The sequence below is a fragment of the Pteropus medius genome, unplaced genomic scaffold (assembly GCF_902729225.1).
Source record: "Pteropus medius unplaced genomic scaffold, Ma_sr-lr_union100, whole genome shotgun sequence".
NCBI lineage: Eukaryota > Metazoa > Chordata > Mammalia > Chiroptera > Pteropodidae > Pteropus > Pteropus medius.
The window spans coordinates 2724131-2795655 of record NW_024354503.1 but is presented as its reverse complement, the minus strand read 5'-3'; the positions used below and the strand labels follow the sequence as shown (position 1 = coordinate 2795655).

Here is a 71525-nt window from a genome sequence, read left to right as displayed (position 1 = left end):
CTTTGTGCCAGTTGTGTCCAAAAATTCAGAACTCCAGATTTTAAGAAGCTACTCGGGCATAGGCACTTACATTGTATATTATGTTGTTCCCCAGCAGGGTCTGGGGCAGCATCCATAGTCAAACATTAATATTTCTATGGGAAAAACATGTTAAAAACTACAAGTAGCCTCTTGTCAGTTCAGGTTTTGCCTCCAAGTGAATTTTGTATCAATCCTTTTTTTATAACTTGGGCGGGGGTGGTTGGGGATTGCGAATAAGTAGTATGGACCTGTACTAATTAATCAGCATATAATTATTAAGCCCTATCTTGTGTCCAGGTCTGTCTAGTACTGTGGATATTATAAGCCAAGAAAAAGCCTTGGTGCCTATCCTCCCTCTGCTCTGTTGTTTGGACCAGTCTAGAACCCCCTTGTTCAGAGTGGAAAGAAGGGCATGGGATAACTCAATTGATAACCAGGCAAAAGACTTGAAGTCATGAGTCAGCACACCATACAAAGACATCCGGTGATTCCTAAATATGAAAAAGTGCTCAGCTTCATTTGTAATCAGGGAAATGTATATCAAAACCACAATGAAATGCCACTCTGATAAGTAAGGGAGAAAAAATTGAAGGGTGCTGTTGGCAAGTGTTGGTAAGGACATGGAGCAATGGGAACTCGTACACTGCTGGTGGCAGAGTAAATTAGAACAACCACTTTAGAAAGCAGTTTGTCTTACCTAGTAAATTTGAAGAAATATGCATATGCTCTATATACAGTATTGCCACTCCTTAAACTTACACCCTAGAGAAACGCATGTATGCATTGAGATATGTTTATACACAAGAATGTTATAGAAGAGAGAACACTGGTGACTTCATGAGTGTTTATAATTGTTCATTAATTATGTTAAATGCACTTGTCTATTGACACTGTTTCACAATCAAAAAGGTTTTTTAAAAAGTATGGGACCAGATCTGTGTCTAAACTTTGTGATCTTGAGCAAAATGATTAACATCCCTGCAGGACTGAAAAGGTTATTGAGGCAACCTATCATAGCTAATGGTGCTGATGATATAATACAATAACATCTTTTCATGTACCAGGCATTGTGCATGGCACTTTAAATAAGTGATCTAATTTAATCCTTATCCCAATACGATTGTTGTTTCTATTTTTCCTTTTTTTAATTTGTTTTTTTTAAATCTACCCCTGCCTCTTCCACTCCTGACCTACGGATGTTGCCATCTCCCCTTAAGAGCTGAATCTCTGAAGGCAGGGCGTCTCCTCCCACACACGGAGCACACCTCAGGGCCTGGCGCACCCACGGGGCCTGGTGCACACTCAGGGTATGGGCTGTGGCTCCGCTGGGGCTCAAATCCAAGACCTTCTGCATGTAAAGCAGAACGTGCTAACCACTACTCTATGGAACTACCACCCCCTTTTTTAAATAAAAGCCCCAGGTAGATTGTATCAGGAGACGGGCTTATTCATAATGCCCAACTCACCAAATTTACTTCTTTATAAAATTTATAACATTCAATTCAACAGTTTTAATAGCTTTTAAAACTATTTTAGCCAATTTTATTTGACCAGCTTTCATTTTAATCAGCTTTTAAAGGCATGTTCCTTTTGTTTCTGCCCTAACTCCTTGCTGTTAATGGCTGCTGCTGTACCTCTAAGGGAGTTCTGTCTGTCCAAGGAAGAAGGAAGGAGAGTTAAGCCTGGGCTGCTGATCCCAGAGATGGATGTTTATTAGGAGATAAGAAAATATTAGATCCAACAACTACTCTATAAAATAGGATAGGCAGACGACATATAAATAAAGCAGATTCAAAGGGAGTGATTTCCCAAAATCACACAATTAGTAAACTGACAGCATATACCAAAACCCGAGCTTTTTCATTTAAAGTATCATTTCTTTTGTGGGCATTCCTATTTTAATTAGAAAACTGTGAGAACGAAGAATCTTAAGAGACCCTAAAAAAGGAATTGTTTAAAGATAGATTTCCGATGACATGACTAAAATGACTACAATATATTACAAAATGGTTACCACTAAAGCCTTAGCTAACACTCCATCGCATAATTACTATTTCATGGGCCTTTTGATAATGAGCAAGCCCTTGTGAGAACTTATGTTCAAAACAACTAGGAATGCAAGGGATGTAAAGAAATTGGAGTATGGCGACAAGTTCTTCTGGCTCCAAGTCCTGTGCTCTTCCTACCATTCCAAAAGTTTTTTATAATGTTTATTCAGTAAGAATAGTGAAAAGACTCAGACAATCTTCCTCAAAGGAGAGGAAAACATGAGTTGATAGGAAAGATGACATGAGACTATTCCCTGATCTAACCACCAGGTGACAGTCTTTTCACAGGTAATAGGTCTTGGTTGCTTTCTAAACTAGAGCTGCTATGGGTGTGCATGGTATGCTTATGAAATTGTTAGTTTGCAGAAAATTTGTCTTCAAATTTCAAATATATTTTTTGAGGTTTTGTTTTTACTTTGACACTCACTGTTTGAACTCTATGTGTAAAGGAATGTGAGCATCAGCTTTGAGTTTCCAACTAAATATTACATTAGCCCCAGGACTTGAGTAATAGGCCCTAACATTCCAAAACTATCAGCTTTAGCTTAAGTTTTTAGGATATTGGACTTCTTGGATAAAAAGGCACTTGTTTAATTCTACCCTACACTTTATAGGTGTTTATTTTACATATATATACTTGTTAGGATAACAATAGCCAATTCCAAAACATCAAGTGATATTAGTGATTCAGTATTTTTTTAAAAAATTCTTTTGGTTTCCTTTTGACACCAAGATATTGTTCAGTAATTTCAACCTAGTTCAGTCAAAATCGGCTTTATTTAAACAGCTCTCAAGGACAGAGGTGAGAAAGAAAGGGAATTAAGTTAGGGAGGACATTGAAAATACGGTTATTTTCTTCTGTCTCTTTTTTTCCTTTTTTATCTTTCTCCCTCCTTTCCCTACCATCTTTTCCCCTCACATTTATTTTCTTTTTCCTGTTCTCGCATAATGTGATAGGCCTTTAAGTTTATCCCAACATTTTATTATGAAAATTTCAAACTTAGAGAAAATTCAAAAGAATTTATAGTGACTACCACTGATTCTCCAGTTATTTTACTATGCTTGCTTTAATACATGTCTATCCACCCCTCCATTAATTCATCTTATTTCTGTGATTCCTTTCAATGGAAGTTGCAGACATCGGTATATAACCTCACCAATAACTCAACATATGATAGGACTTTTAGTCTATCTACAATATAAAAGGTAAATTTTGGGGGTTTACAGCATCTTTTCTATGGAAAATACTGTATACTTTTAGTAAAGTTTAGTGGAAGCTTCTTTCACTTGATAGAGCTTAGTCTTAATTTCTTGCCTTGGTCCTGCCAAGTATTATAATGCTTCTTGTAATATGAAGACTCTTTCTTGGCCAACTTCTCCCCTTGGGACCCATACAAGATGGTTAAGGATCGTTTAGTCATCCAGTGGTGACCATGGTAGGTTCGTAGTCTTTGGCTGGACAAAGTCCTTAATAAGCATCCCCACCCTTCACACTCCCTGACTTGGCTTCTCCCACCTGCTGTGAATTTTCTGGGAGAAGCTCTTGTTCCTTCCCACATGGATTAGGGAACAATGTCAGTTTCCAGAGCAGAGTGTGTTGCTATGGGAACCTAAAGTTATTTGGAGTTGCCAAATGATATCGAGTAATCAGTGACACAACCTGACACACTCCATAATTGTCCCTGAAGAATAATAGGGTAAAACATTTTATTCTTAGATGAGGGAATTTCTGTGCTTTTGTCTTCTGGGGAACTTCAGGGAGACAGTGACAGCTGCTCAGTGAGAAAGCCTGGAGTTGGGAGAAGGTGGCTTCTGGTGGCTAAGATAGACTCCTAGTTTGTTCCTGATATGTGTCCCATAGGCCAGTCACTTTTTCTTTCTGAGCTTCATTTTTCTCTTCTGGAAAATGGGACGTCAGTCTAGAACTGAAAGAACTTAGAGATAATCTAAAGTGTGATTCTCTGAAACAAACAATGTCTACACATTTTGGGGGTGGAGGGAGCCCTGTAAATGAGAAACCAGGGGTGAGGGGGAAAGTCTATGTACAATACCAGACTTTGCTGTGTTTTTCTTTCACATAATATACATTTATTTACACATTATACTTTGACAGTTGCTAACATTTTAGTCTATATGCAGTATTTAGGATAGCCTGTGACTAGTGCCATTATAGTACAGTATAATTATTAACCTGCAGTAAAAAACAAACCAAAAAAACGATGGTTGCATTTGAGACGATAATAATGCATTTTAAAAGAATATTTTTATTCCAGTAGTTAAAAATGTGTGTGAACTTAAAAGAGGAGACAAAATCAGAATGATAATGAGAATCAGGTCTATAGGACCTTCGAGGCTGCTGCAAGGATTTTTGAGAGAAACGGGAAGCCTGTGGACGCTTTTGAACAGAAACATGACTCTCACTCCACTGCAACCACAGTGGCTTCCTCGCTGCTCCTTGAAACCGTGCAGCTTCTACCTCAGTGCGTTTACACTGGCTATTGCTTCTGCCTGAGTAGCTCTTTACACAGACACCTATGAAGCTCACTCCCTCACCTCTTTCAAGTCTGAGCTTCTCACAATAAGACCTTTCCTGACCCCTATTTAAAGTGGCAAACTGGCCCGACTTCTCCGGCCCTTGCACTTCTGATCCTCCTTGCCAGGCTCTACTCTTTATGGCACTTACCACCTTTTAATCTATAATATATCATTTACTTATCGATTATGTCTGTTGTTTGTTGTTTGTCTCCCTCTGCTAGAATATTAATAAACTCCATAAGGACAGGGATCTATGTCTCTGGTCCACCAAACACCTCAGATGTCTGTCACACAGAAGAGTCCCACACATTTGCTGAGAGAATGACTTAAAGGAATAAGTTTGATTCTATGGGAAATTAACTAAATGTAGTAAGTTAACTTTTCTCCTCAATGATGAGTAAATGGTTGTTGATTTAGAATCTTGAAGAACCTCCAAATTATTTCGGAGAGTTTCAGCTATGTTCTTTAGAGGTGTTTACCAAGCCAAGAAAGTGGACTGAAGAATATTTTTAGTACTGTGCGGTGAAATAAAAGTCATTTATTTGTTTTGTTTTTTAATTTTTCATTTTTCTTTCTTAAAGATTATTTTCTTATAATTTCAAAATTATAGAAAATTTTCAAGGATAGTACAAAGAATTCCCTATAATCTCTATCCAGATTCATCAGTTGTTAACAATTTTCCCCATTTGCTTCATCGTTCTCTGTGTGTGTGAGTACGTACGCGCATGCATTTCCAAAATTCAAGAATAAATAGGAGACATCGTGTCCTCGTAACCATAAATATTTTATGTGCATTTTTAAGAGCAAAGACATTCTCTTGCACAACTACAGTAAGCTATCAAAATCAGGAGACTGAACATTAATCGAATTCTATTATCTAATCCACAGCCCATTTTCAAATTTTGTCAGCTATCTCAATAATGATCTTTGCAGCTATTTTTAGCAATCTTAGATCCTAGCCAGGATCACACTTTACATTTAGTTATTAGTGTCCTTTATTCTGAAATTGCTCTTCAGCCCTTGTGTTATTTTTGAAGAGTATAAGCCAGTTATTTTTAGATTATCCCTTGATTTGGAATGGTCCTGATGTTTCCTTATGATTTAATTCAGGTTATATGTGAATATTTAGCAAAAATACCACAGGAATAATCTCATGTCCTCAGTGCATCATATCAGGAGACACATTTGTTGGCCTGTCCCAGTATTGCTGATGTTAATTTTAATCACATGGTTAAGATGTTGTTTGGCAGCTTTCTTCATTGTGAAGTTACAATTTTTCATTTTGAAATTACTAAGTAATTTGTGGGGATATTCTTTGAGACTATGTTCTTCATCAAACTGTTAGCCACTAGTTTTACACTATTCCTTCTGTACTTATTAGTTTTCAATCTACTGTAAGGAAGAATTATTCTTCTTCCCTATTCATTTATGTTAGTATGGACTCACAGATTCTTATTCTGTGGTTTATAATCTGTTGCTATTATTCATTATTTTATTGCTCAAATTGTCCCAGGTTTCTGGCCAGCCATTTGTCTTGGAAACAATTTTACATGAACATTATAGTCTCCAGGTAGGGTTTTTAAAGAGGAAAAGTGGGTTCAAATTCAAAAACTAGAATTTAGGTTATTGGAAGGTGGAAATAATTAGGTAAGAAAAATTACTTCAGGCAATTTTCAGTAACAAAAACACTATTTAATGAAGTGTGTTAAAATAGCAAGAAAAATAGCACAGCTACTCAGCAGTGAGCAGAACAGTTTCAGTCTAGAGAGTGAGAATGGGTGTATACTTGTTAGGAGAAAGAGAAAAATGCTTGAGCTACTGCCGAATTGTTTCAGCTCTAGAGTTGTAGGTGAAGGCAGTGCATGGAGGTAGTGGGGAAAATGATGGCAAATAATAAAATCAGAATGTTGGTGCTGGAAAGAGTCTTAAAACCCATCCAGGTCAGCTATTCTTAACCTTCATGAGGACAGAGCCACCTTTGAGGATCTGATGAAAGCTACGAACCATTTCTCTTCAAAATGCATGTACAGTATTAGGTACAAATTCAGAGGGTTCAGAAATTTATCCATGGATTCTAAGTCTGCTCAGTTAACTTCATTTTTTCCCCATAACATTGTAATTAAAGAAGAATATGATTTTCACACTCTTAGAACAAATAGAAGTTTGATCTGTTTCACTCTGAGGTCATTTACAGATAGATTTTGTTTTACTCTGAAGCTTCTCTGAAGGCTCGACAATCCACTACCAGCCAAGAGTTTGTGTCTTTGATAAAAAAAAACAAAAAAAACAAAAAAAAAAACCGTCTCAGAGTCTCCCCTTCCCCATCCAGTGGCAAAGACCGCACTGGGTACTTCAAACTGTTGACACTTTAAAGAACAGTCTTTTAGGTACAGGCTTTTCTGGTGCCATCACTTAGACAACTTTTCAGACTATATCTGTGGGCCAAGTTAGGATTTCCAGAACGTTTTTTAGACAAGAAGCAGATGGCTTCATTAAATTGCTAACCCAAGATCTAGATTACATAAGACTGAATTAATTGATGAGAGATGATTATAGTTTGAAATATTATTGATGTTTTTTAGTGTTCTATTTTTCCGGATATATAAGGAAACCTTTTCTTTCTTTGTAAGCTGTATATAACCCATAACAATTTAGCAGACTGTGCAAGCTGAGATGAAACTTTAAAAAGTATCTTATTTTCATTGGCCCATGCCCCTCTCCTCTTCTCCAGAAACTTATTACGTCTTGTTAACTTTTCATGGCAGTACAGGTATTTGCATAGGTTTGTTAAAAATATGTTCTCTTTTTTACTATTCTATAATTGGAAAAATTGATTTTGCAATCAAGACCCTGCTTGTCATATTTGAGAATGATGCTTATTTATTCATCAGGTGCGACTAACACTTATAAGGAAATAGAAGACAATGGTTTTACTTCCCTCCCAGGAAAACTGACCTGGTATCCAGCTTATAGACTTCACAGATTTATAGGTGAAAAAGAAAGATTGCTTCCTGCAAGGTCCCAAAATCTTAGTATTTGGAAGGCTCAAGAAGAGAGGAATTCACCTAAATTTAAAGTCTAATCTGAGATTCCTTATGGAAACTTCCAACAAATGTATAAAGTCTACGTGGTAAATTAATATTCTTGCTGCACCTATGTATTTAATAAGGCCAGCCTTATTTTGCGATCCGGAATAATCTTTCTTTGAAGTTTATATATATATATATATATATATATATATATATATATATATATATATATATATATATATATATATATATATATATATATATATAAAAGGGGATATATTAGTTTCCTATTGCTGCTGTAACAAATTATCACAAACTTGATAGCTTAAAACAATATAAATTTATTATTCTATGCTTATGAAGAGCAGAAGTCCAAAATGGGTCTCACTGGGCAGAAATCAAGATGTCAGCAGGGCTGTGCTCCTTCTGGAGACTCTAGGGGAGAAGGTTTTTTTTTTTTTTAATTTTTATTTTTTGCCTTTTTAGCTTCTAGAGTCCACCTGCATTTCTTGGCTTTTGGGCCCCTTCCATCTTCAAAACCAGCAATGGCTGTTGAATCTTTCTCATGATGCCATTTCTCTGCTCTGACTCTTGCCTACCTTTTCTCCAGTTAAGACCCCTTGGGATTATATTGGACCCACCCACATACTCGAGGGTAATCTGATCATCTTACCCACAATCAAATTCATCTGATTAGCAACTTTAACTCCCTCTCTCCCGACTCTCAGCCTCCCCCCAACCCCTGCCATGTAACATATTTTCTCACAAATTCCAGAAATTAGGACATGGATGTATTGGGGGGAGGGCATTATTCTGTCTACCACAGGGAGAGACTAGAGGAAAAAAAATCCTTCAATGGAAAATTGCATTGTCTAGAGCAGGAGTTTGCAAATTGTTGCATATGGAGCAAATCCAGCAGCCACCTGTTTTTATATTCCTATGAATGGATTTTATGCTTTTAAAGGTTTGAAAAAAATTAGAAGAATGTTTTGTGACATATGAAAATTATATAAAATTCAAATTTTAGTGCCCATAAATAAAGTTTTATTGGAATACAGCCATGCTCCTTCATGTATTATCTATGGCTACTTTCACACTTAAGGGACAGAGTTGAATACATGAAATAAAGACAATAAGGCTCACAAAGTCTAAAATATCTACTACCTGTTCCATTATAGTACAAGTTTGTTGACTCCTGGTCTAGCACATAACCTTACAGATTGTCTGATTGTAGTTTTTCATTGTTTTTGAGCTATTTTGTACGTGTTATATGGCTCTGCCTCCTGGCAACCCTATAAATGTGTGATGTCTACGATGTCCTGTCCTAAACAGCCTTGCTTAGTTCCTGTAGACTGATTCCTGTGCAGTCAATCCATCTCATATTTGATCTTCCGCTTTTCCTGCTGCCTTCTATTTTCCCCAGCATTATTATCTTTTCCAAAGAACCCTGCTTTCTCACGTGCCTGACCTAGGACAGCTTCAATATTGTCATTTTTGCCTTCAGAGATGTTTCAGACTCTAGGACCCACTGGCAGTCCAGGATATCCATAGAGCTCTCCTCCAAACAGCCTTCTTCACTGTCCAGCTTTCATATCTGTACATAGTAATTGGGAATTCGAGGGTGTGGATGATCTTGGCCTTGGTATCTCCTGACATCTCTTTGCTCTTGGTGATCTTTCCCAATTCTTTCATTGCTGCCCTTCCGAGTCACAGCCTTCTTTTGATGTCTTGGATGCAGTCTCCATATGAATTGATGACTGAACTGAGGTAAGCAAAATTCTTTAATTTTTTTAAGCTATGTTACAACTCTGTCAATTGTAGAGAATGGATAGAAAAGTAAAATAATTCTTGTCTATCAACGTGCAGATTGTCTGGCAGAGGTTCTGCTGACTACTCCCTGATTGCAGAAGAAGTCAGTTTTGCTTCCATTTGCATATTTATGCCGATATTTCTGATCTATAAATGTGTCTGTTTTTCGGGTTCTCCTATGAACTGGTTGTAACATCTTACCGGTTTTCTCAATACTAATGCGTTAAATAAAATCTTTAACATATATTTACTTTAAACCTAAATGCAAATCATGATTTTACCCTTTTTAAAAAATGATCTATTTACATGGGCTATTCATGTAATAGGGCTGCAAAGAGGATCGTGATCCTATCTCAGCCCCTCCAGAGCCAGGCTCTGCCCGGCACCTGCTTTGGCAGAGATACCACGGAAACCATTCTGCTATGGGCTGTATTTAGGTAGTGAGATAGCAACACTGGGACCCAAGGGCCCACGCAAGGGAGTCACTCAGAGGAATGTTTACAGGCTGGAACCTGCCCGGAGGTGAATAGCAAGTCTGGGGACCTGAGTGCACTAAAGATGAGGCTATAGAAGGAGGCGTTTTTGCATGATAGCAAAGCAGATGGGCTTTGGAGTCAGACAGCTTAGTTCCTGTCCTAGTTCTGCCATAATGTGATCTTAGACAAGTGACATTATCTTCTCTGATCCCACTCCTTCTGTAAAGGGCATAATTCCAATTACTTTAGAGTTGTTATGAGAACTACATAAACGAAAAACTGCTTGGTCCGCAGCCTCTCACATGGTAAGCCTTTAATAAATATTATCAGTGCGGGTTGCAAGGAGCTAAGGTTGATGGGGCACGTGAATGCTGTTTTCTCATGGTAATAATAATCATTGTTTGCATTTACTGAGTCCTCACTATGAGGCAGGTGCTCATTTAGTCTTCACACTATTCCTAGGAAGTAGGCACTACTACTATAGAACATTTATTGGTGAAGTACTACCATGGAGAAAAGGGAGCTGTCTCCGTCCCCAAAAGTCCAAGCTAACCCCAGTTGGTGGAAACTGCAGAAGAATAAAGGTTTGATTCAGGAAAAGACTTTTTAATATCTGCAGTAGTTGCACAATGGGAAGGATTAATGAGAAGTAATGGATTCCCTGTCACACACAGTGTTCAAACAGAGACTGGGAAGGTTTTGGATAATAGTGAAGATGGGATTTATGTGTTAGGAGTTTGGACTAGATGACCTCTAGATTCCTTTCCAAATTCTGGATCGCTGTTGCTTTCCTACTTTATCACTGATCCCCTCAGTCCCTACCCTGTCCTACAGTCTGAGTCATTCTTTACCACTCAGAAGCCTCCTGATCCATGTGGTCTCTACAAAGTGTCCCGGTTTTATGTGCCTCTCTTTGGTGTTGCTTAGAGTGGGTACAGATTAGCGGAGGGGCATCCCCATTTTGCACGTCCCCTGGTAGCCATGCCTGCAATGCGCCTTGCTTTCCAAAACAGATCTCATTCCTTCTCCCATCACAAGGGCGAACTTGGAACCCAAGCTAAGCCACTCACGACTACACCCCTGGCTCCAGTGGACCAGTCCAGGTCCGTCAATACCCCTCTTCAGATTTTTTTTCAAGCTGAAGCTTAGAACAGAAGTTTTCTTAACTCATGGGTACTAAGTAGAAGGGTAAAGTTGGAGTTGCTTGTAGCCATATTCCCCAACATGTGGAAGAAGTCAGGGTAGGATAGAATAAAGCCAAAATGTTAGCCAACAACAAAAACAGCAGGAATACAAGAGTCCTGATGGTGCTTGAGGCTCACCTACCCCTGTCCTTTCCACAGCTGGGTCAAGTGACCCCAACGTTGCTGTTTTTAGCTTAAGTTAATTGGGCTACTTGCACTGAGGAGTTCTCTTCAGTGGGCTTACACTTGAGCACACCAGCCAATGAATAGCATCAATGAATATATCTGAGATCTAATTCACATTATGATTATCCTCCCCCAAAGCACTGTGGGGGTCTGTAGGCCCCTCCTCCACATCCTTGCTCTGCCGCTGTCTAACTTTATTTGCTTGATCAGAAAAATCTAAAAGAAGCAGCAGAAACCTTTCCTGGAGAGCAGGGCTTGATTCTAAATGCAGTGGCCTCACTCATACTCATACCTGTCCTTGTGACTTGCTCACAGTTGACAGGAACATTTGAAGGAATGAATGAAGGAACCAAAGACAGGACATTGCAGGGTCTTCATTAAAGGCAACGTCTACAGCAGCCAGGATTCACAGGCTGATTAATGTGAAGGGAACCTAAGTTCTGTCTAAATTCTGCCACCTACCCGCTAGATAGATTTAGGCAAGTCAGTGCTTCTCCCAGAGGCAGACTCCCCGAAAAGTTGTGAAGCTTCTGCTTCCAAGACCCTGTACCTAATTCTGTATTTGTAATTTTGCATTCTTAAATAGGGCCCTCCAAATCGTATACGCTTCAAGACTCTTGAATCCCAATCTGCCTGGGACTCTATCGGCCTTTGTTTCCAAAGATGTGAAAGGAAGGGGTTGTTTTAGATGGTCTTAAAGATCCCTTTTGGATCTCACATTCTGAGACTGTGTCTCTGCCTGTTGTAGCCAACCTGGAGTGCTCCTAGACCATTGGCATTTGGGGGAGAGGTCTTTGCCGTTGGGCATATTGCAAATGAACCACATAGTCTGCTTAAAACACAACAGGGGCTTCCCATTGCTGCTTAGGTCAAAGGTAAAAGTTCTTACTATGGCTTATGAAGCTCTGGCTGGCCTGGCCTCTACCTCCCCCTTGCTCTACATTCTTCTCACTTTCTATACTCGTTATTCTGGTCTTCTCTCAAGCCTGTGCTCCCAAACCACAGAGCATTTGCATATGTTATTCTTTCTGTCTGAAATGCTTCCCCTCACACCCATCGCAGTCCCCTCATTCTTTACCTCATTAATTTCTATTTCTCCTTCAGGTTTTAGCTCTTCCCTGCCCTCTCTGAGCCTGATCAATCCCCCTGTGATATGCTCCCTGTGTTACAACATACCTCTCTTAGGCAGCACTTATAAATGTACATTGATCTTTGTGGTTGTTTAATTAATATCTGCTTCCCCAACTAGACTGCAAGCCCCATGAGGGCTGGGACTATCTGCTTCTGCTCATCTTCACAACTTTAATGTCTAGCTCAGTGGCTCTCAACAGGGGGTGAATTTGGGCAATGTTTAGAAACATTTTTGGTCATCAAGACTGGCAGGGGTGCTACTGGCTTGTGAGACCAGGGATGCTGGTAAACATCCTATTGTGCGTAGGACAGTCCCCCACAACAAAAAATTATCCTGACCACAATATTCATGCACAGGTTGAGAAACCCTGGCAGACCACAACACCTGACCCAGAGAAGGGGCCCTGTGAGTGTTTGTTGAGTAAGTGAATGGGAGTAAGCCCTCCATATTTTTTTAATGTGTTCCTTTCAAATGTGTCCCAAAATGATCTCAAAGATATGATTTGAGCCTTGAGTATTGAAAAGAAGGAAAAGCTGGTAGGACTGAAACTAAACTATTGTCTGATATTCCTGGAACATAAGTAGATGTCCTGTTTTGGGACATCTGAAGAAGTCTTCTCCTATGTGAGGATTCTGGTGGGTGAAAACCAGAGAATCCCTATGCCAGTAGCATTAGAAGATAAACCAGTTCTCACTACCAACTGTGATTGTGTAAAAAGTCCAGAGCCCTGAGGGGCAGGTGTGGGCAAATGGGCAGCAGCATGGAAGAGGGCGAGGGACTTCCCCTTGCATCCTAGCCACAAAAGATCCCCCGACCAAGGCCACCTCACCAGCAAGGGCACCTCACTAAACACAGCTTGACAGCCATCTTTCTGTTATATTTCAGCCCTTTAATATCTAATCTGTCTCCAGCTCAGATCCTTTCTCTGAAAAGTCTTAAAGTCCATCTGTTCTTCCCATTCCTACCATCTTTGTCTTACACATGGTCACTTCTCTCCCGTGTCACTGCAAAAGCCTGGTCTCCCAGTCTCCTTGCCTCAGGCCACCTTCTCTTCTTAGCAAACAGAGGTCCACAGCAGCAGAGCATATATCAATGTGTCAATATAAGACACGTCCAAACCCATAGAGAATTTTTATAAGAGTTTATTCGAGCCAAACTGATGATATATGCTGGGGAGCACAATCTCAAATGCTCTGGAGAATAACAGTTGCAGCTTCTTTTATGCATTTGAAATGAAAGCAAGGTGGAGATTAGATTACAAGATAGTTAACAAGGTAATGTGTCTCTTAAGGGTTAATACCCACATCGAGGGGTATTACTTCTGGCGTTTAAAAGATGTGTTAACCTAGATGCACAAGAACAACAGACAGGCTGGCTTAAAACCATTCACTAAAAAGATATCGGCCTGGGGTGTGACTACCCACCATGACCTGCCCAGTTAGGAATCTGTGATCAGATCGCTCTGTGAGGTTACTTCCCATTGAACTCCCTTTTTTTTCCCCACAGAACTATACTCAGTATGATTGCGATAATCGCTTACATCTTTTCGTTTATAAGTCGTACTCTCACCCATGCTCCTTTGGCAAGGAAAGAGATTCAGAAAAGAAGGTTTGGAAAAAGGGGTGTGTCGAGTAAGTAATAAGAATAGTATTTAATTTTGAATCAGAATTTTAGAATTATGATGATGCCTAGCACATGATGAGTGTGTGGGTGGGCGGATAGAATAAAATGGCACACATGAATTAAGATATGATTACTTTTAACCTCACTCGTTCTGCAAACGAGAAAACTGAGGCCTAGGAAGGTTAAAATTGCATTGTCTTGGCGGCAAAACTAGGGCTTGAATTTGGGACTTCTGATTCTTAGCTCAAAGCCTGAAAATCTAGAGCTTTTCACTCCATGCACAGCTTCTTCCTCTTTCAATGGGGCTGGGGCATATAAACTTTTAAAAAAAGATTTCTACTTAAAATGGAAATTCTTTTAAAGAATTTAAATTTAAAGTTTTCTGCATGGAAGCAACCTAAATTGTCCATCAACGAACGACTGGATAGACAAAATGTGGTATATGCATATACACTATTCAGCCTTAAAGAGGTAGGAAATTTTGACCTTTGCTACAACATGGTAGAAACTTGAAGACATTATGCTAAGTGACGTAAGCCAATCACAAAAAGACAAATGCTGTGTGATTCCACTTATATGAGGTAGAATAGTCATTATCAAAGAGCCTGAAAGTGGCATGGTAGTTGTCCGGGGCTTGGGGGATGGAGGAATAGGAGCTATTGTTTAATAGGTACAGAGTTTCAGTTTTACAAGATGATAAGAGTTATGTAGGTGGATGGTGGTGATGGTTGTCCAACATTATGAATGTCTTTCATACTAATATTATGAAGGTACACTGAAAAATGGTTAAGATGGTAAATTTTATATTATGGATATTCCATAATGAGAATTATCTGGATAATTTCCTATCTGGGCAACTCTAAATATGTGGATTAAAGAAGTAGTACCGTTACCATTTAACTATGCCAAGTACATTGTCGGAGCGGATAGCTTTTCCCTTTTTCCCTTCTAGGTTCTTTGGCTGGTCTCATAATTAAACTGACATAAGACAGATTAACAGGAGAAAGACAAATTTTGTAAAATATGAGATCCAAAGAAGTGACCAAAGCAGATAGATTTCATATGTTTTAAACAAAGAAACAATAAATTTGTGAATAACCGACAAGACAAAAAGATTGGGTTTAGAGTAGTAAATTCGTGAAGAAGTGATAAGGTTTGTTTATACAGCCTCGTCCCTAATTTCCCGGTCTCTGGTGATAAGGATAGCTCCTACCCTCCCGGTACAGGGAGGGTACCTTTCAAACAGATTTATCTCCTTTCAAGGGAACAAAGGAGGAGCAGAATGTCCTTGCACTGGCTGTTTCTTAAATGACTTTAATTCAAAAGTTGTTAATAATCAATATGCCAAAATGGCATATTTTGGGGTGGCACATTCTGCTCCCTTTGAACATCATTTCCACCTTGATTTGGCATTGGCCATGGCTTGGGAATTAGGTTAATTTTCACCTGTTGGTAGAAGTCTGAGAATCTTATGCATGTTCCCCTTTCCTAATTTATCTGTAAGCTAACTTATCTGTAAGGGGCGGGAGTATGGCTTTCTATGTCTCTGACAGTGCTCAGCCACCTCCTGCAGAAAGACATGGGTTGGGTTGGGGCAGGGTATATTCTTGGCCCAGCATAAGTTTTCCCCTCATCAGTCTTTTGGGGGTTCATGCTTCATTCATGCTAAGGGCAGGGAAGATTAAACAAAAAGCTTTGTCATACTGTCGTGCTTGGGAGACAAGGCAAGGAATAAGTCAGCCTTAGCAAGGTGAACTGAGACCTCTTTCCTTCCCCCCTCCCAGGGGAGGGGAGAACCTTGGGCAGGACTCCTTTTAATGTTTCCTGATTCAAGGAAGCTTTGTAATGCAATTCAGGATGAGGACGGGGAAAGACACCTTTGGCATAGTAAGAGCAAGAGCAGAGTCATTGTTTCACAGCAAAGGAGATGAAAACCGGAGTGACAGAATTACCAAGTTCTCGTTGTGATTAAAAAGGCATGTCCTCCCGAAGGAAATCAGTTCTTACGGTGGAGGCGTGTTCGCTCTCAGATATTTATCAGACTAGAGCTTCGGCCTGTAGTGGCTCTTTCCCCTTCGTGGATCTGGGGCTCACCCTTTGCACTGGACAGAGACGGCCTAAACAGAGCGGACGATGAGAGAAGAGAGAAGGAAGAACGTTAGGGAGCAAGGCTGTGGCTGGGCAGGACACCCTCTCTGTCACTCAGGTCACGTTTGTGATGCTAAAAGCCGAACCATCTATTCTCTACTTCCTACGCTATCTTCCCAGGACCAGGAGAGATAATGGCTGTGCCAACCTCTTTCTTTAGGTTTCTTCCCTCCAACTCAGGGTTTCTCAACTGAGGCATTACTGATGTTCTGAGCTAGATGATTCCTTCCTGAAAACCACAGGTGGGTTCAGCAGAGGCACAGGTGGGTTTATCGAGTTGCTACTGAAGCTGTGGCCTCAAGCTCCTCATTTGCACGAGCTCCCTTCCCAAGGCCTGGGAGAGACCCTAACCGTGTGTTCACACAGGAAACAGTTTTGTAAAATTTTCAGACACCAGATCATTTAACTGCAATTAGTTAAGGCCACTCACTATCTCCTCTTACTCCAACAACTTTCATACTAAAATTGGCGTTTCTAATTTTTTTTTGTCCTTTTCTTAAAGATGGTCCCTGATAGGGTTCAGGACTTACCATCCCCAAAGATGGCACCTTAGCATATTAACTGTTTTAAGCTGAAGGAATTTGAGAAAATGGCAAAAGCAGAAAGGTCACGCTGACCTTCTCCCCTTGCCCTTCTGCCCTGAAACAGGTCATAAAATGCTGCGAGAGGTGCCCTGAGGAAGAGAGCATCCCTATCTCTGAAGGCAAAGGACGACAAGAAGAATTTCTAACAAACTGGCCCCAGTTTACTACAATTATCTCATACTCCTTAACCTATCATATGTTTCACCCCTGCTCACTCTCCATCAAACTCAGCATAAATATACTCAGATTTCCTTCCTTCAGGTTTATTTGGGTCTTATTTCCTTATGAAGGCTCCAGTGTCACATAAAACATTTTAAGTAATCATGTATGCTTTCCTCCTGTTAATCTGTCTCTTTCAGTTTCATTTTTAGACCCAGCCAGGGACTCTAAGAGAATCGAGGAGAACGTTTTCCTCTCCCATACCTCTCAAATAACCTAAGCTTCAGGCCCCACAAAACCCAGATCCAACCCTGAAGTCAGACAAACCTGGGTTTTGATCTTGATTCTACCGAATTATAACGTATTCTAGAATTTTTCAACTCTTTGAGCTTCGGTTTCTTCATTTGAAAAACGAGTTTACTAATGGCGACCCCTTTTAAGATTCCTGTGCAAACTAAGTGAGAAAATACATGTAGCCCCCTGCCCAGGACAAACGAACACTCAAAAAATGGTAACTATTATGAAGGTGGTGGTGTCTATTCTTTCTACCGATGGAAATCAAATGTGGTGACATTTCGAGTTGGGGAAAGAACGACTGAGTTCATGAAGGTGAGAGACCAAGATGACACTGAAGGGCTGAAACGTCCAGCTAGAACCACCATCAGGGAAAATGTCTGGTTTCGAAAATGATGGTGGGATATTCAAGTTTACAGTCTGGGCTCCGCCACAGAGAATTACAGAGGACAGAAGACCCAGAACTACCTTCGTGGGTGTCTTACGAGGACACTCCTCTTTTGGTGGATCCCTTAAGTGTTCTCTGGGCAGCTGAGTCAACTGCCAGACCCCCTGTTGAAATAGACAGAGCAGTAGAGGCTTCACAGGTATTGATATTAATTCTATTTCTGAAACTGGATGGCAGGTTTAGGGATTTTATTATGATTCTTTAAAGAGTAAGATACATTACATATACATCCTTTGTGCATAGGGAATGTTTTGCAATTTTTTTAAACTTTGAAAACCAGCTCTATGCAGCATGGTTCTCCCTTGTCCCTGCCCTGGTTCACTGTGATCTCCTAGGCCTCAGTCTCCACCTAAGTCAAATGGGCCTCTCTAGGATTTTTCTGGTTTTAACAGTGTATATAAGTCTATGAAAAGAACATTAAGAACTTGAGTCTGACAGCCCGTCTGAATGCTTCCCCACTCAGCAGCAAGATGTATTTCTGTCTTGACGTCTGAAATGGAAGCTTAATTGCTGCTAAGTGGCTGACAACTGGTAAATGTGTTTAGGGTGAATCTAGAGCAGCATCGGATCCTGCTCAAGAAAGTTGGACTTTCAGGGAGTGAAGCGAGGGCCTTACAGGTGGTGGGGAGAATGTCAGCCTGGCCAGGGAAACTGTGGGGCCTGCAAATGACAGCCTTGTCCTCCACAGCCCCTCAGCAAGGAGCGACAGCAGGGACAACATGTGCCATTTATAGGACGTTTATTGTGCCCCAAGCTCTGCACTAATTGCTTTTGTGCATTATCTCATGTAGCACTCCTGACAAACCTACAGTAATAGCTAATGATGAATGTCATTTATTGAGAATTTAATGTGTGCCAGGCTCTATCTTAAACATTTGATGTAAAAGACCTCACTTAATCTCACAACTCTATAAGGTAGGCACTATTATTATCTCCAGATTATAGACGGAGAAACTGAGGCACAATTGCCCAAGTGAAACAGTTAATGTGTGGTGGAGCTGGGATCTGAACCAAGCAGCCTGGCTCCAGAGCCCCAGCTCTCAACTTCTATACTCTGTTGTCTTTCTGAATAGTTCTGAAGGAGGTACTGTTATGTTTTCCATTTTACGGATGAAGAAACTGAGGCTCGGAGAGGTGGAATGACTTACCTAAGGCTGCCTCGGGGTTAAGAGACAGAGCCAGGATTCAACTCCAGGTTTACGTGTGTTCAAGGCCCATATTGCCTCTCTAGGTAAGTTAGTTACCAAAGGACCACTGCGTGCCCAGCTCTGTGCCAGGACCAGCGGGGTAGACAAAGTAGGAGGGAGAAGGTACAGATCTACTGTCAGACAGGACACACCTGCCTTTGCCCTGGAGCCGTGTGACCGCAGGCAGATCCTGGCCCTTCCCTGCGCCCCTGTGTCCCATCTGTAAATGAGAGGTTGAGTGTACTCTCGGTTGTGGCCAGGACATATCCAGTGACACAGAATAAGGATAGGAGGCTTTAGATGATCCATCTGCTTCTGAGTCTCAGGGAGGACGGACGACCTCCAGCGTGGAGCTGTGCCATGGCTTAAATCAGAGAAGCCCCTTATCCCAGTCTCCTTTCCTCCTCCCAGAGGAGAAAAACCAGGAAAAAGAATGATGGGGAATGTGTTAGTTTCCTGTGACTGCTATAACAAATTACCACAGCCTTGATGGTTTTAAATGACAGAAATTCTCAGACAATTCTAGAGGCCAGAAGTCCTAAATCAAGGGGCCAGCAGGGCAGCAGTCCTTAAGAGGCTCTAGAGGAGATTCTGGTCCTTGCTGCCTCCAGTTTTGGGTGGTTGCCAGGGGCCGAGGGGGAAGGGGGCATGGGGAGCTACTGTCTAATGAGTACGAGGTTTGTTTTACCAAATAAAGAGTTCTGGAGATGGAAGGTAGTGAGGGTTGCATCACCTTATGAATGTATTTAATGCCACCGAGCAGTACACTTAAAAATGGGTAGATGGTAACTAGTATCCTTTACTACAATTTTAAAATTGAAAAAAAAAAGTATTTATAAGCAAAATGTGTAGCAAAAGAATTTAATAGAATTATCAATAGAGTCAAAAGTCACCAGTAAAAAAAAAAAAAAATGAGAGAGAGAGAAAGGCAGAGGGAAATTAGACAGAAACACAGAAGAGAAGGCATGTGAAAATGGAGCAGAGAGAGATGAAGCCACAAGCCATTCTGCCTTCTGTCTCTATAATTCTAAGTGCCTCACATAAGTGGAATCGTACAGGATTTGTCTTTTTGCGACTAGCTTATTTCACTTAGCATAATCTCCTCGTTTCCTCCATGTTGTAGCATGTGTCAGAATGTCCTTTCTTTTTAAGCCTCAATAATATTCCATTGAACATATATGCCACGTTTTGCTTACTCATTCATCATCGATGAACACCTGGGTTGCTTCCACATTTTAGCTATTGTGAATAATGCCGCTATTCTGCCTTTCTCTCTCATAAGGTCACTTGTGATTGCATTTAGAGCCTGCTGGGATCATCCAGGATAATCTTCTTATTCTCAAAGTCCTAACCTTAATTAAATCTGCAGAGGCCCTTTTTTCAAAATAAGGTAAGAGTCGTAAGTTGTGGGAATCCAGATACGGACACAACTTTGGGGCACAGTTTTCAACCTACCACGGGATAAGAGGAGTGACAAAGAGAAAGGAAAGTGAGGGAGGGGACGAGGTGCCATGAGAGCTCATTTAAGAGCCCCTCACCTGTGCCAGAATGCCCGATAACTGGCCCCTCCTGCCTTGCCTGTTTCCTTAGCGAGGCCATACGAATCTGTATGACACGCCCAGGTGAAGTGTCCACATTCTGTTCTGAGACCCGCCCGCAACATGGTGTAGCATTTTACAGTCCTCGCTGGTTTGGCTTCCTGCTGCGGAGAGTCCTAATAGGTAGAGGGTCTGGAACCCAGGTTCTAGGTCTGGCTATGCTTCTGGCTGCCTGTGGGACTCTGAGCCGCACTTCCACTGACGCGCCTCTGCTCATGCTGTCTGCTCTCCTCGGATCCCCTTTCCACCCTCTCTCCCTGTCTCAAATCTCAGTTTATACATCTCTCCAGAGAGCCTTTTCTCAGCTCCCAGCGTGGGGCTGGCAACCCTGTGCCCCTGAAATGGCCTGTTTCCTCGTTTACCATTCACACAGGCTCACCAGACTGTGGGCATGGCAAGGACAACCATGGTGACCAAGAGTTGGGAGCCTCACTGCATCAAATCCATACTCTGCCATTTACTACGTATGTGGATTTTACCATTTCTGTGCCTCGGTTTTCTCATCTGTAAAATGGGAATAATAATAATATAATAATAATAATAATAATAATAACAACATCTATCGTCTAAGATGATTGTGACAATTGAATGCGCTATTATCAATAAAGTGCTTAGAATGGTGCCTGGCATAAAGTAAGCACACATTTAATACTGATTATTATCATCGTCAGTCTTTGTGTCCTCAGAGTCTGGCACACAGTGGGCACTTGAGGAGATGTCGATTGTAACCAGGTGATTTCCAAGTTCTTTCCAGTTCTCCATATTGTCCAATTTTGTGTCAGTGACAGTTTGGAACAGGAGAAGCCAGGCAGGAGCTACAGTGAAACTGACAGTGACTTGAGCACATCCAAGCTCGGAGTCTGGTTGGAAGCACAACTGAGCATTTTATCTGTGATTCCACTTCTTCCCAGAAAGGACTCTGCCCCTTCTGTTTCTGTTTTAATTATCAGCCACCCCTTTTGGATGTTCTCTGAGAAACCCTGTCTGAAAACTGTCAACCTGAGCAGGTCAGAGGCTGACCATCCTGAAAGACGCCCTTTCTTCAATTTCCTCTGGTGGCCACAGTGGCGAGTGACACAGGAGGAGGAGGCCTGGGCCAGAAAGGGCCTATGGCTTTGCAGGGAGACCTTGAGCCTGCTGCGATTGAGCAGGTCCCCACCTCCTACAGCACATGGACACATGTCCCCCAAGGCTGCAGCCGTTCTTCTTGTTATTTTTGTTTGTTTGTTTTTGGCCTTGAGGGACTGGCTTTGGAACTTGTAACGTCAATGGATGGAGAACCAGAAACACACATGACTTCTATGGCCTCTTAGAAAGTTTCCGTTATTTTATTTATTTTTGTGTATACTCTGATTTCTTTTCCAAAAATAGATTTGAAGCACCATGAGATTGTTCAGGGTGACCTAGCCTAGGCTGGCATCAGGCAAAGGTGTGTTTCCATTTTTCTGCTTCCAGGACATATACCTTCCTACCCCAGACCCCTAGAATGTGGCCCTTCCTAGCTGTACGTCACCTAAGCCTAGCTGAGGGCTGACTGTGGTCAGTGACCTTTCTCAGGGGTGTTTGCATTTGAAATGCATGGGAAGCCCTAGTGCCCTACTTTTTCCAGGCCATAGGTCCCAGGAACCCGGTGTTCTGGGAGATGGTCTCAAATGGCCTTTCATACAAGCAACACAGGTTCACTGGTGCCAGGATCGGGGATATAGATGAGAAAATGAGGTTCCTGCCTTCAAGGCCTCACCAACAACTGGGGAGACAGGCAAATTACAAATAAGATCACTGCAATAATGGAAATGAGAACAAAGTACTATAGGAGGCCAACAGTAGGCACGGACACTTACTGAGGACTTAATTATAGTCAGGGGCTCTGCTGTGTGCTTTATGATCCATCATCACACTGAAACCTCATGATCACCCTGTGAAGCCCCCATTTTACAGATGAACAAATTGAGGTTCAGAGAGAGAAAGCAATCTGCAAGTCCCCACAGCTCACAAGTGGTTGAACCCAGGTCTGTCAGACTGAAATCTGCCTGAGAAGTCAGGGAGGCTTCACAGGGGCGGAAGCTTGTAACTGAGGCTTGGAGGGTGAGTAGGAAATGCGCAGGTAGAACAGTTGAGGGGGAGGAGGAAGGAGGAAGACAGCATTTCAATTGGTGGGAACCAACTACAGCTCAGCAATTTTAAGGAACAGGAGGAGTGACTGCTTCCTCTTCCCCGCTCCCACCTCCCATGCCCCAGTTACCCACCCTGGTACAGAACCTGCCCAGGACATTCATAGCGACCCAGAAGCCTGTGTCTTCTAAGGAGTGATATCGTTTTCTTCTTCGCGTCTCTGGCTGGAAACATTTCTGGGAGGCAGAGTGACAAAAGCAGATGCTTTGGGGCTGAACCCACCTGGGTTCAAATACCAACTTCGTAACTTCCTAGCTGTGTGGGCAAGTTGCTTTCCCTCCCCAAGCCTCAGTTTCCTCATCTCTAATGGAGGGATAAATAACCTCCTAAGCTTGTTCTAATGATTCTCTGAGAGGACGTGGCCAAACATCCTGGCAGTTAGCATGGCACAGTAAATGGCAGCTGTTACTCTTATTAGGCGGTATGTATATGAATGCTTCAATTCCCACTAGCTGATTTGGGGGAGTGAAACATTTCATATGGGAGCAGATGCTCAGTGGCTCTAATGACAGTCTGCGGGCTAAAATCTCTGCAGGATGCATCGAGGATTAAATTAAACAAGGCAATTCATGTTTGCAAAGTGTTTTGTCCAATGTCTAGCACAGAGTGCGTCGTGCTCCAGAAATGAGAGCTCTCCCTGATATTTATAATTCAACAAGCTTTCTTATGCAGACTTAAAATGGCTTTAGCACAGTGTAAATAACCATGATTTGTGGATTTTTTTCCCCAGGAATTTACCTCATGCTCTCTATCAAGAGACTTCTATCTTGTGTAACCACTTTCTCTCTTTTTACAAACCTCATTAGATTCTCTCTTGTACTTCAAAGAAAAGTTACTTTTTGGCAAGCTTGAATTTGTAACTGGAAAAAGGATATGCTTGCTTTAGAACCAGAGATCTGGTGTTGATGTCGATGTTGCCATGGTAACGACTTAACGTAAACTTTATTTAGGGTATGCCCAGCTAACTTCTTGGTCAGGAAGGAAGGGGAGAAACTAGAAGCACTTTTCTACAAAGAAGTAGAGAAAAAATTACGAGGGAAAAGCTGACAGATGAAAAGAAATCTTTTTTCTGTTCAGAGAAAAGGCAGTTAAAAGTTTCATGGTTCTGGTGAGGGCAGAGACTGCATAACTTAGAGCTTCTTTCTTTCCTTGTTTTTTCTTCTATCTATGAATGGAGATATGGGGGGGAAAACAGGATTGAAGAAAGAAAACAGTAAAACTAATTAACGCTACCAACTAAAAGTATATGAACTTTATAGCTGTGAGGACATCATTGGCCAGAAAGAAAGCCACGTGTAAGGGCTTTTGTCAGTAAGGTGTTTTCAAGCCCCACAGAGATGCTTGGATATACATCCCAGGGAGTTTTAGACTGTGAAGAGACAGAGAGTGAGTTAAAGATATCTTCCGTTCTAGCCAGGGCCCTAAGTCAAGGAAAAGCTCAGCCGTAACAAATTATAGTTAAGAAGTAGAGATGCCTGACTACTTGTGTTAAACTAATTCTTGCAATAATTGTGTATATTTTTAATAGACTATATTATTATATAGAACATTAACATTCTAGTGTTTCTTTTTTTTTTTTCCCGTTGGTCTCTTTAAAATCAAGGTTTCTCTGTTCACTATTTATACCTCTGCTAAGCTTTTGAGTCATCAGCCAGTTGACAAATGTTTATTGAGTGTCTAATGCTTGCCAGGCCTTGTGCTAGGCCTGAGGGTACAATCAGAGGGAATCAAAGTAAGCAGAGTCCCTTACCTCATGGGTTTTATAATCTAGGAAGGAAGGCAAGCAGTCAGTGAAGAATTACATAATTATAGTACAGATGTGGGAAGTTCTATAAAGGACAGTCCGGCGACGTGCAATAGAAGCACGAGCTTAAAATCAAGTATTAAAGTGTCACTTGTTCGGGATGTGAGTCCCAGAGCTCCAAAACCTGAACATCAAGAACTAGACTCCCATTCATGTACTTTTTGAGTTCAGAAAAATTCATTTTTTTAGTATATAGTATGTGCAAGGTATAAAACGGACATGATCCTTGCCTCAACAAACGTGCCCTCAAAGCGGAGAGACAGATATATGGATTAATAACCTATTGCAGTTCTATTATTAGCTAACAGCCTTTGAGCCCTTACATGGGCCTGGCATGAGGCTAAGCAATGACATATATTATCTCACTTAAATGTCACAACAACTCCATGATATTGGTACTCTTGTTAATCTCATTTTTCATAGGGAAACTGAGTCACAGTTTGGTGAAGCAACTTGGTCCGAGCTGCACAACTAGGAAGTGGTAGAGTGGGGATTTGAACCCAGGCAGTGAGATTCCAGGGCCAACTGCCAGGCCACTTGTCTGCTGCCAATCAGGCTGTGTGAGCAGCTATTTGAACCTGCTTTAGACAGAGGCTATTGGTCAGAAATTTGGAAATGTCATACTGTGGAACTGGTGGAAATAGCCAGTATTCAGAACAGAAATCCCCAGGATTCAGAGGTAAAAAGAACCCCTTGCATTCCCTGGTGTTGGTGTTCGAGTCCCACCTCCTCATTTGTCAGTTGAGCCACCATTTAGGCCTGCTCTGAGAATGTCGAAAGGGAGAGAGTATTCAATAGCTTAAAGTGCTGGAGGGGAAGGAGGCCCATGGGACCCCCAGGTTAGCTGGGCATGTGCCAGGTCTGTTTCTAGGATTTCAGGAAGAAAGCAGCCACCAAGCACATGTGGCCTTTGGAGATGGGACTGGAAAAGGAGAGAACCATAGGAGGCCCTGGGAAAGAAGGCATGGAAGTGACAACCCTGTGTTGAAACCCTTGGGGATCCTACTTGCCAATGACTGCTGTGTGGCCTCAGGCAGCCGTTGTACCTCTCTGGGCCACAGTTTCATCTTTTGGCTATTCTCACTGCTTCCACACTATGTTTCCAAATTCCTGAACAATAGCCTAGGATGAGGAAATAGAGGCAAAGTGTATGACCTTGCTCAAGGTCACATGGCTAAGAAGTGAGGAGCCTGGTTGCAAACCCAGGCTTTCCTCCCAACCTATCACAGTCTTTCCCACGCTCAAAGGCCCAGCTCCTGCACCAAATCAGTACCTCAAAGCAGAGGACCAGCTTGTCCTCCAAAGGTCTTCCTAAATTTATCCCATCACACATCCCATCTCGCTAGCCCCTCCAGGCTACCATGAGAGCCCCCTGAGGGCCAGAACTAGGTACCATCCTCTTGCCCAGGCAAACTCACCACTGAGCACTCAGCAGAAGGGGTCTGTGATTGATGGATGCAACTATTTCCTTGAAAAATAATTAAAGCCAACTGGGCATTTGCAGCTTCAGCTGTTGGGGTGACAAGTGCTGCCTCGGTTATTTCTGAAATAATTAATGACTGTGCTTGTCTAATCTCACTTGAGGTGTGAAGAGCAGGAGGGGGCGGGGGGTAGGTCACTGCCTCTGCCCCATGAGGGATTTGGAGGGTTATTTTTATAAACTGGGCCTCAGAGTCTTTGCTGAGACGGCCCCTCCTTTTCTGCTGTGCGGGCTTCAGGATGGCACACAGTCTGCCTTCGGCTCTGACTGAACCAGCCAGTAATGTCATCCCCCTGAAGAGACAACTCTAGACCTATTGCCCTCATACTCAGCCCCATGCATTCCCAACACAAAAGCGCGTGTGCCCTGCCCCTTCTCAGCCACATCCACGAGGTCACACTAGGGACCACAGGACAGTTAGAATCAGAGGCATGCTGTCGTCCTACTGTGCCTAAAGCCAGTGGTCAGATGTCACATCTGCCATGTGTCACATCTGCCATGTGCCAGGCTCATAACAACATCATTTCCTCTCACAGCATCTTCGTGGAGAGGAGCTTTATCACCCTCACTCTGATTTTCCAGATGGGGACACTGGGGCTTAGAGAGGATGAGTCACCTGCCCAGAATCCCATAGTATATGGCAGAGGTGGCTTTGAAGACCAGGTTTGTTGAACTCTTAATCCAGGAGAGCCAACCGGCAGGTTAGTGGAAACCAGGCTGCCTAGAAATCCCACTGGGACTAACGATTGAGACACAGCCCAGCACTTCACACTATGCAAGAGCAAAGATTCATAGGGATATCACTGGGGAATGAAGCCACCAATTATTTCTTCCTTTAAAAATAATAAAAATGGGACTCTTAGGGGCCCAAACAGCTCTCCAGGGACAATATGCCTGGGCAGCCCTGGGCACCTGAAAGAGCCTCTGCCCAGCCAGCCTCCTTAAGGGAGAGGCTGACTCTGGGTCCCAGCAGCCTCTGCTCCTCACCCTGCTTGTGTCTCCCCTGTTCTGTTTCCTGAAACACACCCCTCACGTCCATTAACAAACGGGAGAGTCTGCATGTTTCTCTGGAGCTGGGCAAAGGAGGCGCTTGGAGGGCCAAGCCTGTTGGGTTAAAAACTCAGAACGTGAAACTTCTGAGGACAAGGGAAGTGGTGTCCATCCTGCCAGTGTAAGATCAGAATCCCAAGAGAAGCTTTTCCTGCCCGTTGGAGACACCAAAGGGTTTGCATGAAAACCTTCCAGACCAGAGTCCTCAGCTCAAAATTAATTAAGCATCATGACCAAAAAAAAAAAAAAAAGCAATGGCAATTTATTTTTTTAATTAGAAAAGTTATATATGGTCATGTGTAAAGAAAAAATTTCTTTTTTAATATGTAAACAAATACATGGGTGGGTATGTGTGTACAGCTAAGGCTTTTTATTTCTTGCTTTCTTTTGCTACAAAAGAATGATTCTTTATTGTTCTGGAACATATTCTTTTCATTTAATAATATTTTGTGGATTCCTTTTTAATATATTCTTTTAATTAATCTAAATGTTTATTGACTAATACATTCCCATGGTTCAAAATTCCAAAGGTACATAAGTGTATTCAAAATGAGCTTCCCTCTCAACCCCCTCCTTCAGGCACCTGAAGCATCCAGCATTTTCTTTCTTGTGTTAAGAATGGATAAGCAAATACGTACATACATTGTCCCTCCCATTTCGTATACCCTTCTGCACCTTGCATTCTTTCACTTAATACCATGTCTAGAGGTCGTTTACATCCATATGCAACACTTTTTTTTCTTTTTAGTAGTTAATAACATTCTATGCTAGATATGTAGACTACCTTCTCCCTTTTCCCACTGAGGGCCTTTTAGCTTGCGATTTCCCAAAGGTTGTAGCAGTTTGTGGGCCCACCAATACTTCTCCACATTTTATTAATTGTTAAAATGTTTGCCAATCTGATGAGTGAAAAATAGCACCTTCTGGTTCTAAATGTGCTTTTCTCTGACTTTTCTGTGAGGTTGAACATCTTTTCATAAGCCTTTGGCTACTCGTAGTCAACTTCTATGAACTGTCTGTGTCCTTAGCCCATTTTTCTAGTGGATTCCTTGTCTTCTTCCTATTTACTTCTTAGGACTTTTTTTTAAAATTAACTCTTTGTTTTATGTGGAACTATTTCCTTCTAATTTGTTATTCTGACTCTTTAAATAGTGTCTTGTGCCTTAGAAAAGTTTGTGTTTTTGTGCTGTCAACTCCGTCAAGCATAATAATTATTTTAAGGAAAAGAAATTTATTTTTATCTTAAAAGAGAAACATTTTTAATTTAGAAAGCATAGTTTTGATGTGAATGCTGAGTTTGCTTGCTCGCCAGATGGTTTGCTATTCTAAGTAATATAAAATAACAGAAGTCAATCGATACATCAAGCCTTTTTATACTGCTTTGTTTCAGAGGCCTCCCACCTACAGATAACGATGACGATGACGATGGTGACGATGATGAGGACAAAAGCCCCTGTTCTGTGTCAGGTGCTATGTGCTACTCTTCATTATGCTACACTCTGCTTTATCTCAATTCTCACAACAACTTTTGGAGGTAGAGTTTTTTCCTTTTTTAAAAATTGAAATACGATTCACGGATCATACACCCAGTTCACCCTTTTAAAGGTGTACAATTCGGTGATTTTTAATATGTTCACAAAGTTGGGTAACCATCACCATGATCTAAATCCAGAACAATTTTAGTACCCCAAAAAGAAACCTTACGGTAGGTAGTGTTCTCATCTCCATTTTACAAATGAGGAAACTGAGACTCAGACAAGTGAAGCAACCTGGCCAAGGCCACACAGCAAGATCTGGACTTGAACCTAAGCCCCATTGCTTGAGATGGCCTCCTCCTGACTGAGATCCACTATTCTAGACCAGAAATCTATAAAGAGACAGAACGTAAATAATTTAGACTTCGTGAGTCACTCAGTGGGTAAATGTTCTTTTAATTAAGTTTAGGGCAAAACGAGGACAACTCCATATGAGGAAGAAATTTCTAAATGTCCAAAGTGGGTCAGGATTCGGGGAAATATTAAATCAGACAGCAGGCAAGTAGAAACAGGGTTGGATCCAGAACAGACCTCATGGAGCCAGAGACTCCACTTCAAAAGCAGGAGCACCAGACGTGGGAGCCTCTCCCATCTCCTCAGTCCCCATGTCTGAGAGCCACCGGCATAGAGTAGGCCCTTTAGAGGAAATGTTGTAAGGTCTAAAGTGTCACATGCTGCCCTGGCATCTTTGAGCCTCACAGAGCCCCAAAGGCCCGTTCCCTTGTTCCAGATATGCCCCTCCACCCACAGGAAAGGCTGCTAGTTCCCCTATCAGCTGGCCCAGCTGGTATTTAACCTAACTGATTTCAACTCCCTGCTGGCCCATGAAATTACTCAAACAAGCCAATCACATCCTCCTAATGAAACCAGGGGTCACCCCACCTCCAATCCCCACATGGCCCTGTGTAACTGTGTCCTCTTCTGGGGCTGTATGTTTGATTAATAACTCCTATTTGAGTTCCTCTGTCCAGGATCAGGTGTCCTGTTCAGCCATCTTGTACTATTTATGACGAGGCCCCGTCCTCACCAGTGGGGTGAATAGGAGGCAATTAGAACAGGGGTAAACTGCTGCCTTTTCCTAGAATCCATTTTTCTGGTGTCGGTGATCTGATTTTCCCTTGGGGATCCCCTCCCCCCACTCAGACCTTGTGGTTCAGGTGGGACTGGCTCTGACCATGACCCAGCCCTGGCTAATTAGCATAGTCCATCCATTTTGCCACAGTGATTGATTCAGATGCAGATATATTACCCGTCATGATTCACTGACAGTTCCAGGACTTTTTGTTAACTATTGAGAATAAGGCACTTCTTTTAGCTGCTGACATAGCTAAACAGGTAATACAGTCATCCGAAGTTACTGGTGGCTGCTTTTATTACAGTCATGGGGAGCCTACCTGAGGCTGAAGCTGATGGAGCAGAAAATAGAGCTTGGACTCAGCTATACCTAAAGCGGTGCTATTTTTAGACTTTTTCAGTTATGTGAGCCAATTGGTACCCTCCGCCCGTTTTTTTCCTTTTGCTTAGCTCAAGAGTCTTGACTAACAATCCACTCAATAGATATCAATTGAATGAGTAAATGCATTCTCTGTGCTTGCTCCACTCCTTGGCATATCAATCTTTATCAAATGAAGTCTTCCAAGTAAAAGAGAAAGAAACTTACCAGTTGGAAACAGAGCCAAGACTAAGATAAGAAATCTGAGATGATATGAAAAATTGGGGGCTGCACATTTTCCTGGACTCAAGCTACCAAGAACCAGGAAGGACTGGCCTGCCCAGGTGGAACTGCCCTGCGTCAGTGTCATGCATCTCTAGGTGGCCCTGATCCCTTGAATGGGACATCCAAACTAAAGGCTTTTCCCCCCAGGTGTGTAAATGGAGTTGGAGACCATCACACACTTGGTCAAACATTTGATCTTCAATGAAACAAGCCATCGATGGGTTACCAAAGCCCAAAAGCTCCATGGACAGAAATTCAGACAGATTATAGACTTGGACAGGGAAAAATTACATCTGTGTTTTCACTATCTTCTATCAGTTATGAATGAAGGTAATAAATCATATATTATTACCAATTTCTGTGGCTTTGGTTCCAATAAAAGTCATAGTTATTTTGGCATCATATTATGGTGATTGCGGATATCTCAAAATATTGTTTATGATCATCATAACTTTGAAATTAGAGTAGTTATTAGACCAGATACCAAATCTTGTTTTTTAATGTGTTAATAAAGAAGCACTATTATCAAATCATGGGTTTTTTAAAGATAAATGTTAACAACTATATTTCATTATAATTCGTTTCCTTTGCAATCCTATGTATTTTATTTTACGCATTTAAAAACATGCTTTGAGGCGTAGTCCATAGGTTTCACCAGATTGCCAAATGGGCCATAGCACAAAAACAGGTTAGGGGTCCCTAAGCTAGCCCATTTGTGTCATGATTCCAGTTCTTAGCCTCAGTCTGCCTATCTGTAAAACAGGAACATTAATACCTATATTACAAGATTATTGTAACGTTTAAATGAAATAAATATAGTGTCTAGCCTGCTGCTTCACATATAGGAAGAAATCTGCACATATTTATTTCCCTTTCTTCATTTCAAGCATTTCTCAACTGGTACAGCATAAAGCACAGGGATTTGGCCCCACGCTTCCTGGGTTCAAATCCCCTTTCTGCTGTTTTATTTGCTGGGTGATCTTAGCTCTCTAAATCTGTCTCCCTGTCTTTAAAATGAGGTCATTTCTGTCTAGCAGTGTTGGTAGGACGACCAAGTGTATGTATGTAAAATGCCCCGCATAGTGCCTGATGCAGAGTAGGTTTAAAAAATCTGCTGTCGTCATCAACAATCATATCAATTCCTGCATGAAAGAAAGCTGGACACAGCTGAGCACATGCCCGAGTCTTCCTTCTTTTGCCAAAGAACCACCTTCATCCTCAGTCCACCTCTTAACGATCCTAGTCATGAACCTTCTAAGTAAGTGATGAGCAAGTGTCTGGAGATTTCTCCTCCCTGATTCTGCTTTCCCCCAGTCATCCCTTCAGGATGAGCTCTGGAGGCAGCCTGGTGCTCTCATTATGCATAAAATACTAGGTGGTCACAGCTGGAACATCCTCTAGACCTTGTGTTATAAATGGGGAAACTGAGTCCCAAGGGGGTAAAGGATCTTACTGAGGGTTATGCAAATTTCTTTCAGGGACACAAATTAATTTGCTGTCCTTTCCAAAATTTGTTTCATCTCTTCTTTGCATCCTTCCTACCTGAGAAGGGGAATGAGTAGGTCTACCCTAGGCATTTCTGGAAAGGGTGGATGAATAATAGTGAGAAATAATATGAGCCAACTCTCAAGCCTGCTCTTTGTTAAGAGCTATACATGTATCACCTCACTCCTTACTTGGATCTAAGAAGGAAGTGACACTATCCCCTTCTTACAGAAGAAGCCCCGGAGAGGCCTACATATCTTGCCCCAGTCACATAGCTAGTAAGTGGCAGGGCCAGGGTTTGAATTCAGAGCTGTCTGATCCAGCACACATGCTTTTCCACAATGACATCCCAAAGCCCCTTCTGATTCTCCCATTTATCAAGATCCAGTGATGCTGTGACTTTACAATCTTACTGCTGCATGGGGTCAGCACTGCTCCAGCAGCCTGCCTCTCCCTAGTACCTCACTGTGACCTCTACCCCCAAGCCCCACCCCCTATTGTCAAGAGTTGGTGCCAGCTGCAGCACCCCCAACTCCCAGCGGCTCCAACTGGAATCCAGGTTCAAGAGGAGCCCTGGAGCTGAGCTGACCTTCTGCCAACCTCATGGGCACCACTCTCCCTCTTTCTCTAGATTCCAGGGCTGCGTGGACCGGCTAATGGTGTTTGTACTCAGGTTGATTTATATCCGTGCTTAGCATGCATCCACACCCCCTACCACGAAAGCAGATGGGCACGTGGTGCCTTCCCAAGAAACATAATTAAGGCAATTTAGCATCTTCCTCAAAGGACGCTCTGCCTCCTCCTCCACGAGGGAGGAAATATCTTTGGAGCTGCTTTAGAATGTTTGAGGTTTGATTCTGCTTAGCTCCCAGCTGGTCCAATCTGGGGGGAAAGCTTTTTTTTTTTTTTTTTGCCTAGGCTTGTGCGGAAGGGGAGGAGGCAATGGCATGGGGAGGGTGGGCTTGGTGCTTCAGGACTTCAAGGGGCCTCTTTCTTCTCTGAGCCTTCAGGACCACATTTGTTAAAAAAAAAAAAAAAGTAAAAATAAAACAACACCTCAGAAATCATTTTGAAAGGAGCCCTTCAGATTCACAATTCCTGGAGATGCTTAGCAAGTTTCACAGGGGATCCTGACTCAAGCCAGGCCGGTTTAGAAGTATTCTTTGCTTTACTGAAAATGCTTTTATTTGTTTGCTTGCTTGCTTGCTTGCTTGTTCATTTCAGTATTTATAGAATTTTAGAGCCAGAAGTTACCTTAGTACCTTTTCTTACCTAATGTGGAGCATAAAGTTTGCTGATGTAAAGTAGTTTGCTCAAATGCCTCATAATTAATTTTTTCTCTTCCATATATACATACACACACACACACATATATATATATAATCACATAAGTGACGTGCTTGTGAAAAATGCCAACAATATATTATATGAGAGTAAAAGGTGGAAGTCCCTTGCACTCATCCTATTCCCCTCCCTTGCCAGCGGACCACCGTCAGCAGCTTGGTATGATTCCTTCCAGGTTACTTTTCTAGCATTTATGCGCCTATAAACCCCTCTGAGTCTTCCTCAGAGCTTTGCCTCTTCCCTCTCAGCCAGATGGGTGTTTCTGAAACTTGAGTCATGCACAGGCCATCTGAAAGAAAAACATTCTTACCGGACCCCTGGTGTTGGCTGAATAATTGTATTATAATGAAACTTAAATATAGAGACGTATAAATTCATTATAATTACTTTATGCATGTAGCATTTAGGTTAGTGTAAAACCTAAAAATATTTGCAAAGCGATCACAAACAAAACTATAAAACCATTATAATCCGAATGATTAACATCAGATTCACATGTCAGTTGATATTATTTTGATGTAACTACAAATGCTGTTTGAAATATGAATGTAGTAATGGCTGCTTTGGCAAAATGTGTGTGTGTGTGTGTGTGTGTGTGCGCGCGTGTGTGTGCGCGTGTGTGTGTTGTCTTTATCATCTTGGTGTACATCTAGTTGTACATATACACAGATGTAGTTTTGGGTACCTAAGTGGAATCACATAATGTTCTGTAACTTGCTTTTTTTTTACCCAGAGCGCTTGTCATATCAATACACAGAGAACTACTTAGTTATTTTTAATTGCTGTATGGTAGCTCACAACATAGATATAATATCATTTATTTCACCAAAAGGAATGCAAAAGCATTTAGGTCATCTTCATTTTTTTCACTATGGTAAACATGCACCTTTGTGCACATGGAAGAATATTTTTGTCAGATGATACTTAGCAATGGAATTGTCAAAAATGAGCTTACTTAAAATTTTGATAGTCGCTGCCAAGTCGTCCACAAAACAGACTGCCCCAATATGCACTTCTCCGAGCAGTGACTGAGGGTGCCATTTCCCTATACCCTAGCCAATGCTGGATATTACCAATCATTTAAAATTTCTCCATTCTGATGGGTGAAAATCAGCTCTAATTTTTCAAAATTGTCTTTTGAATGAATGTTTATTTCTACATGGAAGTCAGAGGTTCTTCAGGTTTTGAAGGGAACCCCTGAGATTTTAAAAGGGTGCTTAGGAATTTCAAATGTGTCTCAATTCTCCATGCTGGAAAGTTCCCTTGAATTTCGGTGACTGTCAAACTGTCTTGTCTTTGGAGAGATGAGAGCTGCTCTTTCCACAATACCTGAAGGTTAAATTTGGAAGCAGTATTCACATCTTTTTTTTTTTTCCAAGTCACTTTTTAGAACTAAATCCTGCCTTTCAGCTTAGTTGGGTCCCACTGGGAATGGTGTGAAGGACTGAAAAGTAACAAAACTGGTATATGTGTGGGTTTATAGCATCAGCCCTATTTCTCTCTGCTCAGCTCACATCGAGAAAGCACCCACTACTTACCAGATTCCTCTCCGTAAATGAGAATTAAACACACATGCATGCAGCTGCAGAACCCTTGGGGAACGGGCTCGTGAGATTTAGGGGTACAAGGGGGAGAAAGGCAGGGAGGAAATTTTGAGGAGCTGTCACAGGGGCCAGGCACACTGAAGGCTACTCTCTAATCTTTAATCTCGGTTCTGGTATAACAATCCCTCAATTCCTACTTTATACTTTTCATAATGCTTCTCTGTGAATTATGATCTCATTTGTTCCCCCCACCCCGTCCTGTAAGAGATGTTCTGAGTCCTATTTTATGGTTGGAGAAATAGTCTTGGGCTGAGTGATAGGGGGCCCAGAGCCAGCTGCCTATGTTGGAATCCTAGCTCTGTCTTTAATTAGCTGTGAGACCTTGGATAAGTCACTGCCCTCTCTGTGCTGTTTCCTTATCTGTAAAGTAGGATAATAAAGCACTATGTGGAAAGTGCCTGGCACCTCGTATAAGTTCTTAGCAGTGAACTCCTGTGTTTTCCCAGCTCTCCCAGGGAGACCTGGAGAGTTATTTCAATTCTCTGAGCCCCAGATTATTCATCCGTAAAATGGGATAATAGTCCCCTCTGCAAAGGCCATTGCTAAGATTAATTATTTAAGTGCTGTACCCAGCGACTTGTTACCTCCTGGTCTCATCCGTTTCTCTGGTCTTAGCCTTTTCTCTCATTGATTGACATGGCCAGGGGAGTGCTGCCCTGGAATGCTCTGTGACCCCAATGACGAGGACGGGAATTACAAGACTGTGCAGGGTTAACTGAGGACGGTCTCTGTGTCTCTCCCTGAGTGTGGCATTGGTCCTGTGAGAGCCTGGGGGGCTTATTCTTCCATCATCTTTCCCACAGCCCTTGCCTGGAGTCAGGTCCCATACTTTTTGCAGCGGCCTCCTGCCTGGTCTCCCCCATGGCAGACCCTCATTCCATCCATCCTGTATACAAGTTCTGGAGTTTTCTCTACCTCACATACCAAATATGGAGTAAATCTTTCAATGCAACTACTGTCTGTTCAAATATCTGATTTTTATTGAGCACTTATTCCGTACCTGGCACTATGTTAAATATTGTATAGGCATCATTTCATGTGCTCCTCACAATACAGGTAGATATTTTTATTATGCCCATTTTACAGATGAGCTGGGAAGTAACTCATCTAAGGTCTCATAGCTGGAGGAGTGAGATGTAAATACTAAAATCCTCACCACTGTCCTACAAGGTTTTATATTATTTTTTTCACTGAAGAAATACCTACTGTGTGTCTAATATGTGCAGGCATCAATCTAGGTCCTGGGATAGAGCAGCAAACAGAATAGACAATAGTGGAGAAGATGGATGGTAAACAGAATAAAAACATAACATTGGTAAAGTGCTAAGAAAAACATACAACAGGGTAAGAGGATAGAGCACGATTGAGACAGGGGTGCGGGAGGGTGTGAGAAAGAGGTAGTGGAGAGGAAAACTGAATGAAGTCAGGGAGAGAAGAAATGGAGATTCAGAGAGGTGATGGGTCTGGCCAAGGTCACCTGGCAAGAACAGCCAGGTGAATGGGAACTTGAACCCAAGGCCGTGTTCTTTTCTTGCTTCTCACAGCCTCAGTTCTTCCTGAGATTCCTAAGACGTCCCGGAGCTGAGATGTTGAGTTGGAGGCTTCCTCCCAGCCATCTGGGGGTAGAAACATCAAAGCCCTTCTCAGATGGTTTTGTCATGAGTTAAACAAAGATACCAGAAAATCAGCTCCACTGGTGGGGTGGCGGGGACATACCTACCTCCACTCACAAATCCCATCAGCCCTGAAATTACTAGTTAGACTAAGTTGAACATTGCCTTTTTTTTTTTTTTTTAAACAGAACTGATGAGTGGATTTTGTTAAAATGACTAATCTGGCCCCAGATGGAAGTCAGAAGTCAGAAGTCAAAGAAAATGCAAATGATTCTTTGCAAAGGACTAACTTTCCAGCCCAGCTCTGAGACATCTCAGAGAGCAGCAAGTTTGGAAGTGAAGTCAAACCTCAAACAAGCCCTTCTCAGAGCCTCCACCCCTCTGTAACAAATCCTGGGGATCTAGTGGTGATGGGTATGGGTGCGGGGTGAGCAACTAGGCCCAGGAGTGGGTATTTCCATATCTCGTTTCATTTCATTCTCTCAATAACCCAGTGAAGGAGGCACTACGACCTCCATTTTACAGATGACGAAAGAGTGGCTCAGAGAAGTGCCACACCTGCCCAAGCTCACACGGCCAGGGAGCGGTGGGCCTGATTCTGAAACCCATGCTCTCTGACACATCACGTCCCTTGTATTTTCCAGGTCCCAGCTTGTTTATCTCCGCCCCCCTCCCCCAACTTGGCAAGAAAGATGTTATTTATCCTCATTTTATAGATGGATCACTGCACTGGTGGAGTTGTCTACATTTTACAGATGATGCTGTTGAGGCTCAGGGAGATGAAATATCAGAATTTGAACTCAGGCCCACTGACCTGCCCCTACACCCCAGCAGCCCTGGGGAAGACAGTTGGAGTGGTATGTGTGGGGACAACTGGGAATATCAAACCTTTGCTTATTGCCTTGGCTGTTTTAAACTTCTTTAAATTTGTACTGCAGAATCTAAAACTTCCTAGTTCTTGTAGGGAAAGATTCTGGTGTTGGGGTCAGACTGAATGTCACCCGTGAGCCGAACTTCTCTGCTGCAGCTTAAACCCATCACAGGTTGATCTGAGTCCAGAGAGGCCCCTCCCTCCTTTCCTTGCGGGCACCAGTCTCAGCCTTGCTGTCCCCTCGGATTTCTATTCCCTGGGTGAAGCAATGGAGCTCTTAATTAAATTCTCTCGTTAGAAGTCAAGCCTGAAGAAAACAAACAGAAAAACCTCTCCAGGGGGACCTGTCTCTTCCCCCGCTTAGAGGCTCCATGCTGAAGATAGTATCACTGACCGCTGGGACATCCATCCCTCACTGCTCCCAAGGAATTTCCTGTTGGTGCCTTCTTCACTGCTGCCCCTCCCCATCTGGCCCAGAGGAAATTGCCAACCAAGGGAGATGTGGGGATGTTATCAGCAGTTTCAATGTGTGTTCCAGTTTGCGGGGAGGGCAGGGAGGAGGTAGGGGAGGTTTCAAAGGCAGGGAGTAGGAGGTGGTAGGAGGCACAGAGATAGGGGCTCACGGACCATGGGAGCATTTGTCTCCAAGGACAGCAGACACCTGATCACATGTGCCTCCTCTCCCTAGGTGACTCCCATTCCCCCCTGACCACACTCTAACGGACACATGGAATCAGGGAGAGCTGGAAGGAGCACTGGATTTCGAGTCAGGAAGCCCAGGGTCAGGTCCAGAGCTGTTACTAACTCACTGTGTGACTGGTTAATTGTAAACAGAGCACACTGTGTTGTGGGATTCCATGTTAAATGTTTTGCTAAGCTCCACTCATGGATGATCTTATTTAATTCTCACAAATTCATCTTTTTTTTTTTTTTCCAAAGAAACTTAGGCTCAGAGAAGTTAAACCCAAAGTCACAAATCTGTTAAATGCCATAGAGCTGAGATTCAAACCAAGCAGTCTGGCCCCAGAGCCCAAGCCCCTAATCATACTGTCCAGTTAGTTCCTCCTTCTAGGTATCAGTTTCCCCAACTGTAAATAAACGGGATTGGTATACTTGAATTCCAAAGACCCTTTCAGCCCTGACAATCTGTGCTTTATTCAACACTCACTGTATTGCCAGGCCCTGGGCTGGGAATAGTAAGCTAAGTAAGGCTTCACCTCTGTCAGGTTATAAACTCTTTGAGAGTAGAAATCACATCTTAATTATCCTTGTTGGCCCTGCATCACTTACTAGGGCATCACTTACTGTACAAAGAGAAGGGCTCAAAATATTTGTTGACTAGATATGCAATTCATGAGGAGAAGCACAGGCTTGGGGAATTCGATGTAACTGAGGTCCCATCCTGTTACTGCCCTTGCAAAGTCACTTAACTTGTGTGTCTGTTTCTTCATCTAGTGGCAATACACAATAGTACTTGCCTCACAGGGTTACAGACAGGATAATGCACGTTAAGCGCTAAGCATAGTGCTTAGCACATAAAAACTGCTTGATAAATACTGGTTCCTTTCCTTGATAGATTTTCCATCCTTCACTCTTGTCACCAGCTGCTGAGGAGCCATGCTGTACCTCTCTTTGTTGTCCCCAGATCGAAGCTGGGAACTAATTTCTACTGCTGGGGGCAGGTCCTTAGTGGTGAGGAAGGAAAACAGGGAGAAGGCTGGCCTTTGGGTTCCCTGAAAAGCCCTCTCCTGGACTCTGATTCCCATGCAGTCGATGCTCCTCCCCAGTGCAGATGTCTCCTCTGTCTAGACAGCTCTCCTCTGAAGAAACTGCAAACCACAGACTGTCTGATGACAAAGCTTGCCCCACACACTAGTCCCCTGACACATGATTCATTCAACCCTGTTCAGAAAAGGGAAAACCTGGTTCCCACCTCCCAAGCAGAGGGGACTGCAGGGGAGCGGGAATGGCTGGGTAGCTGCTTCTTTGATTAATTTATCCACCCATCCATCCATCCTTGGTTGAATGCCTGCCATGTGCCAGACCCAGTATGAGGCATGGGGCATATACATATCTAGGTGAATAGATAAATAACCCCTACCGTTCCCAAACTCATAATGCTGCGGGAGATGGACACAAAATAACTGTGAAAGGTGTGGCATGCCAACTATAAATATAGTAACAGGGAACACTCATGGAGGGCTTACTCTGTGCCAGGCACTGAGCTATGTACTTTAGATGCACGATTCTAAGTTGGCCCTCATCATAGCCTTATGAAGTAAATACTATTATTGTGATCATTTTACACATAAGCCAAATGAGGATCTTACTTAGATAACGTGTCCCTGGTTGCACAGCTACTGAGAAATCGGATTCAAACTCAGCCTGATCGCTGCGTCAACACTTTGAACCCACCTCTATCATTGGACCTCCAAGGAGAGAACCACCACTTCCATTCAGGAAGAGTGGGAGGGAGCCCACAGAGAAGGGGATTTCAGAGTTGGACCATGAGGGATGAGTCATACTAAGGAGGTATAAAAGATTCTAGAAACGGGGAGGATCCTGACCAACGGATATGAGGGGAAGAACTTTTTAAATGGAAGGAAAAGCATGAGCCAGGCAGGACATACAAAGTGGGAACAGACTGGGAAGAGCCTGGAATGCCAAGATAAGGGAGTTGAGACCAATTCAGGAGGGAGCGGGGAGGGGCTAGAGATGTTTGGGCGGGGGATCCGCATGGTTTAGGAAGGCTGCTCTGGTGAAGCATGGAGGAGGATCTGGAGAGGGCAGGAAGCTGACTTGCCCCAAGGTGTTTTGATTGTGTGGCAGACATGGAGATTGTGATGCAACTGTCGATGGTGCTCATGTGGGTGTCAGAGTTCAGGGCACCAGAGACTGCCAACCTTCCCTGTTCAACCACGCCACTCCCTTACTCAAAGCCCACCCCTGGCTCCCATGGCTCCCAGAATAAAGCCCAGGACCCTTCCTGGCATTCAGAGCTCTTCATGAGCTGGTCCCTTGGTGGCCTTCCAGCCTCATCTCGACAACTCCGCCCCGGCTCACCCCTGGTTTTGGAAATATCTACAAACCAAATTCTCTCTTTAGCTTCTTTGCCTTTGCACATGCTGTACCCTCTCTCAGGCAACTTCTCCGCTTCCCTACTTCTTTGCTCAGATGCCTCCTACTCACCCTTTAAGGTTCAGTGCAGGGGTTGCCCTTGTCCACCACCGCCCCCCCACACTGTGGGGCATGGCCTCCTCTGAGCCCCTTGAGCCCATACTACTCGGTCTCTTCCCCCATACTGTGCTGTGCTTACCTGCATGTGGGTTTTATCCCCTGGACCATGAGCTTCCTGAGAGCAAGGACTGTGCTTAACACACCCACAGGCCCATGGCGAGGGCTGAGAGGCTGAAGTGAAACCCTCTCCAGTAGACCCAGCTTTCTTCCTTACACCAACTTTCCAGTGGCATTTACCATCTTGAACTAGTTTCGCTGTTAAATGATCCAAGCTTCCTCAGAGCCCACTGCGACGCCACTCAAGGTTTGCCTTCTCCCTTGTCCCTTCTGTTTCTCATGCCCAGTCAGGGCAGCTTCTGGTGCTGTCAGGACCTTTCAGCGAGGACGCATACCCAGGGCGCGTCTGTATTTACTCTGCCGTGTGGATTTCCATACTGCAAGATCTCAGGCTGGGACCCTGGCAGCAGCTGCAAAGGCTTGGGCCGTGTAGACAGGATCCCTTCCTCTTCCAGGACTGTTCGTCTTGGGGCATCAGCAGCAGTACCTCCATTCGGCATTGCTCAATCTTTCTTAGTTCCTATTTGGGAAGAGAGCCCAGGGCCTGAGTAGAGTGGAGAAGGCCAAGGGGTGGCTGCCAATAACGCCTGTCTATTTGCTAGTGATTGATCTGCCTGGGATTTGCACTAAGACAAAAAGAACTTTTGCATTATTAATGACCATTGATCACAGCCTCCCAAAAAAGAGAGAGATTGAGAGAGATGAAGGCTCCAGGCCAATTATCTACTGGTAAACCAGGAGGGTGAGGTGTAGAGAAAGGAGGGGAGGGCCAGGTGAGTAGGGAATTTGTGGAGCAGAAGGACACAGGACAGGAGGAGCTGCTGAGTTTTTGGTGTGCCGGGTGTCAAACAGCTGTGTGGGCTACAAATAAACCAGTGGCTGTGGGTGCTGTTGGCTTCTCTTAGATCCAGTTAACGAGACTCCACAACAAGTACTGCCGGGGACAGAGGGTCACTTCACAACCATAAAAGAGTCAATTCAAGAAGGCATGATCCGAATGGCAGATGCACCTAATAACAGGGCTTGGAAATACATGAAGAACAAGCAGACCGCAAGCCCGCAAGGATAGGAAAGGCCAGCTCCACCTGAGCCTCCTGAAACCTGGATGCTGGGCCTCCTCAAGTCTTCTTCCAGCCCTGGTTCTCCCGAATCAGGTAGATTCATCCCAGCAGCCCGACACCAGCCGGAACCAGCAGCTCCGCCCAATCTGCTGCTTGAATGAGGTGGGAATCTGCCCTTCCCTTGTCTCTGACCCTAACTCCTGCCATTCACTCAGCCCCAGAACCCGCTGGTCAGCGCCCCCTTGGGGTCTTTGCGAGTTGTCCCTCACTTGGAAGCTGTTCCCGCAGGCTTCTGCAGAGCTCACTCCCTCACTTCCTGCCTTTGCTCAGATGCCACTTTCTCACTGAGGCCTCCCCTGACCTCCCTGTTCAAAGCCTCCACCTCACTGTCTATCCCCTTCTCCTGCTTTATTTTCCTCCATACCATTTACCTCTATAAACATTTCCTGTTTTACTTATTACATGCATGTAAGCTCCACATCCGTGCTGTTCACTGCTATATCCCCCGTGCCTAGAACACGCCTGGCACACAGTAAATCGATAAATATCTATTAAGTGAAGAAAGAAATCCAACTATGGATGCACACAGGGGACAGGGGAGGCTAGGGTCTCCGGGCCTGGCCCACTTCTCACCTCCCCTGCTCCGGACCCAGGCCACCTGCTCGCCTACAGGTGGGGGACCGGGGAGCCCTGGGGCTGTGGCGACGGCGAGGGCGGAGGTGAGGAACTCGGAGCTCCCGCAGGACCAGGGCTGGAAGGGGCCGAGCCTCGCTCTAGACTGGCTGGGGGCCGAGTCGGGAGGGAGCCCGGCGGGGGAGGCGCCGGGGGAGGGAGCGAGGAGAGCGGCTGGCGCGGGAAGGGGCGGAGGGAGTGCGGGAGCGCGAGGGCGCCGGCCTCGTAAGGGCCCCGGGGTAGCCGGCGCCCGAAGCTCGGCTGGGGTCGCCGCGGCGATGAGGCGACCGCCGGCGGTGAGACGAAACGCGGCGCGAGGAAGCAGGGGCCGGGAGGGCGAGCCGGGCGCCCGCACCTGCGTGGCTGGAGCGGGTAAGCGCTCGGAGTGGAGTGCCGCCCGGGGAGGGGCGCGCCGGGGCCCCTCCAGCCGCTGCGGCCGTCCTGAAGGAGCTGGGGCGCGGAGGGGACGCCCGGGCTCGGGCCTGGCAACCCGCGGCGTCTCACCTCTGGGCGCCTTCGGACGGGAGGCGCGCGCGGGCAAGAGGGTCCCGGAGGACCAGCCCAGCCCCAGGGGAGCGTCCGAGGGCGCCGTCCAGAGCCCCGGGGTGGAGGGTGGGCCGAGGCGGCACCCGGAGGCAGCTACGGGGTTCCAGGTTCGCGTGCGGGGTGCCCCGCGCCGAAGCGAGATCTGGCAGGGCGGGAGGCGCACCCTCTGGGCCAGGGGCTGCGACTCCCCATCTTGGCCCCGCGCGGCCGAGGGTAAGCTGGGTGCTGCCCCCTACCGGCCAGGTCGGGATGCGGCGCCGTGCGGGGCCGCCCCTTTGAGGAGGGGAGTTGAAGGAGCGTCCAGTGTCGGACCTCGGAGCTTCCAGATCCCAAGCTCTGCGCGCCCTGACTGTCTGTGACCTTGGGCAGGTCACTGCATCTCTTCGAACATAAGTTTGTACATCTGTCAAATGGAGGAGATGCTTCTCTCACCCCGCGGGATCCATGGGAATAAATGAGATGCCGAATGGATGTCTTTTTATAAACTGTAAAGTTCTGTACAAATCCTAGCTAATCACGTAATGTCAGAATTGGAAGGGCACTAAGGAATCTGCTTTATTGGGAGAGCGGTAATAAATTTTGCCCAAGGTCACACTGCTTGTAAGAGAATATAAGACTAAAGTCCCTTGCCTCACCAGCTCTGGGGAAGTTCAAGGATTAAGATCTGGGGCTCTCAATCTGACTGACTGGCTACATTAGCAAACCTGGCTTGGCTACTTCCTAGCTGTGTGACCTTGGGAAAGCCCTTAACCTCTCTGGGCCTTGGTTTCCCTCCTCACAGGCTTTGCTGTGCAAATCAAATGAGGTCATTGTTCAGGACAGCCCCTGGCCTCTAACAGCAGCCCGGTCATTAGTGACCATCATCCTTCTGATTAGTAGCAGCAACCGCTCAGTCTCTTCCTTGGACCCGGACTCCGGCGTTTTCTAATTGAGTGCACGTTGTGGGGCCGTGCTCTCCCCGGGCTGCACAGACACTGGCCAGGGTCTCAGCCTTCCTCCCAAGGACATCAGGAGACCGTTTACTGACAGCAGCAAGCAAGACTTCCGGGGCGGCTGGGCATTCTCCAGCCTTTGGCCCTGTCCAGCTGGTGGGATGAAATGGGTGGTCTTTGTCATGGAGGACCTAGAGGGTGGTATAGGAGGGAGGGGGCTGGCCAGCTGGACATGACTGGTAGAGCCTAGGGTCCCCTCTTCTCCTCCCCCTGGTGCCTAGCACAGGGCTGGAAACAGAGAGGTGATTTCTCAGAGTTTGTCAGTTACCTGGTGGATAAATAAGGTGGATACGCTGGTTCATCCCTTTTCTCCTAGGCCGCAGATGGATGACTGTTCTTTTTGGTGACAGTGATGCAAATATGTGCAGAAATACAGATTCTCAGAGCTGAGTTCCCAGAACCTCATTGCAGAGATGGATCCCAGAGAGTCAGGGGTCTGCCCAGGTCACCAGGAAGCTGAATTCAGTAGACACTGTTTAGTCTTTAACTTTCTCAGCAGCAGCTGACACTGCTGACCTCTCTTTTCCTCTGCAAACACTCTCTTGTGGCTCCTGCAACTTAACACTGCCCTATTTTGCCTCCTGCATCTCTGTTGTTTTTGCAGGTTCATCCTCCTTTCTACAATCGTTAGTTCCTCTGCTCTCCCACATCCTCCTCTCTTCTCCTAGTAGACACTCTTCCTGGGTGGTCTCGTCCACCCATTAGCTTGAGTTACTGCCTCTATGCACTTGACCTCATAAACATATGTATCTAGCTCAGAACTCTCTTCAGGCTGTGGACCCATCTATTTATTGTCAGCCAGGTATTGTTCTAGGCCACAGGGATATAGTGATGAGCTGGACAGAAAGTGATTGTTGGAGGTATGGGGAGATAAACAATAAATGAATAAGCAGAAAATATTTTTTAAAAAAGGATAAAGTGCTAAAATGGGCATAAAGCAGGCTGATATGATCGATGATGAGAGCTAGTTTATGCTGACTGGTCAAAGATTTGCCTTAAGGGGTGATATTGAAGCAGGGCAGCTGGTAAGAGATGAGGTCAGAAAGGTGGCTGGTTGGGGATAGGAGCAGCTAATGTAGGCCATGGTGAGATGTTAGATTTTATTCAGATATGGGAGCTTTTGTAGAGTTTCAGACAAGAGAGAGGGAATACGGTTATTTCTCCAGGGTTCATCTGAGCCCTAGAAGAGGAGTTAGTCTATAGTGATTGCAGCCTACTGTGCTCTGGGCGCTAGGGTGGGGAGCATAGCTCCTCAAGGAGCTTCCAGCCACAGGCTATAAGAGGCACAAACAAACCTGGAGTCAGGAGAGGGTTTAAAGGAGGGAGATTTTGCATCTAGTTGACCAGGGAAGGCTTCCTGGAGGAAGTGGCTTTTGAGGAGGGCCTCAGAGAACAGAGAGCAGAGTACAATAGGTATGTATGAAGGGAAATGGGAAAGATTGCTCTTCCAGGCAGAGGGCAGTCTGTCAGCCTGAACCAAGACGCATGCGCCCCAAATGTGTGTACAGAAGACGGGGGAAAGAAGATAGAACCTGTAGGGCAGTGAGAAGCCAGGCTGATGAAGAAGTCTGGGCTGTTCAGAGCAAAGCTCCGAACTTGGCCACTTACTTGCTGTGTGACCTTGAGCCAATTGCATTACCCTTCTCAGCCTCAGCTTCCTTATTCATCAAAGGGCAGTAACTGGTTAAATGCTGAGTAAGAGAAGGAGAGAGAGAGAGGATTCAAGTGTTGGGGATGGGTGAGTAAGAACAGGATAATGCCTCCCAAGGAGGAAACAGGAAGGACTGGTGTGGATGAGGGAAATGGCGACTCGACTGAGGTCGATGTCCCTGTGGGACATCCAGGAGGGATGAGCAAAGGACATCTGGGGCCAGAGGTGTCAGAGATAAAACTGTCAGCATTCTTCTTTCATTCATTCTTTGAGTAAATCGTTACCAAACCACTGTAAGTATTAAGCCCAAACATACATCCGTGAACAAAACCAGCTCTCTGCTCCAGGTATATACCATTTTGTGGGACAGAGCCCCTCAGCATTGGACTGCAGGATGATGAGAGACACGCATGTAAATTACAAACGTGAGCCACTAGTTAGACAGAGGAGGGAGGCTGATTCCACTTGGACGGAAGGAATAGACACATTTCAGCTAAGGGGAGGCAGTTGAATTTGATCCTGAGGGTAAAGGTGAGGTAGAAGGGGTGGGTGAAGGGGGAGGATACCCTACACAGAGGGCACTGGGCTTCATGACACATGACATACGTGTCCCCTGTCGCTTCCAGAACTCTAGTCCTACAGAAAGGCAGTCAGCAAGTGAGCCCAGTTGAAGGGAGTCCAGGGTCATATGTGATAAGGAGACCAGTGGGGTGGGGAGGAAGGAGGGATCACTACCATTCCTAAAGTCCAGAAGAACCTTGAGAAGGTTGAAGGAGACAAGAGGAAGGGCATTCCGGGTAGAGGGAACAGCCTGTGCAAAGGCTCAGAGGAGTGAGAGAACCACAGTGTTTTTGCAGGAGTGGGTCTGAGCCACGCTGGAGGTAGGCTGTTTTGCTGAATGCAGGTGAGCAGGAGGATGAGAAGAAGGAGCTGAACTGTGCAGTCTCTGAATAGGTAAGCAATAGGAAATGAAGAAAAAGGATTTGGGCTGCGTGGAGGAAAGAGTTCTCCAAGCTTCAGTCCCTTGGAGTAGGTGTCATTGGCCCCAATTCCTCTTCTCTTGCTGAGTCTATTTGTCCTCCAGTGCTCAGCTTCAAAGTCACTTTCAGAGGGGGATCTCAGGGTTGCAACAGGTTACATGTCCCTCCTACTTTCCCAAGGATCTCTTCCCACTCCTGTGTCCTCCTAATCTCGTCTGTGGTCCCAGTTCCAGGAGGGTTTTTCCAGGGCCACCGTAAGTCTTCAACATCTGTGTCGCTCGTGCCAATGCCTGGTAGGCTTTAAACAGAGCTAGTAAACGACAGAGCTGGGAAGCAATCTCAGTGTACCTGACTCCAAAACTTGTGCTCCTAATCGTGGCTGTATTGTGCCTCCCAGCAGGGAGAGCAGATGGCGAATAGCGGGTTTGGATCTTGTAAACATACAAATTCAGTGTTTAATTTCTAGGAAATGAATTCCTGTTGTTAGTACCTTGTTTATCCAGTCTGGAGAAGACAGCCTTTCCTCTGTCATGGAAATGGTTTCACTCATCAGCTCAAGGGCTCTCTGGGGACCCAGATGTGCAACATCTGGTGGGGAGGGGCAGGTTGAGCTCCCGAGCCAGAGGATACAGCCCTAAAAGCTTCTTGCAGAGTGTGGTCTGCCCTCTCTGTCTGTAATACAGGATTACACTCCTAGTGTGGAAACAGACAGGAAGTGTGTGTGTGTGGTGGGGCGGGAGGTGCCAAAAAGCTTATGGTGTGAAATAGGCATGAGAACCTCTGGATACTTCTGTTCTTTGTCTCAAGTTCCCGCTGCAAACTGGAGGCAGTGGGAGGAGCTGATAGGGGTCTGAAGGCTCGGTCTCTGCCTGTAACTCACTGTGTGACCTTAGGCCATTGTCTTACTCTCTCTGGGCCTCTCTCCCTGTCAGCACCATGAGGGCGTTGAACTAGATGATTCCTAAGAGTCCTTCCCACTCTGACACTCTGAGATCCCTCTTAAATCCTAGGGCTGACATTACTATTATCCCTTGCACAACTCAGTGTGGTCCATGGGAGCTTGTCAGAAATGCAGAATCTCAGTTCTTGCTCCAGACCCACAGAATCAGAACCTGCATTTTTCATAGGGTCCCTAGGTAATGCTCGTGCCCATCAAGTGTGAGAAGCACTGCAGTGATCACATTCCCGCCTTCTCTTCGGGCTGTGCTGAGTGCTGAACGAAGATGTCTGTGCACCCTCCCATCGGCAGAGAGAGGCCCTTTCAGATGCGAGTGATGGAGCTTGGCACACAACGGGCACCCAGCAAAGATGTTTTGAATGTGTGCAGGCATACGCGAGGTAAATATTTGTAGAATGCAAAAGGGAGTGGAACTGCCTTCTCTTTTATGAGTGGTGGAGCATGGAGTCCAGCAAGCCCAGGTTCCAGTCCTAGATCTACAGTGTCCTAGCTCTGAGGTCTTTGGCAAGCCGTTTCTCTAAGCCTCAGTCCCCTCCCCTGGGCAATGGGAATAATAATAATAATAATAATAATAATAATAATAATAATAATGGGACTGACTTTAGAGGATCGTGGTCAGACTTAAGTGAGTTGATATAAGAGAAGCACTTAAAACAGTGCCTTGCACATAGTAAGCTCTTAAAAATGTTGGCCATTGCTTTACAATTATTACTATGCCAGCCCCTGGCCACTGTGTTGTCCCAATCCCTTTCCCCTGGATTGTGTCGAGTTCCCTGAGGAGAGAGTCCCAGAATGACCCCTAGGGGGCATTGTCACCCCTGCTTAGAATCGCTGGTTCCAGAGCAGCACTATCCAAGAGATATACAAGCCACAAATATAATTTTAGATTTAAAAAGTTTAGAGATAGCCATGTTAAACAAAGAAAAAAGTGAAATTAATTTCAATCGTATATTTTGTTTACTCAGTATATCCAAAATATTACCATGTAAAAACTGATATAAAAATAATTAATCAGATATTTTACATTCTTTTTTGAGCTAAGCCTTTGAAACCCAGTGGCTCTTACACTTAACAGCACATCTCAGTAGCCACATTTCAGGCCCTCAATGGCCACAGGAGTAGCTATTCTAGAGTTTCTCAGCACTGGTTCTCAATCCCAGCTGTGCCGCACATCACCTGCGTGGCCTTGGGCTAGTCATTTTACTTTTCTAGATCTCATTTTCTTCATCTGTAAAATGAGGGTACTAACTCTGCCCAAGCGGTAGCATTAGGGGCAGATGGCCAGGGTTGAGAACCCCTTTGTCCACTTTCCCACAAGCATAGCCTCATTCTGTTGGTGGTGACTAGTCCATGCTGAACCCAGGATTGAGGGCCTAGAAAATACAGTCCTTCTTTTGGTAGGGGGAGGGGGAGGCAGTCTCAGGGAACAGAAGCGCTGAGCTGAGCTGGGAAGGACGTCGAACTTTGCTCCGTGGTCCTGGGCAAGTCACCCACCTCTCTGGGCATCAGTAATTTCAGCTGATTAGACTGGATGACATCATCCAAAAAGTTTCTTCTAAATTATGTTTGCCAGGGAAGGACTGTTAATTATAATGAACTAGAATTTGTGGAGCATTTACAATATGGCCGTTGCTTTCTGTTCGGCTCACTCAACATAACTGCAGTTTGAGGTTGGTACTAATTATTTGTCCCCATTTTCCATAGGAAGAAACTGAGCTCAAAGAGCTTATATGACAAGCCCAGGGGTCCCCTTTTGCCAGCAGAAGTGGTGCCTCGGGTTCTTAGGCACTTAACCAATCCTTTTGTGGGTAAACTTTTTACAAAAACAAAATTGCCCCAAACACTAGTATACGTCCTCATGAATTTTCATAAAGTGAACACACTCAGCTCAAGAAACAGAACATGACTGGCACCCACAAGCCCCTGTCATGCTTCTTCCTAGTCAATGCATCTCCTTCCCTCAAGGGTGACACCCCAACATGACTTCCATCAGTGTAGGTCAGTTTTGCCTGTTCTTGAACTTTATGAAGTTTGAATCACACATGGTGCCATAATGTTGTGCCGCTTCTGCTCAACTTTATGTGTGAGGTTCATCCATGTGGTTGTGCGTAGCGGGGAGCTGGGGTGCATTCTCGTTGGTGTGTAGTATTCTGTTGTGTGAATATGCCACCATTTGTTTATCCATTCTACTGTCGATGTCTGTTTTGGATCGTTTTCGGTTTGGGGTTGTTAAATTGTGCTGTAATGAACAATTTTTGCACAAGTCTTTCGGTGGGATATATGTACATGTTTTTGTTGGTTCTATAGCTGGGAGTGGAAGTTTGGGGTCAGAGGTGCGACTACTTTTTATTTTCTACATTTTCCAGATTTTATAATTAGAGAAACTGAGAGAAAAGATGATCTTGCTCAAGATACCAATGAGATATCAGAACTTGCACTCAGATATATAGACAGATGGATAGACACCCCCCCCCACGCACACAACACACCCACGTTAAAACTTCTCAGAGTTTCCCCCACATATTTTATTTCGCCCTCAGTTCACCCCCAGGTGGTAGACCAGATTTTGCAGAAGAGAAAATGGAGGCTGTGGGAGGTCCCATGTGGCGGCGAGAAAGACGCAGTCACAGCTATAGATGTGCTTTGTACAATAGAAAGCGCTCTTCAGATTTGTGGAGAATCATTTTCCCTTCCAGGGCTCACTCAGCCATACCACACAGCTTCCGGAGAAAGTACAGACAGACACGAATTCCTCCATGGGGATTATTCTACTGCGACACATCTTTATCACAGAACCTTGGTTTTTTTCTTCCAAAAGGATGAAGCCGGCTCCTAAGCATCCATGAAAACCATACATCCTCAAAGTTTTATGACTCACTTAGTTAAAATCAAGAGCGTTCAGAACAGGGAGGTGACTGATCTCCCCGGGTAGGAAGTCTTAGTTAAGAGTGATAAAAAAAAAAAAAAAAAAACACCTGCCATGTGGCAGCCGCTGTGCCGGCATGTTTTCCCTCTTCGCTGAATCCACATAGCAATTCTGAGAGAAAGATGCTCTTACCCTAGTTTACAGATGAGAAAGAAAAGCCCCAGAGGTGAAATGACTTGCCTCGATCCACAGTAGGGACTGCTCGGGGGAAGGGAACCGAGAAACCTCTGTCTTATGACTGTTTCTCAGGGCCTGTTGTGTCCATTTGAACTGGCTCAATTGAGAAAAGTCCAAGTTGGTACAAATGTGGTTTCCTGGGTCCAGATGTCACTTGTGGACATCCAAGGATAGGAAGGAGTGTCACTGGGCCTGGCAGGCTCCATCTCCCTCCTCTCCTAGGGCAGGTGTTTCCCCCTCCCCCGCCTCTTCTTTTCTCTGTCTTTTCCGTTCTCCTGCCTCTTTCTGCCGATCTATTTTCCTTGTTTATTTATGGCCTTCCTGCCCTGGTTTTGGTTATGGCTGTGGCCCAACATCAGCCTCAGGATTCTTAGCTTTCAGGTTGCTCTCCTTCCGTCACCTATCTACGCAGCAGCTCCCAATCTCCATTCTAAATTCCTAAGAGAGAATCTGCCTGACTCATTTTGGGTCACGTGTCCACCCTGGTCTGATCAGCTGTGCTCAGAGGTGGTCTGTGGAACAAGCTGAGATTAGGACCCAGGTCTGTCTGCCTGCTTTTCCCGCTCCATCCTTCTGCAGGATGCTAGAGCTGGGGGTGCATAGCATGGGTGGAGTCCTTGTGATCTGGACTCCAAGGGAGATGCTGCTGGGCTGGGGAGAAGCTGAGGGAAGTCTGTGCTGCTGCTTGATGGCCCACAGGAGTGTGGTGGGCAGGGGAGAAGCTCCCTGGTGTCGCCGACAGTGACGCCTTGTTTCTGGTGCGAGAAGGGACCTTGTTGCCTGGAGACCGGAATATGGTTGGACACATCATAGAGAAGAAACCAGATAAGTCATCATTTACTACATTGGGCATTTGGATCCCTGATCTTACCGGTTCTCCCCAAACTCCTGTGAAGTATAGTATAGATGAGCATCTCCATCACAGAGGCCGAACAGGCCCAGAGAGATTGAGCGACTTGCCCAGTGGCCACAGTGAGAAAGTGGAGCCGTGGAGATGAGGACTTGGCCTTCCTGACTTAAAGTGTTTGCTTTTGGCCACTGCTCTTTGTTGTTACATTTATTTAGGACTCTACAGTTTACAGCACGTCACATACATGACCTTACTAGAACTAGTAAACATTCCTTTGAGGCAACATAGCCACGTTTGTGTTCCCATTTTACCAAGGAAGAAACTCATGATCAAAGAGAAGTTATGACTTGCCTTTGGCTACCGTGCTGGTCAGTGGCGGCACTGGGACCAGAACCCAGCTCTTCAGGACTCAAATGTATCGATAGATATTAATGTATCAAAATGTATCCGTGTGATTGCTGATAGTGTGGTTCTCTTTTTTTTTATGATGCACATAATTGATTGTTTAAGAAAAACGACAGATTTATCATTCCCTACAAAAGAGACTGTTGTGACTGTGTACATATATATGACATACATACAGATGGAAGAATAATAAACATCCACGTACCTCCCACCACCTTAAAAAATAGAACATCATCGATACCTTTCAAACCCCTCAACAATTACATTCTCACATCCTTTCTTCTCCAGGTGTAATTTTTATTTTTGACACTTCCTTGCTTTTCCTTATGGCTTTGCCACATGTATTTATATCCCTACACAGTTTGTTTCTTCTCGCATGTTTTTGACTTTGGCATTCGGTGGTGTTTGTGAGAACGCGTGCAGCTTTGGTTGACTCAATTTTGCTTCTCTGGAGCCCCTCATCGTAGGAATGTGCCACATTCTGCGGTTGATGGATGTTTGGGTAGTTTCTCATTGTTTGCTATTACAGTCAGTGCTGCCGTGACCATTCTTGCTGCTGTCTGCTGGGGAACACATCCAAGAATGTCTCTGTGATGCATACCTGAGAGTGAAATGACTGGATCATGAGGTAGTCTTTACATCTTTAGCTTTATATGATAATACCAAATCGTTTGTTAACAGGGTCTCTCCTCTTTATACTCTCCTAGTGGTAGGTGACAATTCTTGTTGCTCTACACCCTTACCAAATGACATGACACGATCAGCTTTAAAAGGTGTACTTATCTGCTGGATGAGAATGGTCTCTCACTGTTGTTTTAATTTGCGTTTTTTGTTTTATTTGAAGTGCGATGAGGGGAAAGGGAGTTGATTATAGAGCTACACAGTCTGTACCTCCAAAGGTAGTTGGATTCTGGGAAGTCCCCCAGCTTCGTTCAGGATGGGGAGGGACAGCAGGCAGGAGAGAAGGGAGGTGGCCTCAGAGTCGTATAGCTTCCTGCAGAGCTAGAGCCCAGTATTCCCGACAGAGGCAATCCATCCATCCATCCTGTCCTTCTTCCCAAGATGTCACCCACCAACCTCTCAGGCCTTTCTGAGCCCACGCCTTTCACTGGAATGAGGTCACTGGAATGCCTGGAACCCAAGGAGCGACCGCGTGAGTTTGTGGGGCAAGCACACCAGCCTCCTGTGAGAAATGAGGCGCCTCACTCACCCAGACAGTCTGGAAAGAAGAAAATTCCAAACGGTCCGACCCAACTTCACATTTTTCATGTGAACCAAAACGGGAGGAGTCTTTAGCCAGGGGCTTTTGGGGTGGAGCAGCAGGGCTCATGAGATCCGAAACCGGCTTCACTCCTGAAAGCACATGTGCCCTAAGGCTTTTCTTCCTGAACTGAAGCAGTATGGAGAAGAATAGGAATTTGGAGAGCTGGCTCTGGACCCAGTTTTTCCACTTCCACCTGGGTGACCTTGGGCAGGTGACATCACCTCCCTGAGCACTGGTTGGCTCCTTTGTAAGTAGGGGGCCATGTCCACTTCACAGGTCAGGTGACTCTTAGCCCTAGGGCTAACCGTGCCTAGAACATACTAAGAGCCCCATGAAAGAGATTCTAATAATATCCTTTAAACTTTGGAAATATTTTTGAGCAGGTGGCTTAAGCTTGGTTTTCTTAAATTGAGGCTGTTTCCTTCCTCTAGGCAGATATTTTTAAAAGATGAAGCACCTACAATTTGGGGAGTGGGAGGAAAACTACCACATTGCAGATTTTTACTTCTTAATGTTTAAAAATCAATCAACAGACGTAGATTGAACCTTCCCAACAAAGCCTGGAGCCACGCCGTGGGGACAGGGAGTAGGATGACATGACTCTTGACACTTCTTAGCATCTTACTGTATTTCAAAGCTGGCCTTGCCGGGAGCCATAGAATTTCCACAGCAGCCCTGGGAGGCAGGTGGGGTGGCTACTGTTTTGGGGAAGAAATCTGAGACTCAGAAAGTGTAAGGGACTTGCCCACGGTCATATAGGAAGGCTGGGCTAGAACAGGGATTCCGGCCGGATTGCCCCAGTGGTCTAAGTCAAGCTGTCCCCTGTGCCCTACTCCTCCCACCCTTAGCACCGGCCACCTCCTGGTCCTCATCGCTGGTCTCTTAGCTGTCCCCTGACCATGTCTTGCACTCTCTGACCTCTGGGCCTTTGCTCTTGCCTTTCTAGCCACCAGGATTGCCATACCTCCCGACTCTGACTATTGAAACTATTCCTTCTCATTAAGGCAGCCAACCAGTGAAACACTATGCAGCCCTTAAGAATGATGTTATGGGGGTGATTAATGGAACATTGTTCAAAATATGTTAAGTTGGAAAACATACAAACTACAAAATAAATTCATACGTAATTATAAAGATCATATTTTTAAAGTGTGTGTGTGTGTGTGTGTGTGTGTGTGTGTTCTGCCTGGCTAGACCTCCATCCCAGGGTCCTTGAAGCTACATGTCTGCTCAGGGCCATGAATGCTCCCAGGGTAGAACCTGTTGGTTAAGGTGACCTGGAAGAAACGAAATGAAGTGTGGGGATCCCCGGTGGAGCTGTGGCATTCCACACGAGGCAGGGGAGATGGAGTGGGGGTGTGGATGGAGCTAAGGGGTCTTGGCGTTCTTCTTGCCAACCCCATATACCCAGATGCTGCCTGTCAGGCCCCACAGACTTCAGCTGGGGTCGTGCCAGAGATGGGCCTGCACTGACTAGCCTCTTGGTCTGCCTCACTCCGATGATCACCATACCAAGGTCTCCATGCCCGAAGAATGCCAGGCCTTGCCCGTGTCCCAGATACTGAAACCCACATTCAAGGCTGGAGGGGAAAAGAAAATGAATCTTCAAGATTTTCTTGTGACTAAATTTCCAGTTTCCGTTTGGAAAGCTGAATGTATTTTCTGAATTTGAACTTTTTCCCAAGAAAAAGGTTCAGGGTTTTAATTTCTTTGCTTAACAAAAAGGTGTTTTGTTTTTTGTCTGTTTTTGTTTTAAAAGTCATGGGTGCTCACTCTAGGAAATTTGAACATTTCATACGGCTAGAAATACATATACCCCAATTCCTAGAGAAATACACTGTAAAAATTTGGTACTTTCCTGGTGACCCCACCCCCCCTTTTTTCTTCTGTGCACAGAGTTACTTCGTTTAGTTTCCATTGTTGCCGAATAAATAGAGGGGTGATTTCTGATTCACAATTTACAGAGCTGATTTTATGTACCTGTAACAGGCCTGTGATGCTTTCGACAGCTGTGACACTTTGCCCCCTCTGGGAATTGTGGGGGTGGGGCACATGGCCCTCCCAGCATTCTCCTGACACTTTTCGGGATGCCAGTTTCACAGCATCACTGCCAGCACTAAGCAGTATCCTTTTAGTTAATCTATAAATTTATGTCATTTTATAGTTAATCTCAAGTGTCTAAATCGTCCTTCTAGAACCTAACTCTTTACTTTTTTTCTTTTTAAAACCCCAGAGCTCTGAACATGTGCCCTTCTCGATGAACCCATGGTGATGCGATTGTTTTGCCTTCTCCCAGCTCATGCATTCTTTGAGTCTCAGTAACTGGAATGTTTTGTCTGTTCAGACTCAAAAGGATCAGTGGGACAGGAACCAACGTTAAGTACCTCGATGTGTCAAGATGAACCTGGGAAAGCTGTGAGCTGTTGACTGGACTTCCTCTCTGAATCAGCCAGTATTTCTTTTTGTCTCTAGTTTTAAAAGCTCCCCAGAGGCAACCTGAAATCCCCAATCTTTTCAGAATAGGATGGGGGAAATTCTAATGTCCTCATTAAACACATTTAGCTCGCAAGCTTTGAAAGGAGCCAAAATGCCAGAGGCAAGAATCTCAGAGCATTGCCTACGCTGACTGGTGTCCTGGTAAGTGTCTAACAAATTCAGCATGTGTCCAGTGGGCTTGACCATTTGCTGGGCAAAGTTCCAGAGCAGTGAGACATCCTGGGATTCATCTGGTTTAGGAAAGACCTTCGCTACCAGCTGGTAGTCCCCTCAGTGTTCTTTAAATAGTCAAGTCTTAGGGTCTTTTCACTGTAGTCTGTTCTGATGAACGGCCCCACCAGTGCAAAACAGAAGGATGACCCTGTTCGATGGGCCAGACAACTGTGAAAGAAGGAGCCGTGTATGTGGACGTCTGTGGGAAGAGACAGCCACCTAGAATGTCCCCGCCAAACCAGTCAGTGGAAGGCCTTCTCCAGGAGGTCTCCAACAGATCTCTGAATGCTACAGAATCTCCAGAAGCTTGGGATCCGGGGACCCTCCGAGCCCTCAAGATTTCTCTAGCCGTGGTCCTTTCCATCATCACACTGGCCACAGTCCTTTCCAACGCCTTTGTGCTTACTACCATCTTCCTGACCAGAAAGCTCCACACCCCGGCCAACTATCTCATTGGCTCCCTGGCCGTGACGGACCTCTTAGTTTCCATCTTGGTCATGCCCATCAGCATCGTGTATACCATCACCCACACCTGGAGCTTTGGCCAAATCCTGTGTGACATCTGGCTGTCTTCTGACATCACGTGCTGCACGGCCTCCATCCTGCATCTCTGTGTCATTGCTCTGGACAGGTACTGGGCCATCACTGATGCCCTGGAGTACAGCAAACGCCGGACAGCGGGCCATGCGGCCGCCATGATCGCCATCGTCTGGGCCATCTCCATCTGCATCTCCATCCCACCGCTCTTCTGGCGGCAGGCCAAAGCCCATGAAGAGATGTCGGATTGCTTGGTGAACACTTCTCAGATCTCCTACACCATCTACTCCACATGTGGGGCTTTCTACATCCCGTCTGTGCTGCTCATCATCCTCTATGGCCGGATCTACGTGGCTGCCCGGAACCGCATCCTGAACCCGCCATCACTCTACGGGAAGCGCTTCACCACAGCCCAGCTCATCACGGGCTCTGCGGGGGCCTCGCTCTGCTCTCTCAACCCCAGCCTTCACGAGGGGCACTCTCATTCGGCCGGCTCCGCCCTCTTTTTCAACCATGTGAAAGTCAAGCTTGCTGATAGTGTCCTGGAGCGCAAGAGGATTTCCGCTGCTCGAGAAAGGAAAGCCACTAAAACCTTGGGAGTCATTCTGGGGGCCTTTATCATCTGCTGGCTGCCCTTCTTTGTTGCATCTCTGGTCCTCCCCATCTGCCGGGACTCCTGCTGGATCCACCCAGCCCTTTTTGACTTTTTCACCTGGCTGGGCTATTTAAACTCCCTCATCAATCCAATAATCTATACTGTGTTTAACGAAGAGTTTCGGCAGGCATTTCAGAAAGTTGTCCACTTCCGGAAAGCCACCTAGTCTTACTTGGTGGTGACTCTTGTTATCTTTTGTGTCCTGGAACCCAACTGGAATTGTCTTTTTTATTTTTCCTGAGATTTGGGTTAATCCTGATATTTGGGATTTCGGTTCAATCAATAGAATTATTCTTTTTCCTAGTGTCTTCTTGACTTCTGAGCCACCAAAAGCTGGGCAACTGCGTGAAAGGAGACAAACCTGAAGATCTCACTTAGCATAATATTTTCATGGTTCATCCATGTCAAAAGAAATGTGACCCAATGGATTTCCCATAGATGCAATTCAGATGGATAGCTTTCTATCTCTGTAGGAAGATCCCAGGCTCAAAAGGGAGGCTTTCTGGTCTACCTAAGTTTTGTATGCAGCTCAGAGGTGGGTAGATGAGATTAATGATTTGAGTTGAAAGAATTTGGAGTCAAGACGGAGGAGTCCCCATTCCATGTGGTACCTTAGTTGGAGAATTATGCCCAGGGATTTCTTCTACTGAGACTTCCTTAGATTGAATCTCTCTCAGTTGTTCTTTTGAGGTGACAACAACATAGAATGATAGAGATTCAGAAGCTGGGGGCGGGGGAGTGGGATCGTTGGAACCAGATCAACTACCCTGTACCTTCTCCTCCAATATCTCTGCACCCTCTTACTGTCCTGAAGCTGAAACCCACAATCACCCCCATTGAAGGAGATTGACAGGCTCTGGACCCACCGAGCTTTGAGTGGAGCACCATTCTGAATTTTTTTTTCTGAATTATTTTTTTAACATCCTATTTTCATTAGAAATCTTAAGATGTTGAATCTTGTCAAATAAAAAGCATGAGACATCATGATCACTAAAGTGAGTAATTTTCTGCCTCTTCCTGGATGTAGAAACCTTTCAATTCAATTGAGTCTCCAGCATTTATTGAGCACCTACCACGTGCCAGGCCCGGTGCCACGGTCCTTGTATTCGTTGTCTCATTAGAGCCTCCTGACAATGAAAGTCAGTGAAATGTGATGGGCTGAGGACCTGAGACCTCAGTTCAAATCCAGATACTACCAATTTCTAGCTGGGTGACCTTAGACAAATTTCTTAGTCTCTCTTTGCCTCAGTTTCCTCAGTTGTAAAATGGGGATAATAATAGGTATGTTATTATAGATTTTAATACAGAGCTTGGCACAAGAGCCCTTATCACTTTAGAGATATAGGAACTGACCTGCCCCTGGTTAAGCACTATAAAAATAGTAGCTACTATTTGAGTATCTGCAATGCTCCTTGCATAGAAATTCTCATTTGCTCTTCATCCTCATTTTAGAGATGCAGTAAAGAAACTTGCCTATGGTTAGGGAAGGTTTCATAAAGAGGTGACACTTAGCAGACTTCCAATTGATGAGCCCTTGTGGGATGGGAGGCAAAGGAAGGGGAGTGTGATGAGACTTCTTGGGGGAAATTGGACAGAGCAACAAAAGGCAGGGAAGGTCACACCAGGTGGAGAAAAGAGTAGGAACAGAGCCTGGCCGGCCTGAAATGCTCAGTGGGGATCTCTGGGCACAGGGAGAAGGAGAGCCAGGAATATGGGCTATCAGGAATGGAGGGAGAAAGGATATCAAGATCAAGGTTGAGGGGGAGGAAGTACCCAGAAAAGTCTTGTGCTGAATTTGAAGTCTCTGCCAAACATCTCACAGTGTGGTTCCTGGACCGTTTGCATTAGAATCTCCCAGGGAGTTTGTTAACATTGGATTCTTGGTCCCCAACTCAGACCCACTAAATCAGAATCAATGAGCAATGAGGCCCAGGAATCTGCATTTTAAATAAGCCTTGCTCCCACTTCCTGCATTAGGTGACTTCTGTGCTTCTAAAGTTTAGGAACCACTGCATTAGTGTCTTACTCTCTTGAGGCCCCTCCCTGATCTCAGAGATACCTCTCAATAGCACTCTCCTCTGCACTTGGCGTGCCCCTCCCTACCTTCCTTTAAGTCTGTGTTCTTTTATCTTCTCCATCTTGCTTTGGGCTACCTTCCTGATCTGGGAAAGATCAGGGATTCAGAGAGCAGACGGGGAACTATGTTCAGTGTGTCTCAGTGGTTAAGGGCATGGGCTTTGAAGTCAAACACCCAGTTCTATCATTTATCAGCTATGTTACCTCAGGCAAGTTATCTAACTTCTCTGTGCTCCAGTTTCTTGTCCATTAAATGGGATTGTCAGTAACTAAATCATAAGTTTGTGGGGAATAAATGAGGTAATGATTATAAAATACTTCACACAGTGCCCGGCATATAAGTGTTTAGTAAAATGCCATCTGTTAACTGTTTGAGAGCTTTGAGCCAATTACACAAGAAGCTCAAATGCCACCTCCTCAGAGGCCTTCCCTGATTAACTAGAACAAAGGTTGGTAAACCTTTTGTAAACAGCTTTATTGAGATAAAATTCATATACCATGCAACCTATTTAAAATATGCAATTCAATGCTTTTTAGTATAATCATAGAACCGTGTAACCATCATCACAACCAATTTTCATCACCCCAAAAAGAAACCCTGCACCCTATAGCCATCACTCCTCAGCATCCCTAGGCTTAGACAATCACTGATCTGTTTTGTCTCTATATAGACTGTCTATTCTGGATATCTCATACAAATGGAATCATACAATATGTGGTTCTTCGTGGCTGGCTTCTTTTACTTAGCATAATGTTTTCACAATTTATCCATATTGTAGCATATATCACTTTTATGTTTCTTTTTGCCAGATAATATTTTGTTGTATGTCTTTACCACATTTTATTTATTCATATATCTGTTGGTGGACATTTTATTTGTTTATCTGTTGATGGACATTTGGGTTGTTTCCACTTTGGGCTACCATGAATAATGCTGCCATAAAGATTCTTATACAAGTTTTTTGTGGACATATGTTTTCATTTATCTTGGGTACATACCTAGGAATGGAATTGCTGGGTTATACGGTAATTCTATGTTTACCCTTTTGAGGAACTGCCAGACTGTTTTCCAAAGTGGCTGCACCATTTTACATTCCCAATCTGTCTACATCCTCACTGGTACTTGTTACTGTGTCTTTTTGATTATAACCATTCTAGTGGGTATGAAATGGTATCTCATTGTGACAGCAAACTTTTATTTAAGGGCCAGATAGTAAATATTTTCAGCTTTGCGGATCATGTCATCTCTGTTGTATTTACTCAACTCTGCCATTGTAGCGTGAAAGCAGCCATAGACGATATGTAAATAAACAAGCTTGGCTGTATTCCGATAAAATTTTATTCACTAAAATAGGTGGCAGTTTGCAGGCTGTAGTTTGCAGGCCTCTGATCTAGAAGAGTGGCCACCCCTCCCCTCTCCTTCCCATCTGCCTAGCCATTCTCTATCCCCTTGTCTGGCTTTATTTTTTTAATTATACTTATTAATGATGATGACATATATGTATTAGTTCTTGCTTATTGTCTGTCTTCCACCCCTATAGTGTCAGCTTCTTGAGGGTGAGGATCTTATTTGTTAAGTTCACCGTTTGCTTCCCAGCACACCACAGTGCCTGGCACGTAGGAGATGCTCAATAAATATTCATTTGACTCACTGACTGACTGACTGACTGAATGAATGAATGAATGGAACACCATTTCCAGATTTACAAATGACTTATACTCAATGTCTTTGTCTTTAAAGTTTCAAGAGGGAGTGACTGGCCCTAGGGCTGGAACCTCACAAATCATGAGATTTGGTGTCAGGCAGACCCTAAGTCAGACTCAGGGCAGTTCTGTCCTGAGTGTAGCTGAGGCAAGAGGTGAGTGAGGATGCTGGGTGACCCCAGTGTCCCCAACGACTGTGGCTGGGACTGACCCCTAAGCCTGCACTCAGCCCAGCTGCTCTGTCACTCTGCTCAGTTGCCCCCTTCTCCACAGTCTCTATATAGTGACAATCAAAGGACAGGCCAGCTTCAGAGAAAGAGCAGCTGTTTTCTGGTCTTTGTTATTATGGCCTGAAAGCTACCCATTTGGATATCGTACCTAAAGAAACGCACACTAATTAGGTCACATGAAGGTCAAATTAAAAATAAACTTGGTTCTTAGGACCACAGAGGAAGGCTGTATTTGGGGCCATTCTCCTCCACCTCTCTCCCTCCCCCAGCATCCTTGTCATGCTCCTCATTCTTTCACACTTAGTCACAAACACACACACACACACACACATACACACACACAGCATGATGGTGACAATGGCCGTGGGGGGAAGGGGAGCAGTCGAGGACAGGACTCTGCTAATTTCTGGTATGTGCAAGTGTGGCAGACACAGCAGGATGCCCACTTAGCAGCCATCCTGCGTCCTTTCTCACAGAACCCCAGATCAGTTCAAACAGCAACAAGCCCAGTCTCCCAGGAAGTGAATCCTGCTTGGTTCAAACTGGTTGGGATACTTCTATTCCCTTTGCTAGGGATTAGTCAAGGAATGGACATGTGACCCAGTTCTGACCAATGGAATGTAAGTGGGGAGACCAGTCATATTTGCCAGGGACTATAGGGGTTCCCAGGACCTGCAAATTTCGGTACAAACTGGGAAAATATCAGGCAAACCAGGAAATGTTGGTCGTGCAAGTTGTAAGCGGAAGTTGGGTAGGGGCTTTGGGAAGGATAGTTCTTGCAAGAAAAAAAGGGACATGCAAGGGGAAAAAAGTTCTTCCTACTTGGGAACAGCCCTGCAAGGATGGGAGGGTAGGGCAGCTGTCCTGTGATCTTGAAGAAAAAAACACTGAGGATGGCAGAGGGGGAAAAGCCAGCCCAGTTCCTTGACTTCATTGCTGAGGCACCAAAGCAGCCCTTGGTGACAGGAAGGTCAGTGCACATGAGACACCCAGCTCATCTTTGCTCCGCACTGACTTCTTCCAACGGGGCCCAAATCTGCTTTCCAGTAACTTCCACCTGCCCATCCTGATCCTGCACTTCTGAAGCCAGAAGGACAGGGCTGCGCCTCCTCAGGCTGAGCAGCCTCATGCCCCATCAGCCTTTCTTCTCTTAACGTAACTCAGGAAAGAATTTGCCCATATTGCACTCGGGCCAAAGCACTAAATCTTACATATACCTACTGCTTTTAAGCTGGCTGCACTCTCCTGCCCTCTGGCCTCTGATTCTATATCTGTACAATTGAACCCAAGGGGAGGACTTTTCATTGATCCATGTTACATTTCTTCTTGCAGATTCTTACATGTCTTTCTGCAGATTAAGTGGTTTTCGAATCCTGATCCTGGCAGCCTCCGTGTGTGCTGTCCCTCCCAGCTTTGTAGGATCCTCATAGTAAACGAATCCCAATCGTTAAAGAATTGTTCTGTCCAAAGGCTAGCTTTGCTAAACATAATAAGGATGCCTCCTCTGGCAGAGGTCATGGTACTAACCCCCCAAATCCACCCCGTATTACTCAAGGTTCTCCAGAGAAACAGAATCAATAGGATGTGCATATATAAAGGAATTTATTTCAAGGAATTGGCTCAGACAGTTGCGGAGGCTTGGCAAGTCCAAAATCTGATAGGGAGGCCAACAGGCTGGAGATTCAGACAAAAGAGTTGCACTTTGAATCCAAAGGCAGTCTGCTATAGAACCAGGAAGAGCCAATGTTACTGATGAAGTCCAAAGGCCATCCTCTGGAGCATTCCCTCTTGCTTAGGAGAAGTCAGCCCTTTTGTTCTATTCAGGCCTTCAACTGATTGAATGAGGCCCACCCACATTATGGAGGGCAATCTGCTTTACTCAAAGCTCCCCTGACTTAAATGTACATCTTATCCAAAAAGATGCTCATAGAAACATTCAGAATAATGTTTGACCAAATGTCTGGACACTGCGGCCCAGCCAAATGGATATGAGATAAAATTAACCATCACCTCACTTTTACTTTCACAGCCAGGCTCCCTTCTAGCACATGTCACTCTGACCTATGATCTCTCATCAGACTATGAGGCCCACAGGGACTCTCACTGATCTTTGTACTTGTAGTACCTGGCACACAGCCAGTGCGCAATTAATGATAGTAATAGCTAGCATTTGTTGAGCTCTTACTGTGTACCCAAGTACTGCCCTAAGGATTTTATGAGCATTAACTCAGTTAACCCACAGAAAGATGGTCCTTTTATTATCCTCCAGATAAAAAACTGAAAGTCGCAAGAAATTAAAGTCTTACCTAGTGTCACACTGCTAGTCTGCGGTGGAATTCGAGCCATACAGTTCTATCCCAGCATCCATACTCTTAACCCTTGCGGAAGTGACCAGATCCAAAGCGGCATGTGGCTGTGAGGGCCAGTGGAAAGCAGTGGAAAAGCACAGGTTTGGGAATCAGAAAGACTGGGCTACGTATCCCAGCTCTTCTATATATTTGCTTGATGTCTCCGTGCCTCAGTTTGCTCTTCTGTAAAATGTGGATAACGCAATGACTCTTAGGGTGGTTGGGGCCTGGCACTGCGCCCAACACTGTAGCTTTCAAAACCAGGGGAGATTATTTAATAAGACCAGGCCACAGTTTACTTATGAGGAATTTTTGTTGAGCACCTGCTACGTTCTAGGTGCCTTACAGATATTTTCTTATTTAATCTTCATATCAACCCCGGGAGAAGTCCTTGTCTTTATCCCCCTTTTACAGATGAGAAAATTGAGCTCGGAACACTAATGAGTCACATAACCAGGCTGGGCTTTGTCCCATTGTCCTTATATATTTCAAAGCCACTGCTCTTTCCCAGGAATCACAAATTCAAGGGACTGTAGGGTCCATTCATAAGTGAGTGAAGCAGACTGGGTGTGATACAATAGAGAGATGTGGGGATTCTGATGATTGGAGCTCACATGCCCTATCTAGAGGTGGCAGCCTCGAGCTTACTTGTGCCATGCTGATTTTTAAGAGAGTAAGGAATCTGAATTTTCTATGCAATCTCCTTATTTTTAAATGTTAACAACTAATTAAAAAAACCAAAACCAGTGTGCAACTATGCCAACCACAAGATAAGCCTGCCAGCCAGATTCAGCCCCTGGGCCACCAGTTGGCAACCTCTGCACCTTCCCATGCTATTGGCAAATTTCTGTACCCCGTATGGCAGTTGGATCCTTCATGGAGCTCACAGTTTATCTGGGGACCAAAGTGCACGAGCAGATTAGAAAGCCAGACAGCCAGTCTTCCATTGTGCCTGTCCTAGACCCCACTTGTGCCCCGCCCCCTCAGCTCCCTCAGGTGCCATTCCAGCCACCCTCCTGTCACAGAAAGGGCTGGCTTGTGGGGGAGGGGAAGAGACAATGCTCTGTTTACACTGCCGTGGAAAGGACCAGAGGCAAGCAGTCCTCTGCGACTGGGAGTCTTAAAATGGTGCATTTACCTGCTTCACCAGGGCCTCCACATTTTGTTCCCAAGGGCAGGAGCAGGGATGTCAGACCTAGAGAATATCAGACAGGAGGAAACTTCAAAGTCACCTGGGAGAACCCCAATCAGAGCAGCAGCTCACACATTTTGATTGCTTACCCCCTGATCCCCCAGTCAGTGAAGTGGGAGCTCTTATTATGCCTATTTTGTAGATGGGGAGACTGAGAATGGTTAAGTAATTTACCCCAAGGAATCCCAGCAAGTAAATAGCAAGGCCAAGATTCATGGCTAGGCGACTGACCCCAAAGCAGTACAGCTAGCTACCAGCCCATACCACCATCGTGAGCCATACTCCCACCAGTTGATTGACTCCTTGATATTAGCACCAAAAGCCTCTGCTCACACACCCAGTGACAGGGTGGCCCATTACCCTTCTATTTTTTTAACCATAGCCACACTCACCCAGTACTAACCAGGCATGAGGCTTTGCACTTGGCATTAAAAAAAAATTCTTTATGTCATTCCATATTCATGACAGTCCTGAATGCTCCATATTATACCCATTTTATGCACGAGAAAACCAAGGCTTAAGGTGATTAAAAAAACTTGCCCAAGGTTACAAAACTAGAGTCAGACTGAGATTCAAGGGCACGTCTATTCTTTATCTAGCTCGCACTAAAAGCTTCTTTTGGTTTTGTGGGGAGAAAAATCTGTCTCCCTGAAGTAGCGGCCCTAATCCCTGGTTTCCCAGCTCTCTTCCCCAGATGCCCTCTTCAGAAAACAGGCAAATATGCCTCTTGAGTCTTTTTTATACAAGAGTCAGTATTCTGACTCCTTCAACTGTTCTGCATAAAATGTGGTTTTGTGGTCTCCCTGTACCCAGCCATCATTTTATTCATCCTCTTATATGAATGAGTTATACTTTCTCCTTGTCCTTTTCAAAGTTCTAATACCAAATGAAAAACACTAATTCAGACATGGGAAAAAGGACGATCACCTCCTTTATTGTACATACAGTACTTCTATTAATGCAGCCCCAAGCTCAGTAAAGGATCTTCCCTGTATGAAGCACAGCCCCCATGCACTTGGGATAGACTGAACAAGCCAACAACTTCCAGCCCTCCTGGAATTAACATTCTACCCACTGAGATAAGGTCACAGGTCCCTCAGTGAACTTTAGATAAAGATCCTAGAATGTCAGAGCTAGTAGGACCCAATCTCTACCTGCTAGAGATGAGGAACCTGAGCCCAGAGAGGGGCAGGGACAGATCCAAGATTTCATTGTGAGACAGAATCAACTTCTGCCTTTCTCAGAACCTCAGGTGCAGTGAGCCCTGGAGCCTTAGAGAGGTATGTAGACTGAGATGAAAATATCACCATTGAGAATTTTGCTAAGTGGATCTACCCTACGCCTCCTTCCTCAGAGCCGTCTTCAGAAATCTCAGTATATTCCAGATATGACCACCAGGTGGCGCAGGCGCACCAAGGACGGGCGCGAAAATCAAAGGTGCATGGTCACCTTCCTCATTCAGAGTAATTCTTCTTGGCAAGTGGGAAGCCTATGCCCGCTCTAGGACGGCACTAGGGCAACTGTGTGTATTATATACGTGTGCAGAGGTGAATTCTGCCTCAACCAAGGAAATAGCATAGGGTAGTTGTTAAAAGCTTGGAAACAGGTGTAACAGACTCAGTGGGAAATCTAGCTCCCCTTTGCTGCTTTATCATGCCACCTCCCTGACACCTCTAATGCATAGAGTGGGTGCAAGATAAGGTCCTCATTTCCCAGAGCTCTAAACGGAACCCGAGTTGCTGGTGCCCTCTTCCTGATCAGCCCCTTTCTAGGTGGAGTGCGGGCAACTTCCCCTGGCAAAGAAGTCTCCTTCAGATGGCAGGAAGGTGAAGTTAATGGAATCTGGCAGCCTCACAGCCCAGCTTAGGCCTGGAAGTTCATCCACACATTTTTTTCATCTCACATCACACAAAGAAATACAAATGCAAAGGCTCTGAGGCTGAGAACTATGAATGTTTGGGGCCATGGGGCCAAGGATGCCTGAGAGGAAAGAGAGGGTTGGAAAGAGTAGGCTGGGCCTTGAGGACTAAAGCAAGCTATTGACATTGAACTTTAAACTGGGAGCAACAGGGAGCTATTGAAGATTATTCAGCAGGGGAATGACTTGGTTAGATAAGTGTTTAGAACAATCACTCTGGCTGTGCGTGAAGGAAGGAATGGAGGAGGAATGGAGGTGGGGAAGCCTCCGAGAAAGCGACCAAGAGGCTGAGTAAATTAGAGCTGTAGGCTAGACTTGGGTGATGGAGATGGTGTCTGATTTTTCATCCACTCAGAGCCTCTGATCACTGAAACTCGTCTGTCTTGCCCATGCGATAGTTCCCACAGGGTAAGGCGCTGCCCCGGAGCCAGGCGGGAGGAGTAGGCGGACCAGCAGTAGGTGTTTCTTAGAACATCTTTGATGAAAACAGACGGCCTAGGAAGAGAGAGGTTGGCTAAAGAGAGAGACAAAATCCGGAGTCAGGTTGGAGGAGAGAGGCAGTGGAGTCTAACAGTCAGGAACACATGATGGCGTCACACGCATCTCGTTCATGTCCCAGTTCTGCCACTTTTTAGCTGTGTGAACAGACAGGTTATTTTGCTTCTCTGATCCTCAGTTTCCTCAACTGTAAAATGTGGTTATGACAAGAACTCACCCCTTGAAGCTGTTATGGGAGCTGGACAGACAATGTGTATAAAGCCCAGTGTTTTCCACCCAACACGTGGAACCCAAAGGGGAGCTTCTCGTTTTCAATCCCTCATCAAAGACAGTCTGTTGACATGATATTGTGGTCATTCTTGCTCTGTGGCACCTCTCCAGGCCAGCATGGCTCGAAAAATGGGCCAACCTAGGCTGCACACTGCACTGAATTAGGCCAGTGGAGTGAAGTGAAGAAATGATTATTTGATCAGCTCATGGTCACATTCTGGGGGAAATGTACCATTTCTCTTCTACTTTTTGAAGTATTAAAAATTAATCTTACTCCAGGGGTCTCAGGTAAGATTTTCTGTTTTACTTTGTCAGTTTCCTCCTTATTTCATGGGTACTTGTGTACTACAGTCTTCCTAGAGTACCAGTTACTGAGAAGAGTGTTCTGTATGTATTCTTTTATGTAATCTTTATGGCCACTCTCTTAGTTACGTACTATTTGTTATTGTCTCCACTGTATGGATGAAGAAACCGTAGCTAAAAGAGGTTAACAAAGGTACCAACTCCTTGCTCCTTGCGGTGACACTTACCTGCTGTGTGGACAGTCAGCAGAAAGGCACGTAGGGCCCTAGGTTAACCCAGCAACCTGCCCCCAGAATTCCCCAGTGAGTAGGGTGCCAGAGTTTATCTGACCCAAAAGCCAATAAGAGAAATAACCATGTGATACAGAGCCCAGCAGTTTGTCAAAAAACTCTGGTTGAGTCACAGTTTATTGTATTAGTTGGGCGGCTGGGTGGGGGGGTGGGAGGGAGGGAGGTCCCTTATGTAAAACATTCTTCTGAGAGATTAGTGAAGGTAAAATTTTGCCTTTCCCAAATCGCCGACCTGATTTTTCCAATCAGACTATAGCAATAGCTAATTCTTATACAGAACTTACTAAGTGACAGGTCTGTTATAAGAACTGAATTGCTTTTACTCATTTAATCCTCCCAATGACCCTAAGAAAGGGATTTTCTTACTATATCATCTCTATTTTTCAGATAAAGAAACAGAAACACAGAGAAGTTAAATAACTGCCTAAGGTCACATGACTAGCAAGTGATAGAGTTGGGCTTCAAAAAACAAAGTCTGACTGCAGGGTCTATATTTAATCACATATTTACTACTTCCCATATGATTTGTAACTCCCCCTGTTTCCCTCTTTGCTCTGACTGCCAGGAAGCTCAGAACCATAGTTTTTGCTCTGTCACAGTTACTGTCCTTAGAAAACTAAGCCTAGCATTTTTGCTATAATTAGTCAATTTTTCATCTTTCATTTCCCCTTCCGCACTGGCCTTTGGTCCAGGCTTTCATTACTCTTTGATTCTTGCTCTTTAATTATCCATCAAATAGGCTTGAGGCTGCGATGGAAACCACCTCAAAACCCTTTCTGGAATAGGCAGGACATAATGCATCAGTGAGATGGATAGAGACTGTTTCTGACCAGCTGAGCCAGCTGGACACAGTTGGTGTTAGATAAATGTCTTTTGAGCATCTTCTGAGTGATTGGCACCATGCTCCATGATGTGGAAGATATAGCAATGAACCCAAGTTAGTCGCAGTGTTAGTTATGCTACCTACTGTAATAGAGAAAGCCTAAAATCTCAATGCCTAAATACAATAGAATCTAGTTCAATGTGTGCCCCACTCAGTCAAGTGACTCAGTGAGACCAAGGCAGACCAAGGCTCTGCCACATTCGACATGTGGTTCCCAAGGTCCCCCTGGTGTTGGCATCTAGCTGGCAGATGGGAGAGAAAAGAGAGAGAGCTCCGAGAAAGCAAACACACTTCTTAACTTGGATTTGGCCTTGGTACGACAGATGTCTCTGCCCGTATCCCATTGGTGAAAACTAATCACATACTTAATTGCGAGGAGTACCGGAAAATAGAGTCTGAGCTGCTTTTCTCTGAAAAAACCTCTGTATATGGAAAAAGAACATCTTTGGTGAAAAGCCGGCATTGTTCCAGTTCATAAGGAACTTAAAATTATTGAGCCATCTACCCTTATAAAATGGCTAAGAATACCATGCAACATGTTGGTGGCCATGAGGAGGGAAATGGTCTTCCTTTGTCTACAAGGAACTATGAGCCAAATGGAGTATTTACTTATTAGACCAAACGTATTTTTCCAACACAGGAATGGGCTGTTATGGGAGAGAGAAAGTTCATGGTGATAGGAAGAGTTGAAGTAGAGGCTGAATTTTCACTTGGCTGAAGGTTCTAAGAGTCAAACTAGATGCCTTCTATCAGTCCTCCTAACTTTGAGCTTCTATGCTAGGCTGCATAGTCATCTCTGAGCACTGATTTGTGCCAAGTTCCAGGTAGGTTTGGGGGGACCCGGAAACAAACGAGACAAGGTGCTGTTCCTCAGGTTACTCAACTGTAGTGAACTGAAGCAGGATATCTGGGAAGCGGGATAGTGGAATGGTCTGAGCTCTGGACACAGGAGACTGGAGTTTTAATTCCTAGCGTTGTTGCTTTGTAGTTGCGTGATTCTGGAGAAGCCACCCCGCCTCTCTGGTTCTCAATTCCCTCTTTTAGAAAATAGATATCATAGTTATCTTCATAGAGTCTGTGGACTCAATGATGACATATTCTTAGAGTATTTGTAGCACAGTGCCCCGTATGTAGTAAGCACTTTATTTTATTAGTAGTAATATTTTTATAATGACCTTGTGTCGTCACTTCATTTTTTGAAGCCTCAGTTTTCTCATCATGTGATGGGGTTAATAAACTCACATCATGGGGTTGGAATCTTGCTGCGTTGTGGGGTTTGCCATTTCGTCTCTCAGCTTCCTCGTGGAGTAAGTGGGGCGCCTCATACCCAGATGTAAGGACTAACAGATCATGGACCGCAATCAGCACTGTCAGGCAGAGAGGAAGAACCGGAGTTGACAAGGACGCGACTTCCTGGCCGCGCTCCCGGGGAAGGAGGTTTGTGCTGGGTCCCATCCCCCGGCCGGTCCTGCTCAGGAAACGCGGAGAGAAAGCCAGGAACCAGGCCTGCCAGGCCCCGCGGCCCCTCAGCGCCGTCCCTCCTCCCCTGTCCTCGACTGCAGGAAGCCGGCTGGCGGGAACGCCCTGCCTGGTGGGTGGGAAAGGCCGAGAGCGCGCCGGCCTTGCCGGCTTCCCAGACCCGCAGCGGCGCGGAGCTGTCACTGCGGCAAACGCGCCTCCCCCGCCCCACTCCCCGCTCCCCCGCCCGCGCTCCTGGTGCTGCCTGCCGGTTAGTATCTCATGGAAGTGCTGCAGCGGCCGATCCCTGGGCGGCCTGAGCAGAGAGGCTGAGTGCTACAGGCGCCATCGCCCACCCGGCACGGAGCCCACGCCGCTGGGGCTGGGCTGGGGAGGGAGAGGGGTCCAACCCTCTCTTTTGAGAGGTGAGACCCTGAGGCCTGAGGGTTTGTAGGTGAGTGGTCCAAGGTCATGGCTAGTCAACGTCAGGGCCAAGATTCGCCCCGTGCTCTGTTTTGCCTCTTAAAGTTTTTGCCTTGAGTCTGTGGTCCTAGATCGGGTTCGGGAGGGTTCAGGTTCTTGCGGAAGCTCAAGAACAGGAGGTTTGAATCTGGGAGCTACTGATGGCCTCCCAGAGGTCCGTGACCCTTTGATTTTGTGTGTAACATGTTGTGTGTTGCATTTTTCTTCAGTCTCAAAGACCCCCAAAGGGTTAAGAACCACAGCTTGCCAGAGCCCTGCGGTTCCTCTGTGGGGAGTCCGGTTCTAAGAGGACCTGAGGTTCCTCTACTGGTCTATAGCATCTTTGGGAATATCTCTGCAAGGTGCTGCTGTTACTCTGGAGGGACCTGGGGTCTCTACAGGATCCTGGGATGTTTCTCTTAGATCTATAGGGTCCCGGGGTCTGTGCGGGGATTGAGGTCCCCATGGGCCCTGGTGTCTATTTCTGGAGTTCTGATAATCTCACTATAAGGTCCATGATATGAGTTCTCAAGCTGGACCTTCTGAAATTCTAGGCAAGATTCTGTGAGGCTGTCTGTATACGTGTAGTTTCTGGGGGAGGTGTCATGGATTCCACCAAATTCTCAAAGGGGTCCCTGATCCCCAAAGCTGGAAAACACATTGGTTTAGAGCATCCAGTGTTAGACAGATCTTGCTCCTTTCTCACCAATAAGATCCAGGGAAGAACAAGATGGAAGGGATAAAAGGCAGTGTTGGGTAGTAGATGGAGCATGGGCTGTGGAGTCAGGCATTCTGGGTTAAAATCTCAGTTTTTCCACTTAGCAGCTTTGTGACCTTGAGCAAATTTCTTAACCTCTCTGAGTCTCAAGGCCACTTCCTCTAGGAAGCTTTACGTGTGTCCCGGATTGAGTTCCCCACTCCGAGTCCCAGAAGCCCTCATAACAACTGGCCTAATACTTTGTGGCATTTAATGCAGTTGTAATGAAGTAATTAATTGAGTTTAATGTCGTCTTGTCTTTCCACCCCAGTCATAAACTCCAAGAAGGCAAGGACCTTTGCTGTCTTACAGTCTGCGCAGTG

At 44.9% G+C, this 71525-nt stretch overlaps 2 protein-coding genes and 2 long non-coding RNA genes across 4 annotated transcripts; 1 reads left to right on the top strand and 3 right to left on the bottom strand.

The window, feature by feature from the left end:
• Positions 1-34178: 34178 nt before the first annotated feature.
• LOC120596326 (uncharacterized) lies at positions 34179-40780 on the bottom strand. The gene is made up of 2 exons (XR_005651137.1): positions 40453-40780; positions 34179-36268 (listed from the first exon to the last, which is right to left on the bottom strand). It is a non-coding gene; the product is annotated as an uncharacterized LOC120596326 (long non-coding RNA).
• Positions 40781-40877: 97 nt separating this feature from the next.
• On the bottom strand, positions 40878-55239 carry SMR3B (submaxillary gland androgen regulated protein 3B). Its single transcript, XM_039854942.1, has 2 exons — positions 55146-55239; positions 40878-42535 (listed from the first exon to the last, which is right to left on the bottom strand). Exons 1-2 carry the CDS (start codon positions 55215-55217, stop codon positions 42158-42160), a joined length of 450 nt encoding a protein of 149 aa, XP_039710876.1. The 5' UTR covers positions 55218-55239; the 3' UTR covers positions 40878-42157.
• Positions 51429-52982, bottom strand: LOC120596325 (uncharacterized). Its single transcript, XR_005651136.1, has 2 exons — positions 52859-52982; positions 51429-52779 (listed from the first exon to the last, which is right to left on the bottom strand). It is a non-coding gene; the product is annotated as an uncharacterized LOC120596325 (long non-coding RNA).
• Positions 55240-55720: 481 nt separating the features above from the next.
• HTR1D (5-hydroxytryptamine receptor 1D) lies at positions 55721-57804 on the top strand. The gene has a single exon (XM_039854941.1). The coding sequence runs from the start codon at positions 55777-55779 to the stop codon at positions 56977-56979; it is 1203 nt and encodes a 400-aa protein (XP_039710875.1). The 5' UTR covers positions 55721-55776; the 3' UTR covers positions 56980-57804.
• Positions 57805-71525: the final 13721 nt, after the last annotated feature.

Coding starts and splice junctions, on each gene's coding strand:
- SMR3B (XM_039854942.1), bottom strand. CDS start 55,217: ATGCATGAGCTGGGAGAAGGCAAAACAATCGCATCACCATGGGTTCAT. Junction 42,536..55,145: donor AAGGGCACATGTTCAGAGCT/CTGGGGTTTTAA, acceptor CCGAGCGCTTAC/CCGCTCCAGCCACGCAGGTG.
- HTR1D (XM_039854941.1), top strand. CDS start 55,777: ATGGGCCAGACAACTGTGAAAGAAGGAGCCGTGTATGTGGACGTCTGT.